The sequence below is a fragment of the Nicotiana attenuata genome, chromosome 2 (genome assembly GCF_001879085.1).
Source record: "Nicotiana attenuata strain UT chromosome 2, NIATTr2, whole genome shotgun sequence".
Lineage (NCBI taxonomy): Eukaryota > Viridiplantae > Streptophyta > Magnoliopsida > Solanales > Solanaceae > Nicotiana > Nicotiana attenuata.
In genome coordinates, this window is record NC_031990.1 from 4,095,139 (window position 1) to 4,164,160 (window position 69,022).

Here is a 69,022-nt window from a genome sequence, read left to right on the forward strand (position 1 = left end):
TTCCAGATCTCATGTTGATTGATTTGAACAGAATACACTAATAAAGATAGTAGTGGAATCAGAGGCGGATCTAGGATTTCTAAAACATGGGTGCACCACTAAAGAAAGGAGAAAAAAAATACTAAATGGGAATCGATTCCTATTCCTTTGGGTAAATAACGTAACCTTCAACCAAGTGCACCATTAACCTTTTAGGAGCATGGTGCCAGTAGATAATATTAGATCAATTTGAGGAAATATATACATAAAATACCTAGTTTGCCGGTAAAAGCACGGGTTCACGTCATTTTCCGCACGTTACGTTGTGGTTCTATAACTGCTCAGTGAGTTATATCAAATCCCTTACTCGGGATTGACTGATTCCTCTCTTACTCGTGAATCTTCCTGGAAAGTCTTCTCGTTTTGACTAATGAATAATTCCAATACAAATGGTCCTGGTATCAAATAATTTCCAGCTTGTCCTGTTCCGGACTCATTCTTTCCACGCCCTCCTAATTATTCTTGACACGTGTTAGGATTTGATTCGTCCACGTGGTGAGTCCATTTTCACCGATACAGATATAGTAAAAAAACGACAAATCAACGATAATAATGTTCAACAGGAACAGGTAACACCAGAATTAAAAATATGGTGAGATTAAAATTGAAGATAAATTATAAACATGTTACACATCTGTCACATCACTTCAATACAAGTTATACAAGGTATGTGTAAGGATAGTAAGACATATGAATGGAAGAAGAAATTGCTTTAGTAATTAGTAAGACCAAATAATTAAGAAGACAAACAAGCACATGGAGAATTAATCATTTAGTATTTTCTTATAACCATCCAGTAGAAATTCACTGGTCCGACCAATTCGAACTCGCGTGGAGTTCACTGGAAAGGAAGCTCTCCATAGCAGAAGACACATTGAAGTAAATGATACAACAACAACAACATACACAGTGTATTTTCAATGGAGGATACTGTGTGCGCATATCTTGATAGAAAAACTTGCCTCCGATAGACCCTCGGCTCAAGAAATAAATGAAATGAACAAAAAGAAAATGGGATGCCCTCGAAGATCTTATGAGAACCAATAACCCAAAGTAGTGTTGTTGGATTCATCTTGCATAATGTTACTGCTGCAATATTGCAGTGGCTGTAAACAATCATCAAACCCGAAACCGTTATAGCTCCCAGTTGTTGTACTACTTGTTGTAGTGATAGTACTTCCTCCTCCTAGTTCTCCACATGTCATGCCATATTGATATTCATTGTTTGTACCAAAACTCATTGGCATTATCATTTCGTTCAAAAGGCTAGTACTATTACTGCTATATCCCATATCTGAAACTGATGATATTGCTGTTGTTGCTGGAAATTGAGTCGTTTGATCACTTTCCTCACTGAAGTAGTAGCAATTGCCGCTGCTTGTTATATCCTCAGGCAATGGTGGTAAGTCTGTTGATGTTGCTTTATTACTATCGTACCTGTTGCAAAAAACATAATCAAATAGTTAAAATTGTACTATTCTTTTTAACAATGTAATTTTATAGCACGCAGAGGTCTTGAGTTCCGGTTTTACTGTTATGTATTATCATAAAGAATTTTCACGTGCTTGAGCCCACAAAAGCAGGCTCGAACATGTTAAGACATAATTAAAAGTGTAGTTTTTTAACAAGTTTAATTTTTAGATGTAATTGTCACACAATTCAATACCTGTAATCGTCTTCCATATGCATGTTGTAGTTGGAGTTATAGTACTGTTGTAATGCAAAATCTTCACCACCACCACCGCCGCCATTGCTAATATTCATGTTGCTGATGGAGAAGTGACTGAAGTCCGCATAGTTGACAGTAGGGACGGGAACATTCTCGGTCTGGCCAAAAACCAATAATTGTTGTTGCTGTTGATGTTGTTGCAAATGGTGATGATATTCCTCGTCAGGGGAAATCATACAAGTGACAGAAGAACCATGTGGCATGTCGGAATAGACAAAGTTGGTCCGAATTGGTTTGTTAGATTTGTTGTTGTTGCTGCGCATAGAACGTGCAGCTCTATCATAGGCCAAAGCAGCTTCCTCTGCAGTGTCAAATGTTCCCAGCCAATGCCTTTCTTTCGTATTCGGATCTCTTATCTCCGCAGCATATCGACCCCACGGCCTACGCCTCACTCCCAAATATCTACAGTTATTCTGCTGTTCCTCTGCATTTTGTTTGCCACTTTGAGTACTACTTACATTGCTGCCAGTATTCTTTCTTGGTTTTGTGCTTTTGTTAGTTGTTGAAGAAGTGGATGATTTGATGATATTCATCGTTAATGATTAAATTCTGGATCCGCCTCGTGTTGACAGATTGAGAAAGCAGAGATTTTCTGACCAGAAATTGAGGCAGAGATACAGATTCTCTTGATTTAGTACTGAGTACTGATGATTAGGATTTAGGATGTTTTTTCTTGATTGAACAGTGGTTGTTTCATGTGAGTATTTATAATATAATGGTCAAAAAAGGATGTCATTATTTTAAACTATTAAGTACTTAGTAGAAATATGTCAATCATGAATAATGATTATCTCAAGTGAGGTTGCAGATATTAGGACTTACTGATGTTAATCATGTTGTGGGCTCAAATCAAAGTAATTTTGTGCTCTAGGTATTTGTTAGATTCATTAATGATGCAAAATTTATTTAATAATCAATTGAACTTAAAGTTAAAGCAACTTCACATTATGGATCACCATCTAGCAACATAGAAATAGAGCGGGTAACCTGTCTTAATCGGTCAAATTATAGGCTCTTTGGTACGAGGGATAAGGGATAATTAATCTCGGGATTAAATTTAAGATGAGTCTATCCCACGTTTGGTAGAGATAAAATCGCGGTATAACTAATACCAAGATTAGTTATCCCGGGATTGTAGGGCTCGTTTGGTATGAGGGATTAATCCTGGGATTAAATTTGAGATGAGTTTATTCCATGTTTGGTTGGGATAAAATTGTGGTATAATTAATCCCGGGATTAGTTATCCAGGGATTGAAGTATTTTTTAATCCCTATGGGAGGGTGAGATAACTAATCCCGGGATAATTAATCATGGAATAACATGTTTCCCAACCAAACGACCCCGGATATCTAATCCCGGCATTAGTTATACCACGATTTTATCCCAACCAAACATGAGATAAACTCATCTCAAATTTAACCTCGGGATTAGTTATTCCCTATCCCCGTTGTGGCATTTTTATCCCTATGATCCTATGGAATGGTGGGATAACAATCCTGGGATAACTTATCTCTGGATAATTAATCCTGAGATAACTTATTTCCCAAAAACAAAATCAGCTCAAGCTAAAAGAATAAGGAGGGTAAAATATTTGTGTCGATTCAATAAATAAATGACACATATTTTTACGTACATTATTATCACTAAACTATATAAACTCTAGTTCCACTTCAAAAGTTGAAATAGCTTTACTCCATTTGTCTCAATTTTGTCCATAGAGCTGAAGTTCAAGTTTTGGACTAAAACAGATCTTGGAAATCTAGATATTATAAATCGAATATATATGAGTTCTAATCTTTTTACATTTCAAATTGTTAAAAGTACCAACAAAGGATGCAATTAAATGGTAAAAAAAATTCTCTTAATCAAATATCTCAAGTTAAAGTCTTGGAAATAAAGTTCTCTCGAGTAGGAAGCGCTAATATCCCTTATATACTTTTAACAACGTGAATCTGAGCCCGTTTGGATTGGCTTAAAAAAGTGATTTTTCATCAAAAGTATAGCTTTTAAGCCAAAAAACAATAAGTTGGAGTTTCTCAGCTTATTGCTTTTGGCTTGTTTTAAACAACTTTTAACTTATTTTAAGTATTTTTGAACTTTGTCAAACACTTAAAAGGCTAAAAAGAGCTTAAAAACTGATTTGACCAGCTTGAAAGCCAATCCATACACCCTTAACTACCAATAACCAAAACGCTTTAAGTAAATTGGGGTGTAGAGAATAATAATTAATAATAATAATAATACAAACTTTTTTGGCCAAATAAAATGGGATCTTTACATAAATAGCAAGCAATATTCATTGTTTACTTTTTCTAGTCATATACATAGATTATACAATATATATACATAATTTAACGTAAAAATAGCACGGTCTAGCCAGTTTTCGGACCGGTCATTCAAAAATAGCCAGCGTTTACCAAGTCAACGAAAAATAGCCACTATTTTGCTGCAACAGAGACTGATCCAGCATAATATACTGGAGTTCGATGAACCTATGTATGAACTTCCAGCATATTATGCTGGAACTCCAACACACGGAAAGTTCCAGCATAATATACTGGAGATTCGAGCACTTGTGTATGAACTTCCAGCATATTATACTGTACCGGTATACTTTGCTGGAACTCCAGTATATTATGCTGGAGTTCTAGTGTACTTATGCTGGAACTCCATCATATTATGCTGGAGTTCCAGCATACTTATCCTGAAACTCCAGTATAATATGCTGCAGTTCAAGTATACTTATGCTGGAACTCCAGCATAATATACTGGCGTATTTTCTGGGTTTTGAACAGTGTTTTCGCTCAGATTTATCTTTACATGAAAAGTGGCTAAATTTCGAGTACTTTTGAAACTGCGCTATTTTTGAACGACCACTTGTAAATTTGGCTATTTTTGAATTTCTCCCTAATTTAACACATATAATGCATAAATTATGCATACATTATACTTCCACGTTAGTTTAAACGATTGTGTGGACTACTACTTGAGTTAATTATTCAAGATAAAATACAATAGTACTCATCATTGCCATAATTTAAGTTGGGCCCTCCATATATTTCGTCCTAAATCCAAATGGGTTCCACAAACTTTGCTCAAGTACTCATTTGATCATCATGTTTATTACTCATTTATATCATACCCCTATACTAAGAACCATGATTGTATAATACATCCACATCATTATAATCATGTGCATTCTCGTGTTCTATGCATGCTAATATGCCATGCCAACAAATTATTGCCATTCAACTAGCACCGCCCCTCCCAAGAAAAAAAATATTAATTTGAAGGAAAGTTAGAAAATAAAATAACATTACGTAATCAATGAGAAGTTTCTTTAATAATCCAAACTTTTCTTAATTCACTGCATAGATACAAAACAAAATTAAGAATTAATCTTGTCAAATAATTTTCATTCTGTCACAACATAACACAACTGCGCAGCAATTAGGGTGCTAGTTTGAGTCCAAACCCATTTGACTCCTTCAACCCGTCCAAAATTAGGCTGGTAATTAACCCGTCCATTTATTGAACTCAACTCATGATCCAACTTATTTCAACACATCTACAGTTGGGCTGGCTTTTACCCCTAATTGATCCATAAGTAACTTTACTAAAATATCTTAAAACTTTTTTTTTTTGTTTGATATGTTATATATGACCATAACAAAATTAAAAAAATCTTATTTGAAAATTAAACAATTCATAAGAAAATAATACATTAATTAAAGCTTGGTAAGAGTTGGACAGGTTGCGCCATGACCCAAATTTTAGCCTAACTTGACCCAACCCACTTCAGTCCAAATTACTTTTGGGCGGGTCATTTATTGACTCATCCCATTTTAACCCGCCCAAAATCAACCCAACCCGCCCACTGGACACCTCTACGTGCAACCAATGTTTTAAAAGGCGGGGGCGTGAGGCGAGGCGTTTTACCTCTGACGAGGCGAAGCGTAAGCCTTGAGGCATGGGGCGTAAGTCCCATGGATCTTTAATTTTTACTAATTTTATGAATTTTTAAGATAGTATAAAATAAAAAATAATTATAAAAAGTACATTAAAATCACATAATTATAACAAATAATATATTTAAAATATTAATAAATTATAATTCAACTATGTATAATACGAAAAGTATGACATATATCATAACAAATAGTTGCAATGTCGTTACAACTCAAACATCAAAAGTAATGTATTCGATACGAAATCTTATATGTATCTCTTAAGGAGTAATGAATCTTGAAAGAATTTCGATATTATAATTTGATATTTTTCTTAAAATACTCCTTTCATTTTATATGCTTTCTATTTGGAAGAGAATTTTTATAAAAACATAATTCACAATTTAAATATGATTCTCAAGCATCATTCATTTTTAAGTTTCAACAAGTTAATAAAGTGGCACATAATTCACCATACAATACCATGATAACTAATTATTTGTACATAGTTACTAGCTAATATTGAGCTATTAAATTAATAAGTATTGTATCTCGTAAACGTGAAAAAAAAAATTAGAAAAATAATTATGGACTATTATATAGGAGTAGTAAAGACATAACAATAGTTAATAAATAAATACTTTTTAAACGAAAGATTTATTTAAAATTAACTATCATAGCAGTCTTAGTGGATAACATGCAATAATTTTTATTTTAATTATGACAATACTCCCAACTTAATAATTTATACTTAGGAAAAAAGTAATTTTGAGTAGTCAACGATTTATTAAGAAAATTTGAAGATTTACAAGGTTAGTTACATACAATTGCATAAAGTTCTATTAGGCGAGCCCAGTACGCTGGGCGTTGGGCGTGTCCGGGGCGTAAGCCCGATGGCCGAGGCGTAAGTCTCACGGAACTTAGTCCCACACATAAGCCCAGGGGCATTTTACGAGTGCTCCGCCCCGGGGCGAGTCCCAATTTTACCTTTTAAAACAGAGCTTGACACTGGGTGGGAAAACCAAAAAAAATTAGTACTCTCAACAATCCACTTTAATTGATTTTTTTGCTTGTTTTCACACATTGTTTACCCTCAAATCCGGATAACAATTGAATTTATATGGGGTTTTAAGGATCCGTGAACTAAAAGATACAAAAGGTTTTTAGGTTGAGGAAAATAAAGATAAAGACTCAACAATTGCTGTTAAAGTAAATAATCGCAGAATATAGTATTGCTTAGAACAATTGTGCTTTTTTTCTCTACAAGAATTTAGAGAGATCCCCTTTTATACATTCTGATTAAGGGTAAAAATAAGGTAGGTAAATTGATTACATCGTGGATCCCTGTAATTACGCCTTAATGGCCTGAAGTGGTTGAGAAAATCACGTTTGGGCGAGATATCCGGCGACGCTTGGTTATCCGTTACGAGTCCGGCTTCCGACCTTGTGTGTTTCTCCATCCGGTGGTGACTCCGTTTCGAGCTCTGTNTTTTGAGTACTCAACGATTTATTAAGAAAATTTGAAGATTTACAAGGTTAGTTACATACAATTGTATAAAGTTCTATTAGGCGAGCCTAGTACGCTGGGCGTTGGGCGTGTCCGGGGAGTAAGCCCCGATGGCCGAGGCGTAAGTCTCACGGAACTAAGCCCCACGCATAAGCCCAGGGGCATTTTACAAGTGCTCCGCCCCGGGGCGAGTCCCAATTCTGCCTTTTAAAACAGAGCGTGCAACCAATGAAGTTATGGTACAATATTTGCAAAGTAATTGGAAAAATAACAAGTAGTATTCCTCAGGTTTATGCGACACTATTTTTAATAAGTCGTTCGAAAAAGAATAACACATTTTTGTAGAGAAATTTTGATGGCCATACAAACGTTATAACGCATTTATGCCGAGTCAAATTATATGCTGAGTTAAAACTCTGTCTTGTTTCCTTAAAAATCAAATTATATCAAATAAATTGAAACATGTGGAATAATTATTTGTAAGAGTATAACAAGCCTTTAAGTAAATCGAAATAATTTTATAGATTGCTTTAAAATTTTTTATGTACCTTTAGGTGTACATTTAAACCAAATAGAGATTTTACAAAAAAAAAATTCTAATCCTTTGTTTTTCTTTTCTGATTCTGATTTTCAAAGATAGGGTCAACTAACTTAACTAACAATTGAGCCATGTTGGAATAACATGCACAAGAGATTAATCTATACTTTTGTCCACATGAAGCACAAATCAAGCAACCTATCAAGAACATGATTAACTTATAATATAGCCATAAAAATAAAGTTTGAACATAAACTTTCTATACATAAAATTAAGAATCTTATGTCTACATTAAAAATAAACGACTCCACTTATCATTCATATTATTGAGTATATCAATTACTTCGATTTTGTGTGACATGTGAGTGTAATATAGCTCTTATTAGTAAACTTGACCAAATACTATTAATCATACAAAGTTCTTGAAAACCAAGGCCCACTCATTCCATAGAATAAACAAGGAGTCCATCTTTAAAATAATCAATTAAAAACCTTTTTATAAAAAAACTAATTAGATGTGATAAATTCCAAGATAGCCAAATGCACCTAATGATTGCTAAATAAAAGTAAATACACTTCAGCATCATTTGGAATATAGAGCTTGATGAGCATACAATAATTGAACTCAATAACTTAAATCTAATATACCTCTATTTTCTATAGCTTTTAAGAGAGAACAATCCGGAATATTTTTGTTAACCATCTTGATATTTGGTATTTACTGGTTGGACTAATTTGAACTAAACTACGACAATCGAAGTGTTATGGGAGAAGATTAGTTGGGTGACGAGCGTACTTCTTTACCATACCAGTAATTCTAGTATTATTCTCCTATTTTTTTATTTTCAAATTTTTATTACTACATATTGTTTTTCTTGCTTCGATTACCTTATTATCTTGTTATTATCCCTTATATTTTCTATTGTAGTGATCCCCTTTTAAGCATACGTCTTAAGTTGGAGTACAGAGAATGAAGAAACTCCGAATAGAAAGTATATTCTCGGGAGAAATTTAAAAATAGCCAGATTTACAACTGGTCGTTCAAAAATAGCCCAGTTTCAAAAGTAATCGAAATTTAGCCACTTTTCATGTAAAGATAAATCCGAGCGAAAACACTGTTCAAAACCCCGAAAAATACGCCAGTATATTATGCTGGAGTTCCAGCATAACTATACTTGAACCCCAACATATTATACTGGAGTTCCAAGATAAGTGGAGTTCCAGCATAAGTACATTACAACTCCAGCATAATATACTAGAGTTCCAGCAAGTATACCGGTCCAGCATAATATACTGGAGTTTGGACCGCCGGTGCTCCAGTCTCGAGTATATTATACTGGAGCCAGCAAAGTATATCGGTGCAGCATAATATGCTGTAGTTCATACACAGGTGCACCGAACTCCAGTATATTATGCTAGACCGGTCTCTGTTGCAGCAAAATAGTGGCTATTTTTTCATTGACTTAGTAAACACTACCTATTTTTGAATGACCAATCCAAAAACTGGCTACCTTGCTATTTTGACTATATTCTCTGTTAATGAACGCTACGCTACGTTACGCAAATCTAAATTAATTAGCGCATTAAATTCTGAATAAAGAAAATGGAGCACAAGATAAGATTTAAGCCCACAACATGATTAACATCAGTAAGTCCTAACACTTCCAACCTCACTTGAGGTAATCATTATTCATGATTGACAAGATTTCTACTATGTACCTTATAGTTTAAAATAATGACATCCTTTTTTACCTTCATACTATATATATTTGCATGAAATAGCCACTGTTCAGTCAAGGAAAAACATCCTAATCATCAATAATCAGTACTAAATTACTTAAGAGAATTTGTATCTTTGTCTCTGTCTCTGTTTCTAGTCAGAAAGCCTCTGTTTTCTCAATCTGTCAACACGAGGCGAATCCAGAATTTAATCATTAAAGATGAATATCATCAAATCATCCACTTCTTCTTCAACTAACAAAAGCACAAAACCAAGAAAGAATGTTGGCAGCAATGTATGTAATATTCAAAGTGGTAAACAAAATGCAGAGGAGCAACAGAACAATTGCAGATATTTAGGTGTGAGGCGAAGGCCGTGGGGTCGATATGCTGCAGAGATAAGAGATCCGAATACGAAAGAAAGGCATTGGTTGGGAACATTTGACACTGCGGAGGAAGCAGCGTTGGCCTATGATAGAGCTGCACGTTCTATGCGCAGCAACAACAACAAATCTAACAAACCCATTCGGACTAACTTTGTCTATTCCGACATGCCACATGGTTCTTCTGTCACTTGTATGATTTCCCCTGATGAGGAATATCATCACCAATTTCAACTTCATCAACAACAACAACAATTACTGGTCTTTGGGGAGGCCGAGAATGTTTCTGTTCCCGCTGTTGACTACGCTGACTTCAGTCAGTTCTCCATTAGCAGCACGAATAATGGCGGTGGTGGCGGTGGAGAATTTCCATTGCAACAGTACTATAACCCCAACTACAATGTACATGTGGAAGAAAGTTACAGGTATTGAATTTTATCTAAAAGTACGTTGTTTGAGAAAACACACGCTCTACATACACACTACCCTCCCCAGAATAAGACTGGGTATGCTGTTGTTGTTGTTGTAGCACGCTCTGGCCTGAATTTTTTTTTGGGGGTCAAGTACATGGAATAACAATACGTAACAGTAAAACTTGAACTCAGTACCTCTGCAAGAAAACAACTTTAATTATTTATTTATGTTTTTGACAACAGGTACGATAGTAATAAAGCAACATCAACAGAATTACCACCATTGCCGGAGGATATAACAAGCAGCGGCAACTTCTACTACTATAGTGAGGAAAGTAATCATCAAACTACTCAATTTCCGGCAACAACAGCAATATCACCAGTTTCAGATATGGCATATAGCAGTAGTAGTACTACTAGCCTTTTCAACGAAATGATAATGCCAATGAGTTTTGGTACAAACAATGAATATCAATATGGCGTGACATGTGGAGGAGTAGGAGGAAGTACTATCACTACAGCAAGTTGTACAACATCTGAGAGCTATAACGGTTTCGGGTTTGATGATTGTTTACAGCCACTACAATATTGCAGCAGTAACGTTATGCAAGATGAATCCAACAACACTACTTTGAGTTATTGGTTTTCATAATTTTTTTTGGTGGGCTTCCCAATTTCTTTTTTCTTAACACTAGATGATAAAAAAATATTCGAACGTTCCTCGAACATGAAGGCACTTTAATACTAAACCATTATATGTTGGAGGTAGAATTGGAGTTTGAATGCAAACTTCGGTTAATTTCTCCTTGTAAGTGTTTGTCTTCTTAATTTGGTCTTACTAATTAGTACTACACCAATTACTGTTCCTGTTGAACATTATTATTGTTGACTTGCCGTGTCGCTTTTTTTTTTTCCTTACTATATATATCCACATTTAATATACAGAGTATTAGCAAGAGTAATTGAACCTCAATCGTTCTAAAAATAAATTTTTTAATAGAAATGGAATAAAGTCGAAAAAGAAAAGAAATACTCATTCGTCCGCATATAATCTTTTTTAATTTCATCTACCAAGATTTAGTTTGGGCAATTCAAATAGATAATTATCCTATTTGCAGATCTTGCTTGTTATTAAAAGGAACGTCTTCCATCTTGATTGAAATGGTGGAGATATGGTTTTATGTCTCATCCTTCTTTGAATCTAAATATTGTATTTCAATACATTATTAGGAGTTTGACAAACTTCTCACACTGGCATATTCAAATCGCATATAAAGAAACTTAATACTATCCTGGAATTAAAAATGGAAAATGTCTTCCCCTTCCGTCCCACCAATTATTGTTGCAGCCTTTTGGCTGTTCACTTTCTTCTACAGATAGGTTTTCCTACAACTAGTTGGTGTCATGATCAAACTTTCATGACGCATAAGATAAGAAGGCACAGTTTAAAAATCGACAGGAAACTGAATATCTAGCAGCCTACCATAACCACCATGCTCAAGGAAATCTACTGTTGAATATGATGCACAAACCCAACCACGAGTTTAAACTCTGCTAGAAATTTATGAGCATAAAATGGTAGAGGATGCTCACTAAAAATACAGGTGAATCACCAAATAAAGGTACTAGAGAACAGATAATGCCAACAGCTACATCTCAATCCCAAGCAAGTTAAGTTCTACTATATAAGTTCCAAGTTCTAACTGCATTCATCCTCACTCACCGTGTCTTTTTTTTTTTGCAATACTGCTAGTTCCATTTGTTGTCTACCACATGTTATTACAATTCAGTTTCAGAACTTGAAAACCACTAAGAAAAAGTCTGTCATGTTCGCAAATGAATCAAAACAGCAGTTCAGTAACAGAGGAAATCAAACTATAACAAAGCCAGTAGAATTCACACATTATACAGACATACAATGACCACATAGGCTAACAGATATATTCAAGTTTAAAAAACATGCAAGTTGCAAGGAAATATCGATCACTACATAATTTAATAGAAGGAATAGAAAGGTACTTTAAGGGAACCACCACATAGAATAAACAATCCAATTCCAAAAAGAATAACTCAAATTAGAACCATAACATAATCAAGTCATAGTAGACTCAAAAACACTTGTTCTTAATTAAGACTAGATAGTGAAAATGAAAATAGAGTACTACATCAAAATTCCAATATGAAGATTCATTTCAATATAAATCGAATGCTATCTCTCTAATCTCCCTTTCTCCTGAAAGAACATCCCTCGGTAAGTCTAGCACGACCACCAGTAGGCTGGCACAGAACTGTCTGGCAGTTTCCGCAAACAACCACCGTCTGAGAATGGCTGAACACAGTTGTTCTGCATGATTTAAACATACGATCAAAACCAGTGAACTTTTAGAACTCCCTATGTTCCATTTTATGTGGGGGTTCAAGTGTACGAGATTCAAACTATTAAATTTTTAGTGTGAATTCAAATATAAACTCTTACAAGTTTTGTGAAAATAAAATTTACATGTATGAAACAAAAATTAAAGTACTCCATTTATCTTATTTTATGTGGCACGATTATTTTTTAGTAGGTCCCAACAAGAATGCAACCTTTACTTGAGACTTTCTTTTTTACCTTAACACAATGATATAGAACCAAAAAGATGTCTATGATTTGCTTTAGACACAAAAATTTCGAAAGTCCTTGTTTATTTCTTAAAAGTTTGGCAAATATCATGACATAAATTGGGTAAAATATCATCTCACAAAATGGGATATAGATTGTACTAATCTACTTATTAGTCCCAATGAGTAATTAATTCAAAACAATTAAAATTACTTTAGAAAAAATGTGATCAACTGAATTATTTTCACTCCCAAATAGTAAATAGAAAAACATAAAGACTGGAACACGAGGAAATACTAAGCTAAATATAAAAAACCAAAGGACAAAGATCTTACATGTTAAAGCAGCCTTGGCACTTAACATCCTACAGAAAAAACAAAACCACACATAAATATGTAATCCAAAAGGCATACATAAACAGGAAATCATTTTGACATTGGAAAAAAATGTACCATGAAGAAAGAGTTAGGAGACTGAACAAGACGTTTGAGCTTATGCTTCCTCTTTTCAACATCTGCTGGCGGGTTCAACAAATCGTAATCATTTGAAAGACCCTATAAATTTCAAAATTAGCAGATATAATTAAGCAAATTATAATCGTAATCATCTGAAAGCACATATAAATTTCAAAATAAGCAGATAATTATATAATCGTTAAGAAAATTGAAATCTAGATCGAGATCGAGACGGTAACTCACCATTTTCGCAAGATGAAATGAGAGTGAGGGGAGGCTGTGTGTTGCGCCACAAGCAGCGAAGATGGAGATGGTGTGAGAGGGGTTAGGATTAGGGTTTTGTGGAATATATAGTGCGTGGCGAATGTTGTGGGCCGTGGATTTGTAGTAGGTGTTAATCTGGTCCGTCACTTAAGGTTTCTTGCTTTTTAAGGGCTTTGGTTTTAGGTTTTTTTTTCCATTCGCCGACTTCAAATATTAATGCTTTTTATTGGCTTTTAGTTTAATACGATTGCATTTACACCTATCAATTTCTTATTCTTAAGTAATAATTTGACTCATCACAAAATTAAAATAAACTTTTGAACTTGTTATCTTAAACATGACATAATTTTCGCTTGGCTATTAGAAATTTAATATGTTATTATAAACATAATATTAAGGGTGGCGTTTGGACATGATTCCAAAAAAAAGTTCAAATTTGAAATTTCACTAAAATTTAAATTGAAGATGAAGTTAGTGTTTGGTTATAATTTTTGCAACATATTTGAATGTTTTTTTTTTCAAAACCATAAAACATGATTACTATCCCACAACTTGTAAAAAATATTAAAATCACCCCAATTTGATTATCCTACTTGAAATAAACATTCAAAATGCTATTTTTTTGTTTTTGTTTTTGATGAAGTAAGTGAATATTATTAGCCAAAGGCATCAAGAAGTGTTACAGAGAAAAAGAAGTAGTAGCCCAAAAAATCAACAAAAGATATATCATAAACAATCAAAATGTTACTCCCTCCGGTTCACAATAAGTGACCAATTTGCTTTTAGCACGCCCATTAAGAAAATACTAAATTCTTTATAAAAATACCTATTATGACTAAACTACCCCTAATTAAACATTTAATGTGGGAGTAAGAAAACTTTTTAGGGATATGTACATAGGGCTATTTTGTAAAAACAAATTGAATTCTTTCTTGATTACATAACTAGACACTTATTTTGGACCAAAATGAAAAGGCAAATTGGTCACTTATCGTGAACCGGAGGGAGTATTGTTTAAAAATATGGGATAAATTTGTAAATCTAAGAACTTGAAAATTCCCATTTTCAATTGAAAAAGTGGTGAGAACCACTTTTTCAAATTTGAAAATAGATTTTCAAGTGAAAAAGGAAAAAATATAAGAATTGTATGTCCAAACATTGTTTCAAAAAAAAATTGAAAAAAGGCAAAAAAAAAAAAAAGATGTATGTCCAAACGAGCTCTTAGATTGGATACGAAAATTTCAATTTGGATTTTCAATTTTGAGATTGAAGAAGTGATAATCCAAAGCCAATTCAAATAAGTTCGGAATGCATCAAATTTTTGAAGTTCGATTTCAAATTAATCAATTTGGATATTTTTTTCTGTTTTGAGTTTATAAGTTGTGCTTCTTCTTATTCATCTTACAAATATGAAATCCAAATGAAGTATTTATTTTAGATTGCCTTAATAGTTCCCCATTCTCATCGGAACCATACAAATAAAGTATTTATGCAAGTCATAAAATCATTATCGAAGAAATACAACAAAGACGTAAATAAGGCCGGTAAGAATTAACAATAGTCAAATCAGGTCCAAATAAAAAGAATTATACCAGTGACTTGGTAAGTAATATTGAAAATATGAGATAATGTCTAATGAGTAGGGTATTAGATATTGGGCATATAGATAGTAGACTAGTATCTAATGGATAGCACCAAATAGAAGGCATAACATTTTTGAAATTTTTGATACTACCAAATTCAACATCCAATTCGAAAATTCCAAAAGTTTGAATTTCAACTTGAATTTCGGATGTGCCCAAACTAGGCCAGGCCCTACACAATATAATATTTTGTGTGGCTTGAAACTTGTATTGTTAAATATGTCATCATATTTGTGCGGCTATAAAATTTCTCGCTAAGATTGAGCGGAAAGTTTAAAATTAAGTTGTTATAAAATACAAAAATGTATCATTCTTCGTTTTGAATGAACTAATAAGAAAATAATATAAAAGGACTTGTGTGGTGGAGAGTGTATTGGTGAAAAACCAAATATGACACGTGGATTAATGATATGTTAATAGGTATTTGAATTAGAGCAATAAATAAGGATGATAAGGCATGGGTGAAACACCTATGGGATTATTTACAGAGATATCGTATTTGATAGAGGGGAAAGAAGAGATAGGCACTATATGCATGATTGAAGACTACAAAAGAGAAAGATTCATTAATAGTTGCGAATATTAAAAAGGAATCGGCATAATCCTTGATTTATTATCATAAGATTCATAATTGTTACAAATAACTCAAGTAACGGGCAATCAATGTTGTTAATGTCAGTAACGGGTAAGAATTAAGTCGGGCAAAAGCAGTTACATATTGTACCCTTTAATAAATCCCTCTTACCATATTTTGTATCAAGGAATTCACAATTACATATTATCAGTCTCTTATTCTTATTTTTCTGCTTGATCGAAGATTCTTACTCTCTAACTCTTGAAGGAAGCTACAATTATCAATAGTATTTTTTTCTTTACTCATTGAATATCCAATTTCTATTATTTCTTATTCGTCTATATTCAAAAAAATTGAAATAAAATTGGTTATTAGAAACCCGGCTTATTTCAATATTTGATTTGATTACAAAGACTATTTTTTGGTTAAACAGAGAGTACACGGCATTGTTTTATTTCTGGGATCTTTATACGAATAGCCAGCGATATTGATTATTTAATTTGTCTAACCATATATAAAGATTATGCAATAATTATACATGTATTATACTTTCATAAGTTGTTTTTAGTTTAAGTGGTTGGATGTGCCGCTATTTAGGTTAATTCTTTTTTATTTCTCCCTCTACAATCAGAGTAAATATATCCAATGGAGCATAAGCAGGTCAAATTAGTATATATATGGGATGTTTCCTTTTTTTCGCTCCGATTATCCTACTATCTCGTTGTTGTTGTTACTGTTTTTCCCCGTCTTTCATCTGAGGGTCTATTGGAAACAACTTTTCTACCTTCACAAGATAAGAATAAGATTTGCGTACTTATTATCATCTTTCGACTCCACTTGGGGGCTTCATTACGAAGACACCATTAGAACGAGAATCCTCACTAAGGGTTGATGAGAGAGAAGCTCCAACTTCTCTCTAGCCACCAAAAGAAACTATATATATCCTCAAATTAACTTCATCCACTATCACCCCCATGGAAACCGATGACACTGCCATAGAGATGGATATATCCATAATACCACCTAAACCACCAGAGATTCACGGCAAAAAAAAAAAAGAAACCCAACTACCTGAGAATTCACCTATCTCTTACAAGGACAAATTAATTAGGGGGGAGTTAGATATGGATATTATCATCGACACCACTGACTCATTTTCTAGTACATTACCATTTCCACCTTAGACAAGCCATCAAAAGACCCTCTAACTTCCAAAGAAAAAAGAATCTCCTTATCCCAAGAAGACATAATCTGAGCTTCAACTGAAACGAATACTACACCAGATTCTTAGGAAGAAGGTCCACGAATTGTGGAAGGTGAAAGAGAATTTCCGTTTAATTGAGCTAGGAGCTGATTAATACATTGCAAAATTACAAACAAACAAAAAAGATAGTATGTAGTTTGTCCTTCAAAATGGTCCATGGTTCATATTTGGACATTTTTTAGCATGTCAAAGATGGGAACAAAAGTTTGTTGCGTCGAAGGTAAAATAATAGCTTAATGCAATATGGCTTCGCCTTTCAAATCTTCCTACTGAATTTTATGATGGATCTATCCTTCAAAAAATTGGAAACTCAATAGGTCGATTGTTAAAAATTGATGCATGTACATCAGCAACTTTAAGGGGCGTTATGCCAGACTATGTGTGAAATTACCAATGGACCAATCGGTTGCAAAATTCATCTATATAGAAGACTATAAACAACAAATAGAATACGAGGGTGAAAAAATTCTTTGCAAATTATGTGGAATGTTAGGTCATACTAGTATTAATTGCCCATGCATATGAAATTCTCTGCCAGACAAAACTAGCACTGAAAAGCAGCCACAAACCACAAAGATGATCAAAAGTCACACATGCACTAAAAGGACAGTGGCTGGCACATAGTGTCGTTCCAAAGATCAAGGAGACTACAGAAGAAAGAATCAGTGGAAGACAAAGAAGCTCCGTTGGAGGCAGGTATAGACGTTAAGTTATTCAATGCAACTACAAGTGAGTATACCAATACTGAGAGATTAAAATTTGTTAACAAGGACACTACTTCTCTGATGTCTAGCCAAGGCAGCAAAAGATTTGCCCAGTTATCCAATACTATTATTACCACTAAACAAGAAAAAATCAATGATTTTCAATTAGAAAAATATTTTCTCTAAGTTGTATTATGAGTCCACGGTTTTGCCAAACCACACAAACAAAAATAACTCTTTATTAAATGAAAAAACAGCTTGCATGACATTAATGGGAATTTGGACACGTTAAGTGAGGAAGCCCCTAATGATATTACTAAGCCCATTATCACGTCTGATAATACTACTACTAATATAGCTCTTAAGACTAAACAAGTTTTCAACCTACCTAATACCCCCCGCTACTAATGATATAATTAGTACTACAAAGCCCATAATTAGAATTAAAACTCCATCCAATAGCAAAACACACATGTCTACAAGACCTCCTCTCAACAACCAAATATTGGATGTCATGCACCACGTGCCAAATCCAATGCATGCAAAAGTTTGCAATATATCCCCTGTGTTAAGCCACAAATTGCATGCAATTAGATGCAATAATTCCCTACGCCCCAATATCTCCTATTTTAATCAACGATAACCTCACTGAAAATGACCAGAATTTCTTTAAACAGTCGGAGAATATACCGTCCCATCCAAATCCTCTGTCACCAATGCCCCTCCAACATGGAAAACCTTCCTCCATGCCCAACAACTCCAAAATCCTCCAATAATATATGTTCAACATCCACTGTCACAAGACCATCACCCAATGTCTTGGATTGAAATAGGGCTAATGGGGAGGGGTCTAATGTTCAATATAACGATCAATGGCCAAGAGAGTGTGATCCTAATCCAAAACCCACGATACCTAGCACAACTTGTGGCCGAGGGAATTCACCTGACAATGAGCAATTACATGAATCATGTATGGGTGAACTTATTCTACAGCCATTAGATTCACAACTAAATCCAAACCTAGTGCAAGAGATGAGAGCGTAATGGAATCTACCCCCCCCCCCCCCACACACACACACACTTCAATCCAGTCCACATACTTCCACATAACCTAGGCTTGGACCTTCCCTTCTTCCCTCCAGAAGCCTTAAATGCTCTCAACCCGATCCTGATGCAATAGGATGCACCATACCCAGCACCACCCCCAACCTCAACCACAGAACCCAAGCATGCAAATGCATATGGTGGTAATGAACCTCAATCCTCTAGTAGTTTTAAATGTAAGCAACCCAATGGAAGAAGAAATGATCGAACAAATAGACTTAGTAGGAGAATCAGTGGTGGAATTATCAAACCTAAACGAGGTAAAATTGTTCATATCCAAGGAAACTCAAGAGAAGAGGCACATACTTGCATGCCCTCAAAATCTACACAAATGCTCAATGGACATTCGTCCCCCACAAGATCCAACGGTGGGCAACTGGGCAATGATCCTAGTTCCTTCACTAAGGAGAAACTCAACTACTCATAGGGATTTGATGGAAAATGGCCACGCACATGCACATAATTTTAATATGATTAGTCCCATCAATTTCATAATGTGGAATATGGGGGGGAGGGGGAGGGAATAACAACGATTTTAGGAGAACTTTTAGAGAGCTAATGTTGCAACACAAGCCATGTGTGGTCACACTTCTTGAGACTAGAATGTTATCTCATGTTACTCTTCTAAATGAATTTGGATTTACTGATATGATTGAAGTCCCAGCAGATGGTCAAGCTAGTGGTATGGTAGTTCTATGGTACCATGCTAAAGTCAATGTTCACAACTTTGTTCGTAGAAATCATAAAATTCATGCAACCATTGAGGTACGTCCTACTAGATCTATATGGTTATTTTCATCAATATATGCTAGCACCAATCCGTTATCTAGAGATCATATGTGGAAAAATATTGATAACGTAGCTGATAATTATAAAGGGCCATGGCTAGTAGGGGGGAATTTAATGATGTTTTTAGAACAAATGAAAAGTTAGGAGGCAGACCATTGAATCGTAGGCGTGTACTTAAGCTATGGTCTAGTCTTAACTACCGTAATTTACTTGATCTTGGATATAAAGGTAGCAAATATACTTGGCCTAATCATAGATTTAGTAATAATAGTCTCGTTATGGAACGCCTTGACAAAGTCTTTGAAAATGATCAGTGGATCCAAACCTTCCCAAACAGTTCTATAACTCACCTCCCCAAAACACACTCGATCATAATCCGTTACTCATAAACCTTATACCTAAGCAATACCACAAATTTCCTAAACCATTCCGTTTAGAACTATTTTGGTGTAAGCATCCACAATTTAAGAATGTGGTAAATACTGCTTGGACTAACAATCACTACATCATGGCTTCATCAACCTTTAGAGACAATGTCACAACTTGGAAAACAACACCTTTGAAGATATTTTTAAGAATAAAAAATATATTTTAGCCAGGCTCAATGGTATTCAAAACTCTTCTGCTTATCATTCGAGCCATTTTCACCATAGATTGGAAGCTGCCTTAAAACTATAGTTCAAGAACATCCTAAAAATAGAGGAAAAATAGTGGAAGCTCCGCTCTAGAATTCATTGGCTTAATGAGGGGGATGCAAATACTAAATTTTATCATATTATGGCTACTAATAGAAAAAGAAGGAATAATATTATTTTCTTTAAGGATGATAATAATAATTGGATCGATGATCCTGGAGCCGTATTCAATCACACTAGAGAATATTTTAGTAACATTTTCACAACTGCGCATGTCTCTGGTGATTGGAATGCTATAAGAAATGATCCTAAAATCTATAACAACGTTGACCTATCCTCACTTGATAATCCTCTAACAAACAATGAGATTATTAAGGCTTGCTTCTCCTTTAAACCATACAAAGCTCCAGGCCCGGATGGACTTCATCCTTTTTTCTTCCAAAAATATTGGAACATAGTTGGCAACTCAGTAACTAGCCTCTGTCAAGAAGCTTTCAATAGTGGAAAAATTCCTAATGGCATAAATGACACCCTTCTATGTCTTATCCCCTAAATTCCTAATGCAAATAGCTTAATTTTTTTTAGGCCTATCGGACTATGTAACACTATTTACAAAATCATTACCAATGTCATTTTAAATCTATTAAAGCCTTTTCCCAAATAGGCACATTATCCCCTATCAATCTAGTTTATAAGAAATACAAAGGCTAGTGACAATGCTATTATTATTCAGGAACTCATACTCAAAATGAATAAATACCGTTGTAAAAAGCACAATATGTTCTTAAAAATTGATCTTGAAAAGGATTTTGATTGTCTTGAATGGTGCTTCATCTATAGAGCCCTCACCTTCTTTAAATTCCCCCAACACATTACCAAGCTTATTATGAACTGTATTTTCTCAACCAAAATTGCTATACTAGTTAATGGCTCTGGAGCTGACTACTTTGCCCCTATAAGGGGTATTAGGCAAGGTGATCCGATGTCTCCGTATTCATTTATCCTTTGTATGAAAATACTTTCCACTCTCATCAATCACAAGGTAGATATGGAGTGTTGGGATCCAATAACTATAGGAAAGAACAATTATCAATTGTCACATTTGTACTTCACGGATGACCTTACCCTAATGTCTAGGATCAATAATAAATTCATAAATACGATTAAGCATTGCTTTGATCTATTTTGCTCCTTGTCAGGGCAGACCATTAATAGGGCCAAATCTAAAATTACCATCTCCAAACACTGCCCAAAAAATATCTATAACAACCTATCTAGTGTGCTCAATATTAATATGAGTCACACATTGGAAAAATACTTAGGCTTTCCCATTACAAATTCAAAATTACTAGAGCGAATTACTTCTAATTTGTTGTTGATAATATGCTAGCAAGATTAGCCACCTGGAAAATAAATGATCTTACCATGGCAGGAAGGTGCACCCTAGCTACCTCGTGCCTTGGTTCCCTCCCCGATCACATTATGCAATACGCCCTATTACCCTCAAATGTTCTAAAAATATTGACAAAATCCAACGAAAATTCTTATGGGGTACAAATGCCACCTCCAGAAAACTCCATCTTCTAAAATGAGACGCCATCACCAAGGACAAAAAGGAGGGTGGATTAGGGATTCATACGGCTAAGAGCAAAAACTTAGTGAACCTGCCAACCTATCTTGGAGACTCCTCTCAAACACTCATTCCCCCTGGGTAAAAATAATTTATGAGCTCCATAGTACTAGAAATATATTAAGAATTCATCTTTTATTTGGTATAACATTATTCAGGGATGAGATATTTGTAGCAAAGGTATTACATCGTTGCACCATAAATTATTAAATCTCAGTGTTTGGAATAATTGTTGGATCCATCAATCCCCACCATTATGCCAATGCATCTACGGTCTCCTAACCCAACTTGATAATAGGCTAGCCATTAAGGTTATTTGGATTAATAATCAGTGGGACTTATCAAAAATTTTCATGAAACTTCAACCCTTCTTGATTAACAAAATAAAAGCCACCACTCCCAACTCAGATAATTGTGACACTCCTATTTGGTCACTAACCACTAATCGATACTTTACTAGGAAGTCGTGCTACAACCTATTAGACACTCAATCAGACGATGGTAAGGATTTTGCTTGGATTTAGGAGCTGACTTGCCCAAACAAATAAAATTCTTGATATGGAAATGCTACCATGATAGACTTCCTACTAGAAGCTACCTAAATCACATTGGTATAAACATTGACAATACGTGCACCTCTTATAAGAATCATAAGAAAACCATTACCCACATATTCATGCACTGCACAACCGTAAAAGATTTTTGGCTACACTTAGGCATAGACATGGAAAGCTAGAATATAACTAGTAGTTGGTTGATAAACATTTACGATTATAATTGTTTACTAAAAAAGGGCATCATTAACTGGAAAGATATGTTTACCTTTGCTATATGGGCTATTTGGGTGAACAGAAACAATAACTTATTCAATAACACCACAAACAAAGTACTCATGCAACATGCTTACAAGCAATCAATGGAATATAAACTCCTCACTGACAAGGAAGCTACGCCACAACAAAAAATCCCCATCTCAATAAAATGGCTTAAACCAACTTGTAACCATATTAAGCTTAACATCTGACTCATTTAAAGAAGAAACATCTCTATGTGGCTTTGGGGGCCTATTCAGGAACAATAAGGGAAAATGGGTGCTTGGGTTCCAAGGGTCTCTACCAGGCCTATCACCCTTGCATGCTGAGCTGATGGCACCAAAGACGGACCTACATCTTGCAATGGAACAAGGTTTCACTAACTTAGAAGTGGAATCAGACTCTACGGATGTCATTAACTGATTAGAGAATGGTAACACATCCCTTAACAATATTATTCATGAATGCAGGTTATTGATGAACCAGGTGAGAGTCAAACAATCCAGCACAACTTCAGAGAGGCCAACAAACCAGCACACAAGCTGGCTAAGCATGCTGTTCATGGAAACAATGGCAGGGATCTTGAAATTATGTACTATCCACCATCTTTTGTAACCGCCGTGTTATCCTCCGACTATGAAGGTTCTATCTACCTAGTTAAAAAAATTAGCAAAGATGCATGCACTAAGCTTGCATTGTTTGAAAATAAAAATGTCCTGTGCGACATTAGTAATTTATGTAATAGCCAAGTAGATAATGTCCCTTTGGACAATGCTAACTATGTAAACTCTATTTTATGATTTATATATAATAGATCCCTACTTATCAAAAAACAATAAAGAAAAAAACTCAACTTGGGAGATTACATTGTGTTTCTTGCTGTTATTGTCTAAAATGGAGCATAAGAAGGTCACATTATGATCTTTAAGATGAATGTTACCTTTAGAAATGAAAGCATCACGCCACCACTCTACGAATTAGGTACATCTTAAGAGGACGACTTTAAGAAATTATCATTATTTCCATGTGATATTTTTTGTAGGTTTATGATACATGCAGTGGCGGGTCCATATTTCTTTTTTATCAAGGAATGTTAAAATATAAACGATCATAAATTTTACAATTAGCTTTAATCTTTCTCTAGTAAAATCTTGCAGCCTTCAATGTCATGACCTCATTTACTTTAAGGTTTATTGAGTTATTATAAAATATATATTCTCTCCCTTTTGTAATGATGAAGTTTAATTTGCCGTGAGATTTAAAAAGTAAATAAAGATGATTATTGCTTTTTTATGTGCCGCTGTGCTTTAACAATATGTATGGAACCAACAACTACAAAGTGTCATTGCTCATCGACCTGTTTCTACTTGTGTAAATGCAATCAAAGCAAGTATGAAGATCATATTTACTGAAAGAAGTATATGATCAATTCATCTTCCCTTCGCTGTCATAAACGTACATGATACTCGTGTGATTATATAATTTTTTTAAATTTATTATACTAGATAAACCATAATATTTACATAATTATAAAATCTTATTATATTTGAAATATAAAATATTTTATTTTTATTGAAATTAAATAAAGAAAATGTCACATAAAATAAGAGGGAGAGAAAAGTGACTACGATACAAAAAGACCAATAGCTCAAGTGAAATGGTTTAAAAGCCGTTTTGATTAAAAACCTTGTCAAAGCCAGCCTTATATAGTTGATCTTATCGGTGTCACAAACGGTTCGATCATTGAATCAGCCAATCAAATTCGAGAATAAAAGATCCAACGGTCCTAAGAGTCTCAAACACGTCAACTCAATTTTACACACTGTCACTCGTGACTCAGTAATCGGAAACTCGTAACGCAGATCATTCAATCAGCTAAACCCTTAGCAGATCACACAACACGAAAACTCAGTGCAAAATCGTCGTTACAATAGCCGGCCGGCAGATCAGAGAACGAAAATGTTGCCGCCGGAGCTCCATCCGCGGACGTTCCGTCCGTACATCTCCGCTTCAACTAGTGCTCCGTCTCTCTCCACCTCCTTCGACGGTGTTTACAGTCCTGAACGAAACCCTAACGGTGGTAGCAGCAGCAGCTCCCTGAACAGTAGATCTCTACGAAACTCTCGATTCTCGCCGTCGGCGTTCGTTCACAACGCTCGAATCGCTGTCGCGTTAGTTCCTTGCGCAGCTTTCCTTCTTGACCTTGGCGGCACTCCCGTCGTCGCTACGCTCACATTAGGTCTCATGATAGCTTACATCCTCGATTCACTCAATTTCAAGTCTGGTTCGTTTTTCGCCGTCTGGTTTTCACTCATCGCCTCTCAATTTGCTTTCTTCTTCAGCTCATCACTGTTCGGAACTTTCAATTCGATCATTCTTGGTCCATTCGCTGTATCCGTCTGTAGTTTAGCGAATTTCTTAATCGGTGTGTGGGTATCGCTTCAGTTCAAGTGGATTCAAATTGAATATCCGACGATTGTGCTTGCTCTCGAGCGGCTATTGTTCGCTTGTTGTCCTATTATTGCTTCTACAGTTTTTACCTGGGCAACAGTTTCTGCAGTTGGTATGGTTAATGCTGCTTATTATCTTATGGTGTTTAACTGCATTTTCTATTGGCTTTTTTCGGTGCCTCGTTTATCGTCATTTAAACTGAAGCAAGAAGTGAGTTACCACGGTGGTAGAGTTCCAGATGAAAATTTTATCCTTGGGCAGCTTGAGAGTTGTGTGCATACGTTGAATCTCTTGTTTTTCCCTCTTTTGTTTCATATTGCATCGCATTACTCGGTTATATTAGTCTCTGCGGCTTCTATTTGTGATCTGTTTCTGCTTTTCTTCATTCCTTTCTTGTTTCAACTGTATGCCTCGACGAGAGGGGGATTATGGTGGGTGACGAAGAATGAGCATCAGTTGCAGAGCATTCGCGTGGTGAATGGAGCTATTGCTTTGTTTGTTGTTGTCATTTGCTTGGAGGTTAGGGTTGTGTTCCATTCGTTTGGACGATACATTCAAGTGCCACCGCCGTTGAATTACCTGCTTGTCACTATAACTATGCTGGGAGGGGCAGCTGCAGCTGGTGCTTATGCTCTTGGTATGGTTTCTGATGCTTTTAGCTCACTAGGATTCACTGCTTCAGCTGTCATTGTAAGTTCTGCTGGAGCAATCGTGGTGGGGTTTCCTGTTCTGGTATGTATTGGCATGTTTTTGGTCTTCTTAAATTTACTTTTCTGTTATTCTTTCCATTTCCATGATGTGCTTTTGTTATTTGACCTTTTCTATTATTGACAAGTGAAGTTAGCTTACATTTGCCCCTTTCAACATGGTGAACCCATTGTAGTTTCAGAAAATTGTTTGTTGAAGGACCCGGTACCTGTGATGGTGGGAAAACAGGTGCCTGTGGAATAGTCGAGGTGCACACAAGCTAGGCTGGATACCACCTGTCACCAAAAAAAAAAAAAGAATCACTTTACCTTAATCCCAAAGCTGATTTGGTTGTTGACAATAAATTCTTAAACTTTGCTAACTTTGACTTTTATTTTAGATCTTCATTTATGTGGGAAAATCATACGTAATGTGAGATAAACATGAAATATCCAAAGAAATTCAAGGGAAGATGTCTTTTTTAATAGAGGTAAGCGAAGATGCTTAAAGAAGATAATTCAATATTCTCCTAGTTTGATGGGCACCCTTGGAACACTTGGTTGCGCTTTGATTGAGGAATCTTAAAGTTCGACGAAGTAATGTGGAGGTTGATGTTACATGCCTTTAGATGAGCAGTAGCCGTTGGCCATAAATTCCTTCACCCACAGTGTATCTCAATCTTGAGCTATCAATATTAGTTAATCAACTATGCGTCAATCTAAAATTAGTTAGGATCAGATATGCTAACCGTCTATATCTAGTCTCTCTATTTTGCCCCATTTCATTCTACAAAATAATTTTTTAAAGACGAAACAGGGATTCTTTAAAACTTAAGGTTCTTTAAATCTCACTCGTATCTCTACGCTGCCATATAAACCTCTACGTTGACACTGATCGCTAACCAAACCAAATAGACATCCAACAAAAACTAGGCCTAATGCAAGTGTAATTAATTTCAGTGAGTTGGTATTATCCATAAGGATTGTTTGCTTCCACTACGTAATGTTCTTCGTTTGGTTATTGATTCGAGGAGATTGTAGGTGGTTGAAGCAACATACCATCATGCATTTCTAGGGCGAACTTAAGAGGTTATATTTCTTTTAATATATGTAGAACATGGCCAAATCATCTCATGCGCCTCTCTTTTATTCTACCTCCATGTATGATGTATCCTCTATAAGAATTTTTTTTTTCTAGCACATTCATCTTGACATCATTATTTTTGCGACGCTCATCTTGCGGATATATTGGACCTTTAAGGTTTACATGTACTCTCATATAATGTTGTTGATCTTACAACCGTTTGGGAACTTGTCTATCACTTTGTTACAATTTTTCCTGTTGTATTAGGACACCCCGTTGTATTGCAATACTTATATTTTGTTTTCTGTTTACATCTTTATCTATGATCTATCATGCCTTTCTTCTGGAACTAAGGTTGGATGTTTGAATTGTTTGTATTAGTCACCACAATCTTATCTAATTTCTTGTCTCTCTACTTATGGGGGCTAAACATGTGGTGCATATATTATGTCAAATGTCAAATGGTAAATCATGTGGCGAAGATTGCCCAAGACTATATAAGAAGACAACAACTGTTTCCCTTGCTAATTTGAGATACTTAGCCCCATCTTCTGTCTGGACATTTGTAGCATGAACAACATAATATGGAAGCCTAACGTTAGGTAAAATAATGATAAAGACGGGGCTGCCTTTGATGCCATGTAAAGAAAATTGACCTAGAGCCTAATTCAATTCCACAAACTAGCTCAGAAGGTGAGGATTACCCGAGTCAATATAAGATTACAACAACTCATTCCCTCAACCACTATTTATTCCCTCTGTTTAAGTTTATCTGAACCTATTTGATTGGACACGGAGTTTAAGAAATGAAGACTTTTATAATTTATGGTCTTAAACATGCCATAACATTAGTGTGGTTATAAAACTTTTGAAATTTGTGGTCTAAAACATGCCATAATATTTGTGTGACTATAACAACTTGTTATAAAGGGTAAAATAGGAAGTTTAAGTTAAATTGTTTTTAAATTTAGGAAGAGTCATTCTTTTTGGAACAAACCAATAAGGAAATAAAGTCACATTAACGGGAAGGGATGGAGTAATTTTGACATTCTTAACAATGTCTGCTACGAACTTGTCATTTCATGGTCTATTTTGAAACTTAGATCCAGCATTCTGTGGGTGATATAGAATTCTTTAAGAGAGTATAATATACTGAATGTCTGCTAGATTTTGACTTTATTATGGACATGTAATGAGGAAATGAATGTTTGAATTAGGTGCTTCGTCCCAATCAGCAAGTTTCAGTAAATGTGGATATTTTGTGTTGGTTTGGTAGAACTTGGGTGATCCAAGGACCATAGAGCTAAATTTAGTTGGAATTGTGATAGGTGGAAAGGAAGACGGGCATGGAATGTTGCTCCTCTGGCACTTATGCAGGTTGTTTGGAGAGAGAAATATGAGAGCTTTTGAGGGGTGTAGAGATGAACTTTGTAGAACCGCGGAATACCCTCTTATTCCTTATTTCCTTATGGTGCACCTGTGAAGGTTGCTTTATGTATAGAAGATTGGGTGTTGTTTGTAGAAAACCTTTTCTGTTTGTAAGTTTTTTATGTTTTGTTATACTTCCTGTATACGTTTTTTTTTGTGCCCAAATATTTCATAAAAAAAAAAGGTTTCATGTGGCCTACGTCTTGGTCAATCCATAATGACCAGGATATTAAGGCTTGTGACTGCATTTGGTGTCTAGTTGCACTAGTGTTGTGAAACAGAATTGCATTTATTGGAGAGTCACTTGAGGGAAGTCATTCCTTTTCTTTTCTCCCCTTCAATTGCGGCGATGTGGCATATCCGCTGTGCATTTAAAACCAAATTGATGAATGTTAAGTGAACCAAAAAAGTTTATTTAAAAAAAAAAAAGAAAAACCTCCAGTTCACTGATTAGTGGCAGATACAACTCTATGGCAGTACTGGATATAATTGAACCCAATGTTAATTCTGTGAGCTTGAAACGAAAAGGTAAGCAAAAATTTTGGCGAATTCTTGGTGCATATCCTTGTGGTGCCGTGAAAGAAAATTAAATCTACTTTCCTTGTGGAATCTTTGCCATTAAATATTAAAAATGGATATTTGAAAAATCTAACACATTGGAACAGCATAAAGATTGTCGCTTGAATGTGTCGGAGAAGCTCTCAGGCATTAGACCACATTTCAGTGATCCATACATTTGACTTTTTTTAACCAATGAAAAACCAAAAATAAAATATTTGACATTTGTCAATGATCTTTACTTCACTATGCAGTTTGTTCCACTCCCAGCAGTAGCAGGATTTTATTTGGCTCGTTTCTTCACGAGGAAGAGTGTCTCGTCATACTTTGCTTTTGTTGTGCTTGGAAGCTTGATGGTTATATGGTTCGTAATGCACAATTACTGGGATCTAAACATTTGGATGTCGGGCATGCCTTTAAAATCCTTCTGCAAGCTCATTGTTGGTAGTGTTATCCTAGCAATGGCCATTCCTGGTTTAGCTATTCTCCCAGCGCAATTTCGCTTTCTGACCGAGATTGGTTTGATTGGCCATGCTTTGCTGCTATGCTATATTGAGAATCGTTTCTTTAGTTACTCTAGCGTTTACTATTATGGGTTGGAGGATGATGTGATGTACCCAAGTTATATGGTTGTCATAACTACTTTTGTTGGTTTGGCGGTTGTGAGGAGACTTTCCGTGGACAACCGCATTGGATCAAAGGCTGTTTGGATTCTAACTTGCCTATACTCCTCAAAGCTGGCTGTGCTTTTTATCACATCAAAGGGAGTTTTGTGGGTGTCAGCTATCCTCCTGCTGGCTGTTTCTCCTCCCCTGCTTCTTTACAGGTATCTACCTGGTCCAGCTTGATGTTAACTGCAACCCCCCCAACTCACCAGCACTAAAAAGATTGTGTTCCTTCTTCCAGATTCCTAATTTGTTTATCTTGCAGGGATAAGTCAAGAACTGCCTCAAAAATGAAACCTTGGCAAGGTTATGCTCATGCTGCTGTTGTTGCTTTATCAGTTTGGTTCTGTCGTGAAACAGTATTTGAAGCTCTTCAATGGTGGCATGGTAGACCTCCTTCTGATGGTTTGCTTTTAGGCTCCTGCTTCCTCTTAACGGGATTGGCTTGCGTCCCGATTGTTGCACTTCACTTTTCACATGTTATGGTATTCCCCCCAACTTATTGGTTTATTTGATGCTTCTTATTAATAGAATAATTGATGATTAGAACAGTGATTGTTAATAGATAAAATTTATTACTCTAAAAGGAAATGGGCTTAACATGTTGATTTTCTGTTCTGAACCCTCCTCTTAATGAGAAAGATAAATTTATTTACTATAATTACAGATATCCAGAATAATTAAGTGCTTATACATCTGGGATTGGGATGGAATAATGTGAATCTTCAAATCAAGACTGTTTGCTTACACATATCCACTCTCTGTTAGTTTGCTACACCTCATTTGGGAAGCGTAGTTCATGTTATCTTTTGCTCTTAACTATTCTTTAAACATTTCATGGTCTTAGAATAGGGATACTTATATGACAAACACGTGGAAGTGCAACATCCTGATAAATATCTTCTTGTTTTGCGTAAATAACCACTTTTCTGGTTGCTTTAGTTGGAGGTCTTGACTGGATGCAACTAATTAGGAGCTTTTTCTTTTTATCTTGCAGTCTGCAAAGAGATGCTTGGTGCTGGTGGTTGCAACAGGTTTGTTGTTTATCCTAATGCAGCCGCCAATCCCCTTGTCCTGGACTTACCACTCGGACGTAATCAAAGCTGCTCGTCAATCTGCTGATGACATTTCTATTTATGGCTTCTTTGCATCAAAGCCTACGTGGCCCTCATGGTTGCTTATCGTTGCAATTCTGCTCACCCTGGCATCTGTTACTTCCACCATCCCCATCAAATACGTAGTTGAATTGAGGACATTTTATGCCATTGCTATAGGCATTTCTCTTGGAATTTACATATCAGCAGAATATTTTCTCCAGGCTGCAATTCTCCACGTTCTCATTGTTGTCACTATGGTCTGTACTTCGGTGTTTGTTGTTTTCACTCACTTCCCATCTGCTTCCAGCACAAAGCTTCTGCCATGGGTATTTGCACTTCTTGTGGCTCTCTTTCCTGTGACATATTTGTTGGAGGGCCAGGTCAGAATAAACAGAACCATCATTGGAGATAGTGCGGTGCAAGATATGGGAGAAGAAGACAGCAAACTGGCAACCCTTCTGGCCGTTGAAGGTGCAAGGACTTCCCTTCTTGGCTTATATGCTGCAATCTTTATGCTTATTGCACTTGAAGTGAAGTTTGAGCTGGCTTCGCTGATGCGAGAAAAGGTAGTAGATAGGGGTGGAGTTAGACACAGCCATTCAGGTCAAAGTAGCTCTAGTACTGTTCCCCAGAGATTAAGGTTCATGCAGCAACGCAAAGCCTCTGCTGTTCCAACCTTTACAATCAAGAGAATGGCTGCTGAGGGTGCCTGGATGCCTGCCGTTGGTAATGTTGCTACGATCATGTGTTTTGCTATATGCCTGATCTTGAATGTCAATCTCACTGGTGGCTCAAACCGTGCTATTTTCTTCTTGGCACCTATCCTGCTGCTGCTTAATCAGGATTCTGATTTTGTTGCGGGTTTTGGGGACAAGCAAAGGTACTTCCCTGTTGTTGTTGTTATCTCTGCCTACTTGGTGTTAACCACCCTGTATAGCATATGGGAAAATGTATGGCACGGGAATGCAGGGTGGGGATTAGATGTAGGAGGTCCGGATTGGTTTTTCGCAGTCAAGAATTTGGCACTTCTCATTCTAACATTCCCAAGCCACATCCTTTTTAATCGCTTCGTGTGGAGCTACACAAAACAGGCTGAATCTATGCCGTTGCTGACAATACCTCTTAATTTGCCATCAGTTTTGATGACGGATATCATCAAGGTTAAGATATTGGGACTCCTTGGAGTTATATATTCTTTAGCCCAGTATCTGATCTCTAGACAACAATATATTTCAGGATTGAAGTACATTTAGTCAAACACAAAAATTTTGTACTATATGTTTTTGCAATTTTCAAGTGAGGAATGGAAATTAAAGATTTTCTTGCCATTGAAAATTGTTCTGCTATTTATGGATTTTATGTGCCCTTGGTTTCTCTATGTTGCTATGGTTACGAGTTTGACCTGTATGTGATTAATCAGTTGAGAAAATCTTATTCTTGTGTAGCTCTTGATGTCTGGTGAAAATCTTGGTATTCTGCGAGTTTTAGTGACATACCTGAAGTACTTGCTTATGTTATATGGGTTTTTCTTTTGGGTGTTGTAGAAATGTGTTAGATTTCTTGTTCTTGTAGTTGATACTGTCATAGCAGAGAAGTATGTTGTTATTGTTATAGCGGAATTGGGTATCTTGGAAGGCAAAACCAAGAAAATGAGTCGGATAAAGATCGTTTGGCATATTTATTCTTCGTGAAAAGTCCTTGAAACTTGTTCGTCTTGATTATGTTTGCTTTCATTTGAAGCAGAAAAGTATGTTGTTGTTTAAGGCAAGCATATGCTTGTTCCCACATGTAAAGACAACCTGGTGCATAAGGTATCCCGCATTCACGCAAGGTCCAAAAAAGGACAGTACCCAAAAGTTGTGATAGACAGCCTAACCTAATGCAAGCATTAGTGGTTGCTTTCACGGCTCAAATCCATGACTTATAGGTCATACGAAGACAATTTTACCATTGCTCTAAGGCTCCCTACGCTTGTTCCCACATATGCAAAGTCATAATCCTGGAGTATGTACTTTTAAAATCATGCCCTTTTTGAATAGGAAATCATGCTAAGTTAAAGAAAACTCAGTTAGAGGGATATGATTAGTTAACTTGTGTCTACTAATATGCACACTTTAGTTGCCTTATCCTTGTGTTGATTCTGTTAATTCAATAACGTATGTGTGAGATAATACTTAGCTAAATATTAACCATCTCAACTTGGAATCATAAATCAACCAATTCACTAGGCCATTCAAAATCTCAATTCTCAATTTCTTATATCACAATTTAAACTCTACTTATGTATGAAACTAGAAAACTATTTTGAGCTCCTCAACACGTTCTGTTTACCGTGAAAATGGTAACAACAATTAAATTTGTAAATGGGGTTCTAAAAATACGTGATCTATCCTCAAGCTAGTTTTGAGGGCAGTTTGTATTAAGATTACGCAATATAACGATGAAATGCGAGTTAAAATGAGGCAGTAAGCAAACCGAAGGGGCCTGCTGGCCGGACGCAGAGTAGATCGATAGAGGCCTCGGGGCCGAGGCATGAGCCGACATCGAGTTATCGGGGGCAGTCGGGGATGGGGAAATACGTAAAGATACAATTAACTAAGGCTCTCTGTGACCAATGTTGAGCTATATGGCGAAGAGCAAGTAAGAAGACAATACATGCGAAGTGGCCTCGGGCCTATTCTGAATGATGAAAAGGACGATTGAATATAGACGACTTCGAACTAAGGAGAATGAACAATTTAGAAAAAGAGAGAGAAGATATTATTGCTTTTCGTGGTCCAATGGAGTTCTGCCTTACAAGACGTTAATGACCCCCTTTTTATAGAAAGGGGGATGCCCAAACTTAGTACAGAATCTTTTGACATGGCAAAAAGGGATGAGATGTGACAGTCCGTTGGCTTTACGTTGTGTGAGGGCTGGTGCCGAACCGCTTGAGGAGATTTGGTCGACCCCGGGTGCATTCCTCGGGGGATTTTTACGCTCGTCGGACCTCTAGTAATCGTTTATTCTTGGTAAGGTATTGGCGGACTTCGAGGGAGGCGACCGGCTCGAGATCCCGTGCTTCCGGGGTCTTCCCCGAAGTATCACGTCGGGGGAAAATCGATTCCCCGGTTTTTACCGCATACACGTTCTAAGTATAATGTGACTCAGGGGCGAATGTAGCCTACTAGCTACGAGTTCATCTGAACTCATAATTTTGGACACGGAATATAGCTATATATATAAAAACCTACTAAAATCTCAACAAATATTAGATCTAAACCCATAATTTTAAAGTATAATCAGTTCAATACTGAAAATCTTAAAAGTTGGAACTCATTAGATTTAAATTTTGGATCCGGCTCTGGTAAGACTCTATATGAAGAAGTTTAGGCTTGACCGGTCGTTAATGGCGGAAGGTGACTTATATTCTTTGATATTGTTCCAATAGAGTCTAAGTTCAAATGGTTATGTGCTTACTTTACCAACTTGAAGAAAGAGAACAACTTTGTTTCATTTCTGGATTTATGGATTTATTGCAGCATTGAACGGGCTAAATTTGTTAGTAAATATGAAAAAAGATCAGTTGAGCTACCCTATGGTGTACCGGTTGATATGCTAATAGCAGCGTCGGATAGCTAAGTTGGTGGTGTGAAGCCAGAAGCGAACCTATGCATGGCATGTAGAAGAGGCCAGAGTGGTTATCGGACCCCGTTAACTTCGGCAATTTTTTTAATATATAAGTGTATATATTGTAAAAAAGATCATATATTTTGCTTGGAACCCACTAAGATCAAAAGTCCGAACGGACACTGATTGAGCAGTTCACTCATGTGTCCCCGCCGCCTTCAAATCCTGAGTCAGTCTCTGCGTGAAGCGATCTCGTACTAAATGAAACAACTTTTACTTACCATAACAAAAATAAAAGAAAGTCAACGTATTCCTGAAATTGTAGTCAGTCTTGCTAGTTCTTTAGTTGCCGCCATCTCTGTTTTAAAAGGCAGAATTGGGACTCGCCCTGGGGCGGAGCACTCGTAAAACGTCCACGGACTTATGTGTGAGACTTTGTTTCGTAAGACTTACGCCTCGGTCATCGGGGCTTACGCCCCGGACATGCCCAACGTCCAACGTACTGGACTCACCCAATAGAACTTTATGCAATTGTATGTAACTAACCTTGTAAATCCTCAATTTTTTTAATAGATCGTTGATTAGTCAAAATTACTTTTTTCTTAATCATAAATCATTAAGTTGAGTATTTTATGTCATAATTAAAATAAAAATTATTGCACATTATACACTAAGACTTCTATGATAGTTAATTTTAAATAAATCTTTCATTTAAAAAGTATTAATTTATTAACTTTTGTTACGTCTTTACTATATAATAGTCCATAATTTTTTTATAATTATTCTTTTTCACATTTACGAGATACAATACATATTAATTTAATAGTACGGTATTAGCTAGTAACTATTTACAAATAATTAGTTGGTATTGCATGGTGAATTATGTGTCACTTTATTAACTTGTTGAAACTTAAAAATAAATTATGCTAGAGAATCATATTTAAATTGTGAATTATGTTTTTATATAAATTCTCTTTCAAATAGAAAGTATATTAAATAAAAGGAGTATTTTAAGAAATATATCAAATTATAATATCAAAATTCTTTCAAGATTCATTACTTCTTAAGAGATACAAATAAGAGTTCGTATCGAATACATTACTTTTGATGTTTGAGTTGTAACGATGTTGCAGCTAATTTGCATATTATGATATATGTCATACTTTTCATATTAGTCATAGTTATAATTTATAAATATTTTAAATAGATTATTTGTTATAATTTTATGATTTTAATGTAATTTGTATAATTATTTTTATTTTATACCATCTTAAAATTAGTAAAATTTAAAGATCCGTGGGACTTACGTCCCATGTCTCCGGACTTACGCCTCGCCTCGTTAGAGGTAAAACGCCTCGCCTCATGCCTTCGCCTTTTAAAACATTGGCCGCCATTTATAAATCCATCTAGCTATAAAAGATGAAAATGAAAAACAAAATTATGAGATGTGTAGAAATTAACGTTAAAATATATCCTGGAGTTATACTCTTTTCTATTTTTATTCTTGTCACGGTTAATGAATCTCAGTCGTACATGTTTAGCTATTCAATCTCCTTACTCTTCCCTTTAGTTCTTGAGCACAAACATATGTATTTACAACAATAATAACAATAACAACAAGCCTAGTAATTTCCTACAAGTGGGACAAATATATGTATTTAATTCGCCTAAAATGATTTAAAAAACTCAAATCACTGAAAAAATGATTTCAAGCAATGCATATTAATAAATCATATCTCTAGGAACTGAGAGTTTATCTCTTCTTCCTTTCTCATGTCTTAGCGTTTCTTGGCTGGTTCTTCTCCTTCCTACTGCTATTGCTATGTCACTTACAAGAATAGAATTTGTCAAACACAATGCTTCAAACAATGAGATACGAATTTTTTTTCCTTTGTTAAGGAACAACTATATTATATATGGTTGTTGACCCGTAGTGTTAGGTCTTCTCTCACTTTTTAGTACTACTCTCCACCAAACACGCTCAACTTCGGAGTTCTGATGGGATCTGATGCGTTAGTGTTGGTATGATCGGATTCAAGCCCGTTTGTCTGAATCTCATCCTTTGCTCTGTACTGATAACGATTTGCCGCGTAAAGAAAAGCAGCAAAATTGATGAGACTCATGATTGTAAGGAGCCAATAGAAATAATCAAATCTCCCTGTGTTTATATTCTGGGAAAGCCATGATTCTCGTCTTTCGCCTTTTCCCCGAGTGACAGACTTGACTATGGTGTTCAAAATAGAGGCTGCAAAGCAACCAAGACCACCAGCCACAGCAGCATAAGCTGAACCAATGCTTCTCATTGCATCAGGAGCTTCTTCATATAGGAATTCAAGTAATCCCACTATACAGAAAACTTCAGCTATCCCAATCAGACAATACTGGATTAGTAACCAATACGCGCTGAGGTCAGGCATAGGAGTCAAGAAGCTAGCCTCGTACTCATGTTGTATCGCGTAAGTTCTCCGATACCTCTCAAAGACTCCTGCCCACGCCGCCGAGAGGATTGAGACAGCCAAACCAATCCCAACTCGTTGTAGCTGAGAAGCACCGTGAGGGTTGCCAGTGATCCGCCTGGATATTGGAACGAACACGGAGTAATAGAGTGAGAGCAGCAGGAAAATGCTGAGGCCTGGAAACACTGGCATGCATGTGACAGGTAGTTTTAGATGTCCCATGTGAGTGTTCAATGTATACGCTTGTTGTACCGATAGAGTCAAGAACTCTGTTAAGATGACATTTATCATTATAGTGCATGATGGAATTGGAATAAGTTTCAGTAGGATTTTAACTTCCTCTACTTGAGTCACTGTGCAAAGCCGCCACGGATTTGTACCATCGTCTTCCTTTAGCTGCAGAGCCGCTTTGTCTAAACATCTGCATTGAGCATACATATATAAAGAGCGTTAGATTGTGTTGAAGACATAGTTAAATAAATTGTTGGAAAAGAGTCCAGTCCTAGTTATCCTATATAAGTACACATACGGTGGATGGCTAAACAGATATGGGCTACATTATTTTCCCACGTTCACATCTCTATTGCTTATCATTAGGGTTCAGATTGTAGACTGTGATTTAAGGGGGTTGCTCCGACATAGTGTGAGAATCACCACTGGCCATTAACTCCAGGCACGGTCTGTTCTTGATCTTCCGCTCCCGCTACACGAAGAACAAGTAAGTTCTCCGTTTTACATTTATGCACTATCTAATTCGTTTAGATGCATGTGTTCCTTCATAAATCAACGTATTTCTAACAAAAAACTTAAGCTTTTAGATAAGACGCTCACACAACTCAAGAGTATGGAAGAAGTGAAAAAAGGGAGCAACCGTTGAAGTTACCTGAAATCATCGGTATGAGCTATTTTGTTGCTTCCTTTGATAGCAGATCTTTTACCTGGAAGCTCATACAAGCCCACAAACTCACTGCTTTGAAAGGAAACGTTCCTCTTGCGGAAGGCAGCAACGAGCACTTGGGCCACACGCGTAAGAGGACTGCCTCCGGGCAACCTATGCCTATACAGCGGAGTACCAGCAAAGAAGAACATGTTGGACAGGCCCATAGCAATGGCCAAAGAACCAAAGGCAGCTCCCCATCCGTGTTTAATCTGAATATACACGACTGCAGTGAAGGCCACGATGGCCCCAACTGTGACCGACAGGTAGAAGAAGTTGAAAAACCTGTCCAGGTGTGACCTATAGTTCCTGCTTCTCTCGTCAAATTGATCAGCCCCGAATGATGAAACACAAGGCCTTATCCCTGCTGCTCCAAACCCCGTCACATACAACACTGTGTAGAGGTATGTCATTTGCCAAGATTTAGCTGGCTCACAGTTGCCTAGAAGAAGAGCAATCTGATCACATCCTTCTTGATTTGGAACAAATACCTTCATTGTTGCTAATAACGTTATTCCTGTTAATCCCTACATAACCATAAATAAGAGGAGAAAACAAAAACAGTTAACCTTTTATCTTCACTTGATTGAAGTGATCACTAGCAGTTGCAGATGCAAAATTTGAGGAATGAGTTCAATCGACCATAAATATATATACTCCTATATATGTAAAAATCCTGAAAATTAGCATAAATGTTAATGTTTTGACCCCATATTTTCAAAGATGTACGAACTTTGGATCCATAAAGATTAAATCCTGATTACCGGAGAAATACTAGACAAGCAAATCATTGATTACCGCAAGATAAATGGTGGTAAAGATGGCAATAGTCCAATATCTACCGAGGTAAGCATCAGCGATGAAACCACCGAGCACAGAGGATGCCTGTGATATACCTAAAAAATAGTTAACTGCATTGGCAGAGGAAGAGAAAGGGCGGTGCATAACGTAGAACATGAAGGCGACCATGTTGACTGATAGGCCAAAGTAAGCCATTCTTTCAGCCATTTCATTTCCAAATATGAACAATGCAGCTATCCAGCCCCCCGTCTTGGACATATCGCGGATAGGCTTCCCATGTATGTTCACAGGAGTAGCTCCTCCTACTCCGGCACTGTAACCACGCCCCAAAGGCGTTCTCCTACTATCCGATTCAATGAAGTAGATGCCCAACTTCTTTGATCCCCGTTTTCCTGAATCAGAATTATTCTCTCCCAACTGAACTTCAGGTGATTTGATTTCCCTTTCTTTACTTCCCATCTTTTCACATCTACAAGTTCCCTCCCCTGCCTTCTTTCTTTATCACACACACTTCATATATATACACCAACACTGGAAACAAAAAGGAGAAAGTTGGTAAGGATTATTATGTCAAGATTAGGAAAAAGTCTGTTGAATAACATCCTACCAAGATTTCCTTCATTGCCTAGAGCCCAATGTATGCAAAAGCGAATTCAGGATCTAGAGTCAGTTGGCTCAAAATGAGTGTGATCTTATTATATGTGTATATTTTAAATTTTTTTGCAGCATATATATATATATATATATAGTTCGAGATAAAAGCAATGTGTTCAGTTGAACTCGTAGAAACCGCCCTAATTTGGGGCGGAGCTAGTCAATCGAGTACGGGTTCGGCCGAAACCAGTCGCTTTGGTCCAATCAATGTATTTCTCTTAAAAAATCCGAAAAAATATGTACAAATTATTAATTTAGAACCCAAAAACTTAAAAGGACTAGAACTCCAAACCCATAAGCTTCAAATCCTGGCTCCGCCTCTGGGCCCATAATTGACATCTGAACGTATACATACACTTAGCGGCGAAGCTAGAAAATTCAATAAGGGTGGTCAAAATCTATTTTTTAATCAATAACAAGTATGTATTATTTTACCCTATACATAATATAATTTTTCGGCGAAGGGCGTTCAATTGACCACCCTTGACCCTACGTAGCTTCGCCCCCGCATACACTTATACTTGAGAGAAACACTCAAATAATGAAGATTTTGATTAGTTGTACATTTGCTTGAACCAAATATGCAGTAAGTAACATACCTTGATATTAGCAGATGGAAAACAAACTCTGCTGAATACTTTGACCAAATTAGATGGGAGAAAACAAAGGTCCAAGTAATGATAGCTTAGGAAAGTTGGAGAGTAATAATAAAACCAAAGAGTGTAAAGGTCATATTTCAAGACAGATAGGAAATTAAAGCAGAGGAGAATTAAAATTTATTGCCAGTTTGTTAGGTAGCTAGGAAGTAAATGTACTTCTCTATCAATCCATTCATTGACACTATATATGGAAAGATATACTTTTGAGTTTTGACTGAGAGCTTAATACTTTCTACTCCACTATATATTACTCCCTCCGGTCCAAAATAAGTGATTTTTTGGCCTTTTTCTTGTGGTCCAAAATAAGTGATTTTTCCAAATTTCAAGAATGAATTAATTATTTTTTTCCTATATTGTCCTTGGAGTAAATAGTGTTGGTATATGTGTTAGGAGTGTTTATGTGAGATAGTAAAGGTTAATATGGTCAATTCCATTGCTAATTAATGCTAAAAAGTGAATTTCTTAATTTGTGTGAAAACATCCAAAAAATCACTTATTTTGGACCGGAGGGAGTATAAACAATATAAAAACATTAATACAACAACAATAAGAAGAAACCCGGTGAGTTTCAACGAGTGGAGTCTGGTGAGGGTAGTGTGTACGCAGACCTTACTCCTACCTCCAGGTTAGAGAGCTTGTTTCCGAGACAAAACATTAATACAAGTCCTATAAAATATCAAATATTCAAATATAAGTACGTAACACTATGTATAGATAATACGTCACAGATGTCAGAGAGCTTGTTTTCGGTGCACTAAGCTCCCGCTATGCCTGGGATTGGGGAAGAGCCAGACCATAAGGGTCTATTTTACACAACCTTACCCTGTATCTTTGCAAGAAGCTGTTTCTAAGGCTCAAACTCGTGACCTCCTGGTCACATGGCAATAACTTTACCAGTTACGTCAAGACTTTCCTTCTTAGCATTGAATTTACTGTACTATGAAAATTACGAGTTCAAAATTTAAAACTAGTGATTCAGAATGAATGTGATATTATTATATGTGATATATTTTTTCTTTTTTCTTTTTAATATGTATACATAACTCGAGATGAAAGCAATGAATTTAGTTGGATTGTCCATGTACATATACATCACCATGGTATGTATATAAGAATAAGAAGGCGAAAAAAGTAGGAAAGAAAATTAAATGAGGGTATCTTCCAACTGCAGCCAACACATGGACCATTTATTTGTATCATTAATGAAGCCAAAAAATGTTAGTAATCAGTAAGCAATAGTCCCACTCTTTTATTGCGTTTTCTTCCAAATAAAGACGGTAGTTCCCTGCTGGGAGAAATTCAAAAATAGCCAGATTTACAAGTGGTCGTTCAAAAATAGCCCAGTTTCAAAAGTAATTGAAATTTAGCCACTTTTCATGTAAAGATAAATTTGAACGAAAACACTGTTCAAAATTCGGAAAATACGCCAGTATATTATGTTGGTGTTCCAGTATAAGTATACTTGAACTCCAACATATTATACTGGAGTTTAGTATAAGTACACTAGAACTCCAGCATAATATACTGGAGTTCCAGCAAAGTATACCGGTCCAGTATAATATGCTAGAAGTTAATACACAAGTGCTCGAATCTCCAGTATATTATGCTGGAACTTTCCGTGTGTTGGAGTTCCAGCATAATACGCTGGAAATTCATACACAGGTGCACCGAACTCCAGTATATTATGCTGGACCGGTCTCTGTTGTAGCAAAATAGTGACTATTTTTCATTGACTTGGTAAACGCTGGCTATTTTTGAATGACCAGTCCGAAAACTGGCTACACCGTGCTATTTTTACTTCCCTGCTACATCCTTCTACTGGGTTGTCGGGCTTTCAGCCCGGTGCTAAAGGCCCATTCAAGTGTACAGCGTACCCAGGGGAAGTGCACAGTTAGCCACTGATTAGAGATGTCTTTACTCTTTAATCACTGTTTAAAATATATTTGTTCTTTAGCCAGTGCTTAATAAGTCTTTACCCGCCCGGACAAAAATACCCCTGTTCTAGACATGAGTGTTGTGTAAATATTAAGGACATGGTATCCTTAACTTCATAAATATTGTGTAGATATTAAGGACAAAACGTCCTATTTTGCACCTTCGGTTGTTAAACCTTAGGACATCATGTCCTTAACTTCATATGTGCAGTGAAATGTTAAGGACATGGAATCCTTAACTTCATGTGTGCAGTGTAAATGTTAAGGACGTAATGCCCTTAACTTGTATTTGCACCTTCTGTTGTTAAACTTTAGGACCCCATGTCCTCAACTTCATATGTGCAGTGTAAATATTAAGGACAAGGTGTCCTTAACTTCATGAATGCTCTAAAAATATTAAGGACAAAGTGTCCTGTATTTGCACTTTCCGTTATTAAACTTTAGGACATCATGTCCTTAACTTCATATGTGCAGTGTAAATGTTAAGGACATGGCGTCCTTAACTTCATGTGTACAGTGTAAATGTTAAGCACACCATATCCTTAATATTTACACAATACTCATGAAGAAAGGGTAAAAACATCTTTTTGTATTAATTTTAATAGAGTAGTGGCTATTTTGCTCAGCATTAAAAATACTGGATAAAACTAAATACCATGTTAAAAAATGGCTATCCCACGCCATTTCTATGCGTACCTATTGTGCACCTTAGCATTTTGGAGAAAGAGTAAATGCTATATTGGGCCCTAACTCATACCTAAAGGACCCTTATTTTCCAAAGGTGGCCCGGAAGATTTGCACCAAATAGGATCCTTTAATGTCACAGCCTAAATGTTGGCCATGTTAAAAATATTGTAACAAAAATGGACTCATGGACATAAATTATCCACAATGACAAAATTGCCTGAAACTGGCAATAAAAATTGCGTAGTTAGGTTTTCTTGTAATCGAAAGTATAAGAGGGGTTGAATTGTAGCCTTTTTAAATTTCTAGTTGACTACTCTTCAGACCTAGTCGACTAATACAAATACAATATGTACAAAACTGTTAGTACTTCGGTTTAACCAAGTACTAATCACAACAAACAATAATGATATAATATGGAAGCAGTAAAGTAAATGACACCAGAAATTTTATATTGGTTCGGAACCAATGTGGTATCCTAATCCGGTCCCCTTGGGTTGCAAGGAGATTATCTCTTTAGCTCTTTGTGATTTGAGTTGAGTACAACTTCTGTGATTTTTAATGTTCACCACCAATGTTTACAAGGTTGCTTTTCACTCGCTCACCAACAACGAACAAGGTTTGATTTTAACACGCTCACCAACAATGCAAAAGGTTGATTTTTACTCGCTCACCAATAACGACCTTTGGTTTTCACTTGCTCACCCAAGAAATAAACAATGACACAACTCTCAGAACACACTGCCTCTCCAATATCTTTCTATCTCTCTTCACTCTTTTGTGTATACGGTAAATCTATCAAAAGTGAATTACACCACTTGTTAAGAGTATAATAAAGAATTTATAGTTGGGTAAACAATTGTATAAAAGATTGCCTAAGTCTTCTTCTTAGTCGCTCTTCAACTTATATTGTTGCCTCCAATATGACTGTTGATGATGTGTCTCATTAATGCAGAATATATATTCCTTATACCATGGTCAATGTAATGATGGCTTTCCTTCTTAAGGGAATTTTCTTTATGCTCCTTCAACCAAATTCTTCCCAATCTTGATTCTTTTTCACAAATAAATATTCTTTTCTTGTATATAAATCCTAAACAATTTTTTTTATACCATCCGCACTGCTTTTTCTTTTCTTCATAAATGTAAATTTTCTTTCCAAGCTTTGCTCCTCTTCCTTTATAATCAATCTTGTACAATTTCATTATTTTCCTTCTTCTATCCTTGTCCATAAACACTTTTGAATTTCAGCTTGATGCTTGCCTCCTGGCTTGTGGATATAAAATCTCGCTTTGTCTCCTTCTTTCCTTTCAAGATTGATTAACAGCTTCCTTTTGTATATAGATCTTGAAAATATAATTTATTTTCATATCAAAAGTTTGTAGTGACTTGACAGATCTTTTTAATAGTCTTGCCTTATATTGCAGTAAAACCCAACACTTTTCTTCCAAACTCGTAGTAAATATATTCAAAATTGAACAGGATATCTTCCTTCTAGAATAGATAATGTTCTTCCCTTTAATATTTGTGAACTCTTCTTCTAGCAATACAAGTGAGCTCTTATTTAGACAACCCAAGAGAATTTCAAGATCTTCTTCCTTTGACATTGGATCTTGAGTTTTCTCTTCAATATAAAAATCTCAATAACAATTTATTATTTCCACAACTAAGAAAAATAATTTTCTTTTGAATAGATCTCAAAATATCTTTGAACTCCTACTATATGAAAAATATTTCTTTCTTGGTCTTGGAAAATAATCTCTTTCCATAATATAGATTTTACTACACCCATAATATATTTTCTTCCCACAAAAAATATATTCTTCCTTGGCTTTGTAATATCTCTTTCATATAGTATCTTCCTTTCACAAAATAACAAATTTTCTCCAAAATTTTAGCAACCTTCCTTTCAAGATATTGAAGAACTTTCCTTCCATAACTTTCATAGAGTCTTCTTCTGATATTAAGACATTCATATTTGAAATTTGACTTTCAAATATTATTCAATTCCTTCTATGGCACTTGAAGATTCAATCTTTGAAAATAATCTTCCTTGATTATATTTTCGCTCATAAATTCATGACATGATATTCTCTTTCCCATATTTGATTGGATCTTTTATCAACTTCTTTTCCTTTGAATAAACCTATGCAAGAATAATATTACCACAAATTAGGATGATCGTCAAAAAGTCGTGGAAAAAATCACCAGAAATTGGCCATAAACTTTTGGTGGATCATGACAGATTTCAATAAAAATTATCATAATCCAACATGTGAACAATTGTGGCCATTTGTGACAATTTCTGAGGGAGAATTCATTTTTACCCAATTTTTTTAATATGACTAAAATTTAAACCGTGCCCTTAGCAAAGTCACCCCATGAAATTTTTGAAGGTGCTTCGTTGAATATTTGTTGGTCAAAGTCTTCGAAAATAGCCAAAAGACCATAGACCTCATCACATGGTCCCCAAATGCAAGCTTCACGAGCTCGGAACCTAAATAACAACTATTTGGACTCAAGAGCCCAAATAGGTAAAAAAAAAAAAGAAAAAAAGAATTGAGTATCATTTTATATATAGCGCATGTTTTACGTTAATAGCGAGTTACCCCGTTAACATATAACGGATATAATACATGCGCTATACATGCACATTTAAAACCGTTCAAGTATAGCGCATGTAATACATGTGTTATACCTTAGTTGGAAATGGTCATGTATAGCGGCGCATACAATGCATGCTCTATAACCCAATAAGTTTGTATACGGTCAAAATCGGAGAGCTCGATTTCGAGGACTCAACGGAACCCCGGGACTCGAGTTCGGGCAGCACGAAGTAAAGACCAAAGCTGACTGGAAAATGCATACCTCGAGAAAATCGAAGGCCCGACATCATCTTCCTCGAGGGCAGTACAATTTCGATGACACTCACGAAAGAGCGGGAATTTCTCAAGGACACGAGGGTCAGAGTATGAATAAAGGGATAAGACTTGTACGAAATAGTACAAGTCCGTACAAGATTGTTGTACAGCTGTACCAATAGAATTCTTTGCCATAATTGGAAATGTACCATATTAGGATTTTTCCCTTCTATATAAAGGGGACCCAGTCTTTGTAAAAGACATTATTATTCATTGCAATAGAATATTCTACTCTGCTTTTCTCGTTTACTATGCTACACAATTGTTCTTCAGCATTACTGTCTTTACTTTATTGTTCATACTTTATTTGCTTTTAACTCACCTCGTGGCCCTGAGATAATCGAGCTCGAGGTCCCCCTTGCTCTAACAATACTGGTTTGGTTGATCAATTCTTCCTACTTTAACTTAATATAACTTGTATATTCACTAGTATTAGAATAAATCACATATCTTTAAAACCACAAATCATCCTTAATTGTTACTCACGATTTTTGAGGTAAACAATTTGGCGCCCACCGTGGGGCTAAAGATAATAGTGATTATTTTAGTGCTAGTTTTCTGATAACACACGATATTCACACTTTTTCTTGTCAAAGATTCTTTGATTTCAGGCTAAGATATGTCTAGCTCAGCAAATGCACCCGTTCATGGAAACGACGATCTCAGATCTCATGGAGAAAACAATGCCACGGCTGCAGGGACCGGTGTACCACCGCTAAACCCTGGGGTAGCACCAGCGCCAAACCCCATCGATGTTGGTTCTACATTGCCGTGAACGTCGATTTGGACACTGATGTCGAAGGAAGTGTACGTGGAGGGGATCAACCTGACGCTCAAAGGACACATGCTCAAGGAGAAAGAGAAGTTAGTCTACAAGTGATTTTTGAGATGTTGCAAGCGCAACAAGTTGCTATCGCTCAGTTGCAAAGTCAGCAAAAGACTCCGAGCGTGGCTGGGCCAGAAACCACTCAATGTGTTGAGCCAACCCCGGAAAGAACAAGCAACGACGGCTCAGGAACTGACCACCTTCATGAAAATGCTCGAGGAACTCGCGAAAAGGATCGAGTCTGGAGATAAAAAGATTGAGGACAACGACAAAAAGGTGGAAATATACAACTTGAGGGTCGACCAAATACCGGGAGCACCTCCAATTTTGAAAGGACTGGACTCAAAGAAGTTCGTGCAAAAACCATTCCCCTAAAGTGCGGCTCCGAAGCCCATCCCGAAGAAGTTCCAGATGCCAGACATCCCAAAATACAACAGGACCACTGATCCCAACGAGCACATCACCACGTATACTTGTGGCATCAAAGGAAATGATTTGGAAGACGATGAGATTGAGTCCGTTTTGCTAAAAAAGTTTGGGGAAACTCTGTCTAAGGGTACCATGATTTGGTACCATAACTTACCCCCGAACTCTATTGATTCGTTTGCCATGTTGGCAGACTCATTTGTGAAGGCACATGCTGGTGCCATAAAAGTCGCAACGAGGAAGGCCGATGTATTCAAAATAAAGCAAAGGGAGAACGAAATGCTGAGGGAATTTGTTTCTCGCTTCCAGTCAGAGCGGACGGAGTTACCGCCGGTCTCCGATGACTGGGCCGTACAAGCTTTCACTCAGGAACTAAATGAACAAAGTTCGATGGCTTCAAATCATCTGAAGCAGAACTTGACGAATATCCCGCCGTGACTTGGGCGGATGTGCATTACATGTACCAATTAAAAATTAGGGTTGAGGATGATCAGTTGGGAGCCCCCTCGGGCTCAGTTTATCCAAGCAGGCTACTAGCAAAGGAGTCAGGAAATACAGACAGGATGTCAAGGCTGAATAAGGAAAGATATCAGCCTTACGTCGAGGATCGAAGGAACATCTCAAGGCGTAATATACCTCGGAACGATCAAAGAGAAGATAGAGTTCAAAGTTCTCGGGGACTCATGAGCAAAACCGGGTTTGATAGGCACTTGGGACTGGCAGAAGCACCCCGACTATCGGAGAACAACTTCAACGTCGATGCCTCGGGTATCGTCTCAGCCATTGGCAAAATTAGCGATACTAGATGGCCCAAGCCTATTCAGACGGATTCTTCTCAGAGGAACCCCAACTTGATGTGCAAGTATCATGGTACCCATGGGCATAAGAACGAGGATTGCAGGCAGCTTAGAGAAGAGGTAGGCCGGTTGTTCAACGAGGGGCATCTTCGAGAATTTCTCAACGACCGGGCCAAGAACCATTTCAGAGAAAGAGATGCGAACGTGAAGAAGGAACATGAAGAACCTCAACACGTCATTCACATGATCATCGGTGGAGTCGATGTCCCACAGGGACCCATATTCAAACGTACCAGAGTATCCATCACCAGGGAGAAGCAGACTCGGGATTACATGCCCGATGACACCCTCATATTCAGCGAGGAAGACATCGAGGCCTTATCTCAGCCTCACAACGATGCATTGATAATTTTTATCCTTTTAAATAAAGTTCAAGTTAAACATGTTCTCGTGGATCCAGGTAGTTTGGAAAACATAATCAGGTCGAGGGTCGTGGAGCGGGTTGCTCGATCAAATCGTACCGGCACCTCGAGTCTTGAATGGCTTCAACATGGCAAGTGAAGCAACGAAGGGAGAAATCATCCTCCCAGTCAGCCTGGCCAGAACCATTTAAGATACCAAATTTCATGTCATCGAAGGTGACATGAGGTATAATGCTTTGCTTGGAAGGCCGTGGATCCATAGCATGAGGGCAGTGCCACCGACCCTTCATCAAATGATGAAGTTCCCAACAAAGGATGGTGTGAAAATAGTATATGGAGAGCAGCATGTAGCTAAGGAGATGTTTGCAGTACATGACCTAGCGCCTGTATCGACACCATCCACATCGGAAAAATCAAAGAACGAAACGGTGACCAAATAGAAATCACAGCCCATACCCTCAGTTGAGCCCGAGGGACAGGAGATCGATGAACAAGTGGTCGAGGACTACCAAACAATTGGAATGTGTCGTTGCTCAAATGCTATTACTGCTGAGGTATGATATTTTTCCCTTTTCCATTTGTATTTAAAACTGACTCCTTGCAGACGTTCGTTTGGAAACTTCGAGGCACCTTTCAGCTCGAAGACCTTGGGTTTTAAAGCATGTGTTGCACTCTTTTTCCCTTAGATCGGGTTTTATCCCAAATGGGTTTTATCGGCAAGGTTTTTAACGAGGCAACATCTGTATGCTACCCAAGGAATATCCAATAAGTATTCAAGGCTTCTTTTTTATCAGCCTCGAACACTGGGGGCATCACCCTTAGAGGACGCATTCTCGAAGAAATCAATTCATGCCAAGGAAGGTCTCGGTAAGGGAATGTTGTAATGGCCCAAACGGTCAAATGAACCGTGTCCATGTAGAATAGTCGAGCCCCAGCGGCAAAACATGTTCACATGTATTGATTATTTAAAGAAGCGTCCTTATTATATCAAAACATTTTGTGCTTCAAAGAAGTCTACTATTTTCGCATTTAATGGCTCAAGGGCCAAAACCCCGAATGCACTCGAATACTCGGAGACTGTCATCAATCGACACATCGAGTCATCGAACACTTGAACTTAAAAGACCTCAAAGAGGCATTCCCTCGATATTAAGGCCAAGGCCATCACACTCGGGGACTAAAGGCTACGACCATATAAAATGTTACGACCATATAAAAGGCTACGGCCACATAAAAGACTACGGTCATATAAAAGGCTACGACCGGAATAATACAGCTCGGAGACGTCCGACTTCCGCTATAAAAATAAAAGGCCTTCATATACTTCAAAAAAACCGATTAAATCAGGCTACCCTCGGCAAAAGAAAATTATAAGGAGCTTCGATATAATCATACCTTGAATAATGCGAAGGCTTCGATAACATCAGCCTTCGAAAAAACCTCAAGAGGTATTCGATTAACGCTGCATATCAAATTATAAACGAGGGTCCAATCAATCGAACCTTTGAAAAACCCGAACTGGGTACAAAAAATGTGTGCTAAGGCATACAAAATTTTCACTAAGACCTTTAGCCGAAAAGAGGGAAAAATCATAGCCATTTTGGAGGCCGAATCACCCCAACTTAAAGAGCCTAAGGGCCGATGTATAAGAGCCTAAGGGCCAATATAAAAGAGCCTAAGCGCTAACTTTATTTCGGGTTCGAGCAAGTACTCACTCGACCACCAAGACCAAGGGCTACCCGAGCTCGAGAAAATTCTCACCCGAGGACTATCCACGAAGCCTAAGGGCTAACTTTAGTTCAAGTTCGAGCAAGTACTCACTCGACCACTAAGCCCAAAGGGCTACCCGAGCTCGAGAAAATTCTCACTCGGGGACTATTCACGAAGTCTAAGGCATAACTTTATGTCAGATCGAGACCTTGCTCTCGACCCAAGAATTCCTACTCACATCAATTTAAGCTTAACTCAAGGGCTAACGAAGGCCTCAAGGAGTATTACATTGATCGGTTAAGAAACCTAGGGCCGTCATGACCCAAAACCAGAACTTGAATCGGTCATTTAAACTATAAGACCAAATTTTCAACAAATATAAACAAGATTCAACACAATCCAAAGATGAGACAAAAATAAAATCCTTTTGTATTTCCAAGAGATAGTTGCAAAATATATTTACAACGCCTACGAAGGGTCCTTACACAGGAACAAGGAAGCAAAAACAAAGCCAAGAACCTAATCTACTTAAAGGGCCACATCCTCGAGAGCGGCGCCTTCGGGAACCTCCTCCGAGACATCAATAGATGAAGAAAAGGCTATTGCCTATCAAAGAGCAAAAGCTTTTAACAAGGGGAAGAAATTGTGGCCTGGTGGAAAACTTAGCGAGTACGAGTCTTGTCAGCACAACTATCCTAAAGCCACCGGTGTGGGATGCAAAAGTTAGTAGATTATAGTACCACCTCACCTCCATGGAAAGCAGAAGGAATGAAGTGCCGCACCGGGTTGAAGTTAAGAGAGATGAGCGATAGGGAAAAGGTTGCATATCTCCTGATATGGGAAAGGTTTTGCGCCCCTTTTTCGTTACTTCGAATTGAAGCTTCGAAAAGAAAAGCCTTGGCGAAACTACTAAAGTTGCCGCCATGTGACCAGGAGTTCACAGGTTTTGAATCATGGAAGCAGATGGTGAGATGAAAAAAGAGGGAAAAGAACCAGAGTAAAAATGGTGAATGAACACAATCTTTGTTCAAATCGAATAGCCCTGTATTTATAGACAGGCGGTGAAATGCGGTGATGATTTCGGCGGCGCAAGTGGCCGACCAACACTGATACGCGTTTGATATTCTAGGGAAGAGCACTGACATGACATTTCCAGTCATTTCAAGTGCTCACATCACGGGTATGACGTCATCCTAAAAGACTCAGGAAAATCGAGGTCCCAATTGTTTCTTATGCTAATAAACGCGGGGCCGAAACGGATGGAGATCAGGAAAATACGGGCCAAGACTCGTTCTCATTCAACCCAGGCCCGAGGGTTGCATCATTACAAGCTCGATCTAAGCTCGAGAATTACCTAAGACCTCAAGAGGCATCGTGTTAATCAGTAAAGGACCTAAGGGTTCATTGCATTCTAAATTCGAACCAACGCTCAGGCTGATAATTTGGGTTGTACAAGAAAATTTTCTATAAATAAAGAAAATGAGATTCATCGCAAACCAAGGTCAAAACAAAAGTTCCTTTATATTCCCAAAACACACTTACAAAACTCCCCCATGGAGCCCTTACATAAAATAAAGAAATTAAAGAGGACCTAGTCTGTTGTCGGGGTTACTCGCTCAGAGGCAGCATTCGCCGGAATTACATCTTCGGTGGTCTGACATTCGGCAGCCTGATCTTCAGGGGACCCTTCCTCTTCGGGGACTTCGTCTTCGTCCTCCCCACTCCCGGAGCCGCCGACAGAATCCTCATCAGTAGAGAGCAGGGCAGCTGCCTCTTCTTCCAAATCCTTCACCTTCTCAATTTCTGCAGAAAGGTCAAAGCCTTTGGCATGCACTGTTGATACCCAATTTTTCCCTATAATATTTTTGAAACGCATATATACCTTTAAAACTATGCATTAGCATCAATGGGTATTTTTCCATAATTTTTACGTCTTTAAATTAATTTATTTCAATAGTTTCTTCATATAAATAATTGTCAAATTGCATCACAAATGAATTTAGAACTTGTCTTGATTTACTATTACTATTATGGTCCTATTGAGTCCAAAATTATTTCATAAATAGTCAAATTGGCACCTACTGGCTATAATCGCAATAACTTTACAATTATAGCCCATGCGTATATTTTTGTATTATTTTACCAGAAATTAGTCATTTGCATTTTTAAATACTAAATAACTATTATTTCTATGCATGAAATTCATTTTTTTATAATTAGTAATTATTTTACAAATTATTTTTAATCAATTTTTTGGGGGTATTAACAAATAACCTCTTTTATTTCAATTTTAGCCTAAAATCTACCAGCCCAATACCTTATAAAAGCAAACCCAAAACTCCCTTAGGCCCGATCTGCATGCCTCGACCCAATAACCCCCTTTAATCGTGGCCGTTGATCATTTTGATCAATGGTCCACGATTAAACTTACCATATTACCCAAATGACCCCCCAAACCCTTTCATTGTCTCTCATTTCCGCCGCCCTTTCGTTCCCTCGACTCTCAAACGCTCTCTAACTCTAACCCTAATTCACCCTTGCCGTCACTCATCCACCGCCGTCCATGGTAGTTTCTCACCACCCCAGGCCTCTAATGGCCTCTCCTATGCTGGGTATTTCCATCTCTAAGGTCCTCAAGGGACCAGGGTTAGTCCGCTTACGCCTTTGGTTCTTTCTCGCCTGTTTCAGGCCATTCTGGTTCGATTTTGAGTAGGGATTTCTTATTTTCATCTTGAACCTATGGATTTCTAAGGCTATGTTCTCACCTTTGAATTACTTCTGAAAACCCTAATCTTTTTCTTTGATCTTCTTAGATCTATACAGATCTGAGATGAATCGAACCTATGTCATATATTTCCTTGAAAGATTTCTGGTTTTTCAACTGATTTTCCGTTTTCTAAAGTTAGGGTTTTACTGAAAGTCATATTCTCAAAGGTTTCCTGATTTTTGAATGTTTAATCGTCTGTTCTTATGTGCTTTTGACCGATTCATGTTAAGTTTGTCTAAACCCTTGTCGATTTATGCTAAAACCCTAATTTTCTCATATTTTGCTTCGATTCTGGGTTTTTCCGTGTTACTTGTTGCATTGTTTCGTTCTGTGCTTTGACTTTCATGATTTCCCTTTAGTCTAATTCAGTGCCTTGTGATTTTTACCTTAGTTCATCTATATTAGAGATTCTGAGCCAATTTTTTTGGTTAATTTCTGTGTGTTTATGAAATTTTATTTAGCCTATTTGTCTATTTGTAGAAACGGATATTTCCCTCCCCGTAAATCAGTACTACTTTGAATTGTGATTTACTGACTTGTTCTGTTAAACTTATGTGCATAATCCTTGATTTATTCCCTTATTTGTGACTTTAATTGGCCTTCTTACCTTATTCTATCACATGTGATATTTACTGATTCTTCACGATTGTTTCCTTAATTAGACTCCTGCTTATTTGCCTCTTTACTTACATCTGATTTGATTTTCTTTCCTTAAATATCTCATGTCCTTTACCGTTGGGTAATTACCCTTAATTAAGGGAAGACTATGCTGATTTTTCGTGTAAGTTGATTTTGTGATTTCCTTAGTTGTTGAGTGTTGATTTCTTTTACCTTTTTCTGCTCTGCTCCTAAACTGCTATATAAACTCTCCTCTATTTCACTTATAAGGGACGGACATTAGTTCATCAACTACTCTTACACTCTAACAAGTTCTCTGTTCTTCCTGTTACTTGTGATCTTTATTAGTCTAGCCGGCTGTAAGCCAAGGCTAGAAATTGCACAACACTTGTCTTACATCTTGTGTTCTCCATCCCTAACTAGTATGCCTCTGATTAAATTTGAGAATGTAAACCTATGTGTTTATTTACTGCCTTAGTTCATTAGTCTTGGGTTCATTCTTACTTCTGTTTACTACTTATCTAGCATGCTTAATACACCTTGATCAATATGTGATTAACATGTCTCCATTTCACTTGCCTATTTACTATCTTGTTTAACATGTCTAACACTGCCTTATCCCATATGTGATTAGCCTATTTGCCTGACTACTGTTTATCTAGCATTCCTAAAATTTGTTTGTAAGTATGTGATTAGCATGTGTACACTTGTTAATACTTGCCTAGCATGTCCATTTAAGTTCTTGCCTATTCTGCCTTACTCCTGCTAAGTTATTTAGTCTCTCCAGTGCAACTCTAGTTGTTTTGTTTCTGTGCTCCACTATACACTGAGGTGTGTTCTGTGTGTCCGCAACTCCTTTTTCCTGGTGTGGAATCTGTTTGCCAAAGTATTTTCTGAAGCTGTTTGTTCTGTAACTTGTGTTCTGATTGCAAATTGTTTTCCATGTTCGTCTAACTACTGTTTTATCATCAAAATTAGTACTGATTTTCAGAAAATCTTTTCACTCTTAAGACCCTCCTTATACGGTTTACCAAAACTCTTTCAAATCATGTCAAGCACTCTCACTTATTCTTAGGTTATTAAGTCCTGCCCCTCTGGTATGTGTACTGCTTAGAGGCCCCTGAGATCTCTCTGAACTCTGGCATATCAGGGTTGGCTCTTCCACACTGCACATAAATCAGTCCTTATTTGAGAAAGGTCTAGGTGTGAGCACTGCCCGGGATCCTCGAGGTCCTTAAGGAACTTTGACACACCTAGACATGAAATTGGCTATGAAACTTTGGGCATTTGAGACTACTGAAGGCCTGGTATACCAGGATTTTCTTTGGGCCCATTTCAGGCTCCCTATAGCTTAATTTCTATTCTATTTATGTAATTTTTATTCAATCATTGGTCTGTAATAGTCAATTGTAAACAGATAATGGGGTGACTGGTGAAAAGGGAGGGTAGTTGTATACTGTGGGTAAAAACTGGGTAGATAACATGGCTATAGGACTACTTTGGTTCAAATGTGCTTTGTTAGATAACATGCCTATAAGGTTTTGCGTTGGTCCAAATAAGTTCTGCCTATTTTTCTTCACATGATTAGACACCATGCCTATAGGAAATAAAATAACTAAGGTTCAGTTCTTATTACGGTATATATTCAAATCGGTCTCTTTAGAGATCATGCCTATAGGATCTAAAATCCGTTTTAATAGAAATCATGCCTATATGATCTAAAATCAGTTTAATAGAAATCATGCCTATAGGTTCTGAATCCTTTTAATTAATTATCCTACTCGTTTCTTTAATGGCCTTCAACCCTGTGTTAATTAATGTCACTAGAAAGCATGCCTATAGGATAAAGGACTTCAAAAAATGATTTTCCAGAATAGTGGCGGTATATAGACACTTAGGCAAACCTTAGGGCGTTAAATTGAAACCAGTTCTGTGAAATTATCCAGGCTTAACAGGCTATAAAACTAGTAGGCAAACTGGTCAGGGTTCTGCCACTTTCTTTATGCATGTCCTGAATCTGTAGCATTCATCTAGATACCATGTTCTTAGGATTTCTGAACTTTATTCAAAACCTGTGTTTTAGACGTGCTGTTTTTTTGCCTATATACATGCGGAGGTAAATGGGAGCCTTTTAACTGCTTGTCTTTATTTGCTTGTCCTATATGTTATTTGCCTGTCACCTAGATTTTTACCTTTTATAAACCTTAGGCTGTCTAGAACTATCCGGATTTAGAGGTCCCAAAGTCCTCCAGGACTATAAGGGAGGGAAGGGTAGCAACACGCTTAGAGGTCGGTAATTAGACTCGCTTATAACCACTAAGGAGAGGGCAATGGGCAGTAAAAGGATATGATGACTGCGCGCTAATGTCACGTGTAGCCCCTCATTGAGGAGTGATTACCGGGCATTGCATGGGTATGATCCTGTAGGCTAATCAACTTAGGACTTCCCTTTCCTAACCCTCCTATGTGTTTAAATTCTATAAACTCCCTTTTCTTTACATGTACATGTATAAGCTATTCAAACCTCTTACTTTCATCACTTGAATCATACACGTACTTAGAATGTGAAAATATGCCTTTATTTGCAAATATGTGTTGAAACTGTTTACTTGTTCAAAATGACTGATCCATATAAGTTCGGCCGGGACCCACCGTTGTGGACCGCGAGGGGTGCCTAACACCTTCCCCTCAAGGTTATTTCGATCCCTTACCCTGATCTCTGGTAACACAAACTAGTTACATGAGTTGACTACTCTAGGTGCCCTAACGCACCATAATCCGTTAGGTGGCGACTCTTCAAAAACCCAATTCCCAAAAGGAAACGAGTTGTTCTCCCATGAATGTCGAAACCCGAACTTCGCGAGGAAAAAGGAGGCGCGACAACATGGCGACTCTGCTGGGGATATTCTAGGCTCTTACCATAACGAACTTATTTTTTTGAATTAGTCTTAAGCATGCTTTATCCCGTGTACCCTCTCCCCTTTATTTGGATTTAACTGATTATTTATGATTTCTTTTATTTCCTGAAACTGACTTATCTCTTTGTTTTCTTTTTCCGTAACTGTCTTTCAATTATTTAAATACTGCATTTATCATTTTTTTTACGTGCAAATACTTGACAACATGCTATTTATTGTTGCATAAATCATACTCCACATCATATTCCACTCGTGCGTATCAAATCCTATAGCAACGCTTGATGAGTGGTTGCGCTCTTCCAATTTATTACCCTTAAATTCGGAAAAGGCTTATTTGCGGTAAAACTAGTCGATCAGTGGTGCAGTCGATGGTTTCGTGCCTTTTTCCCTCGAGTTGTCCGCTCGAGGCTACCGGTCCCAAACCCCATAGAAACCTCACTCTTGTTATATTGGGCATGCATCATGGTCAAACCTAGCTGGGATAATGTGTCGTCCGCACAATAACCCTTTAAGACAAGCCTTATCCAAAAGTCCACCGGCATTTTCATAATCCCAATGGGCGCAATCACGTTCTGTGCATTAATTTGGAGAACTAAATGCCGATATGCTAATCATAAGTGTACAAATATTCGAGTCTGGTGGGGGAGAAGGGCCTAACCTTTTTGTTTGCAGAAAATGAGGCATGAGGTCCCCAGATTCGGCATGTTCAGCAACATTCCACCATTGCTACTAGATTGGTGGGAGGACCTGTCCTCAAGTGACAAGAAACACGTACGGAAGCACTTGGGCAATTTACCTTCTCTACTAGACATTCAGCCAAACAATAGGTTGATCGAGGCTGCCACTCTGTTCTGGGACAGTGAGAGGGCCGTGTTCCGTTTCGGCGATGTGGAAATGACACCACTCCTAGAAGAAATTGGGGGACTTGCAGGATTGACTTGGGATAGCCTTGGGTTGTTGGTACGGAAGAACCGTACTTGTAAAGGGTTCTTAAAAATGATGGGGCTGAAGAAAAATGCTGACTTAGAATGCTTGAAGAAATCCTACATACCCTTCGAATACCTGTATGAGAGATATGGCCATAGCAAGTCCTACCGTACCTTTCATGACGAGCTTCATATCACTTGTCTGGGACACATCCACCGTAGAGTCTTCGTGTTCATTATGTGCTTCTTGGGCCTGATAATGTTCCCGATGAAAAGGGAAAGAATCCATACTAGATTGGCCATGGTCGCCAAGACTTTGATGGAAGGGATCAATAGACAGACATACACCATAGTCCCCATGATCATAGCCGACATCTACAGGGCTCTGGAACGCTGTCAAAGAGGGATCAAGCATTTTGAGGGTTGTAACATGTTGCTGCAGTTGTGGTTATTAGAACATCTTCAAAGGGGCCAGTACCGCCAAGAACTTCCGCGAAGGGCTTGGAACGACCATATTTCCTTCCATCACCCCAATCGGATGACTTACATTCCGAACAGGTTTGCTCAGCCAGAAAGTGCCAAAGAGTGGGTAGAGTTCTTCGACAATCTAACCGAGGAACAAGTGCAATGGATGTTTGAATGGTTCCCAACAGACAAATTCATCATCAGATCCAGGGACGCTCCACACTTGGTGCTGATTGGGTAAGGAGGAATATACCCTTATGTCCCTATCCGAGTTATGAGGCAAGCAGGCACGAAGAAGGTTGTACCAAGGGTTGCCAAGATGAGTCATTTCAGAGCGGACTTTCAGGACGACGACGTCCCTTAGAAGTTCCAGGCTCAACACATGTGGCAATGCAAGATCATTGTGGAAAAGAACACCATTGAGCCAGACAGGTATCATGCTGGGTGTGAACCTCTCTACCCAGCATGGTTAGAAGACAATCTAAAAGGAATGGTGAGGCCAGGAGCCGGTCGAGGGAATAGGATCATAGACGAAGAAGCTGAAGCTCAAGTCAAATACAACAGACTACGCAAGAGGGTCCACGACTTTGAGAATGAGCACCGGGAAATACACGAGACAAATATGAGGTTGACCGACGAATGAAAAGAAATGGCCGTCACTTCCAACAGAAGGTTGGAGTATCTGGAGCGAGGATTAGTGGAGCAGGAGGGTAAAATCATAAAGAGGATTGAGGATCGCCAGAATGTTGATGGAAGTGAAGGAGGACATTTGGCTAGAGCCTACCTACTGCCGGGTCTGCGCGAATTGGGAAACCTATATGATGGAGTAAGGAAGATCGAATCTGGAGAAGGTCCTTCTGGGACCAAATAGGCTAGATTTATTTTCTTTCCTAAAATGTAATAAGGCCAAGTGCCAATAGTGACTTACTTTTCTGTTATCTTAGTGTCATTTTGGGATTCATCTATTTTTCATATTATGAAATGAGGCATTCACTGGCATCTAAAATTCTCCAAATTTATTTGTCACCAGGCCTACCTCGGGCACAACGAGGCTCCCAAATTAGGACACGAATTTACATTATCGCAATATGTGTTTAAATACTGCAAATATTTCAGAACCCTCACTGACTTGTTTACCTTTTGTTTTCCTTTTATTCTTTATTCCCATCCCCTAAGGTTGGTTCGCTCATACTGGCATCATCAGCGTATCATACCAGATCTAGAGGCCCTCCACCTCCTCCTCCTCCAAGCAATACAAAGAGCTAAGGGAAGGCTAAAATGGACGACCTAAGTGGTATTCGAAAGGAAAATGCGGAAAATGCAGAAACTTCAGATGGTCGGAGTACTCCGGCACCGAATGATTTAGTTTTAAGGTGGGAGAACTTGAGCAGGTCCGCAACTTAGCAAACTTATCCATCACTTTGAATGTTCCCGACATTAATCAACAAAACCCAAAGAACGCAGTACCTCCTCAGAACACACCCAACCAACATCCACAAAACCCTCCTGTACCACATCAATATGCAACCCCACCTCAAAATCTCAATCCCTTACCGATACCAACTCCGCCACAACACCACCATCAACCAATCCAGTACCCACCAGCCACCACTTACCACACTCCCCAGAACACACCACAACCCATTCCCGATCCTCAAAACTCAACCAATGACCATCACTACACCCAAGTCCCTGGCACTCATCAAAATAACCCTATATATGTGGAGATCGTACCTCACTCTACTCAACCAACTTCCTATACACCAAAATCAGCTGAGAAGGACCTTCTCATCAAGAACATGGCCGAAGAACTCAGAAATTGACAAGTTGGGTTCAGGGTGTCGAAGGCGGCAAAGGGATAGAAGGTTTAAACTATGAAGACCTATGCATACATCCAGATGTAGAATTGCCAGAGGGGTACAAACCTCCTAAGTTCGAGATGTTTGACGGTACAGGTGGTCCCAGGGTTCATCTGAGGACCTATTGTGACAAGCTTGTTGGGGTCGGAAAAGATGAAAAGATCTGGATGAAACTCTTCATGACGAGTCTTACTGGAGATGCTTTGTCCTGGTACATCAGCCAGGATCCTAAGAAATGGTCCAATTGGATGAGTATGGCATCAGATTTCATGGACCGATTCAGGTTCAACAAAGAAAACGCACCAGATGTTTTCTACATCCAGAATCTTAAGAAGAAACCCACCGAGACTTTCCGCGAGTATGCCACTCGTTGGAGGTCGGAAGCGGCCAAGGTCAGACCATCTTTGGACGAGGAACAGATGAACTAGTTCTTCGTCAGAGCACAAGATCCGCAGTATTATCAAAGATTGATGGTTATTGAAAACCATAAATTCTCCGATATCATCAAACTTGGGAAAGAATCGAGGAAGGCATCAAAAGCGGGATGATAACGAATTTTGAGGCATTGCAGGCCACAAATAAGGCATTGCAATCAGGCGGCATATCGAAGAAGAAAGACGTTGGGCCAGTAATGGTGGCTCAGGGCCCGAAATCTCCACTTACCTATCAAACACCTCCACCTACATATCGAACACCTCCACCCACATACCAAGCACCACCACCTACATATCAACCATCATCTCCTAGATATCCCCAACCAGCCACTGTCTATCATACCTATAATTCCCAACCATCTTATTTCCAATCACCCCCAACTCGCCAAAACTATCCAAGACCATGACCTAGTTTTGACCGCAAGCCACCCAGACAATACACCGCTATTGCTGAACCCATCGACCAGCTGTATGAAAGGTTGAAAGCCGTAGGTTATCTCACTCCTGTTCTCGCTGTGGCATTAGAGAATCCATCCCAATGGGTCAATCCTAACAAAACTTGTGCGTACCATTCCGGTATGAAGGGGCACACCACTGACGAGTGCCGAGCATTGAAAGATAAGATCCAAACGCTGATTGACAACAAGGTCATACAGGCGAAGCAAGCCGCGCCCAATGTTCGCAACAACCCTCTCCCCGATCATAGGGGTGGTGGGATACATGTGATAGAGATGAACGAAAAGTGGGACCCTTAGGGGTCGATTGGGCTTATTCGGGAAGGTGATGACTTTAAACCCTCAGTCACAGTTACTCTTATTGTAGTACAGACTCAGTCACCAATCGAGGTTGAGGTAGCCACATCAGTTCCATTTGAGGTAGAGGTAGCTCCACCCGCAGCCACCCCTATTCCGTTTGAAGTAGAAGTGGTCATACCTTTTATAGTGACAGTATCAACCACACCTTCTTTCAATTCAAAGGCACTACCTTGGGATTACGTTGCCGAAGCTCGGCGAAAAGGAAAGGCAAAGGTAGAGAAATCCGATGCTGCGCAAGGAATGACTAGGATCGGAAGAGTCTATACACCTGAACACTTGGAAGGACCAAGTAAGGATGTCACTACCAAGCAGCCTGTTGTCGAAACAGGGCCAGACGACCTTTGGAGGAAAGTACAAGCAAAGGAATATTCCGTCATTGATCATTTGAACAAAACCCCAGATCAGATATCCATCCTATCATTATAGCAAAATTTAGAGGTGCACAAGAACACTTTAATGAAGGTGTTGAGTGAAGTGTATGTACCCAACAATATCATTGGCGGAGAGATGGCCAACATGGTAGGACAAGTACTGGAAATTCATAAAATAACCTTCCATGAGGATGAGCTACCGCTTGAAGGATTGAATCACAACCGAGCGTTGCATATCACAGTGCAATTTGAGGACAAATTCATCGCTAAGGTCTTGATTGATGGGGGTTCGAGCCTCAATATTTGTCCGTTGGATGCTCTGAAAAAGTTGGACAAGGGTTTTCATGAAATACGGGCAGGAAGCATGAACGTGAAAGCTTTCGATGGGTCTCAAAGGGCCACGATTGGGGAAATTAACCTTTGCTTGAAAATGGGACCAATTTGGTTCGACGTCGAGTTTCAGGTGCTCGACATACCAGCCTCGTACAATCTTCTGTTGGGCCGACCATGGATACATGTCGCTGGGGCGGTGGCTTCCACACTATATCAAGCCGTGAAATTCGAATGGAACTGCCATGAGGTGATCATTCACGGAGATGGGAGTAACCCCATTTACACCAGCCAAACCATCCCGGTTATTGGAAACAAAAGAAGGCTAGAAGGGGAGACCTATCATCACATTGAACGTGTCAATGCCGTTGAGAAAGACAAATGGTGGAGTAGCAAAATAGAAAGCATACTTGCATGGTCGGGGTATGAACCCCGCAAAGGGCTTGGGAAAAATCTCCAGGGAATTACTAAACCGATACGGCTGAAGGGTCACAATACTACCTTTAGGCTCGGATATCAGTACACATGGCAAGAGTATAATGATTGAGGAATATGGGGAACTGCAGAAGAAGAAGAGTTAGCTGGGCTGAGGAATCTGTTCTTGGAGGATGAAGACATAGACTGCAGTGTGATAATTGAGGAGGAGGAGGAAGAAGGCCTCACTATTCAGACTGTGGAGAAGGGAGCTGTTCTCAGGAACTGGACCGCCACACCATCCCGAGCCCGCCAAGTCCCTGGGTAGATTGGCAGATTTTATTTCTATAGCCATTCTAGGCATTTAAGATTTTCAGTAATTTTGTTTTAAAGACTTACTTGTTTCAAAATAAATACTCGATTCATAGAGCCGTACTTGTTTGGATGTTTTCAAGTTTTAATCAAATGCATTGCTTTAATATTTATTATTATCTTCCGCATTTTTCTTTCGACGGCGTTATTATTACTTTTCCTGATGAACCGGTGACTGTGACATGTAATGAGGCAACACAATATAGGGATAGTGATTCAGATGAAGAGGATGAAATACCCGAGGAGGTCGTTAGGGAGGTTGAAAACTTTGAGAATAAGCCCAAGTCCAACCTGGACGAAACCAAAGCAGTAAATTTGGGGGACGCCGAGACCATCAAAGAGACTCGCATCGGCATTCACTTATCGCCAACAGAAAAAGAAGAGTACATTCGTTTCTTAAGGGAGTATGAGGACATTTTCGCATGGTCATATGATGACATGACCGGTTTGAGCACATCCATAGTGGCTCACAAGTTACCTACCAATCCAATGTGTCCGCCAGTGAAGCAGAAACTCAGAAAATTCAAACCAGATATGAGCCTGAAAATCAAGGAGGAGGTTACTAAGCAGATCAAAGCCAAAGTTCTCAGGATAGTTGACTACCCAACCTGGTTAGCCAACATTGTGCCAGTACCGAAGAAAGATGGGAAAGTCAGAGTATGTGTTGACTATCGAGATTTAAACATAGCAAGTCCCAAGGACGACTTCCCACTGACGAATATACACATCCTGATCGACAATTGCGCCAAGCATGAACTCCAATCCTTTGTAGATTGCTTCGCAGGTTATCACCAGATTTGGATGATATGATACACAAAGAGATAGAGGTGTATGTGGACGACGTCATTATCAAATCCAAGAGGGCCGCAAATCACACAGCAGACTTGAGAAAGTTCTTTGACAGGTTAAGGAGGTACAACTTAAAGTTGAACCCCGCAAAGTGTGCATTCGGGGTTCCCGCAGGAAAATTATTGGATTCATTTTCACTCGTCGAGGGATCGAGCTAGATCCGTCTAAAGTCAAGGCTATTCAAGAGTTACCGTCGCCTAGGAGCAAAAAGGACGTGATGAGCTTCCTAGGACGTCTCAACTATATCAGTCGCTTCATAGCACAATCCACAGTCATATGTGAGCCCATCTTCAAGATGCTGAAGAAAGATGCCGAGACAAGCTGGACCGAGGATTGTCAGAAAGCTTTTTACAAAATCAAGGAGTACCTGTCTACACCACCGGTCTTGGTCCCGCCAGATCCGGTACGGCCTTTGCTACTCTATCTATCTGTATTGGATGGAGCCTTCGGATGTGTTCTGGGACAACATGACGAGACAGGGAGAAAGGAGCAAGCCATATACTACTTGAGTAATAAGTTCACACCTTACAAAGCATGGTACTCTCTATTGGAACGCACTTGTTGTGCTTTGACCTGGACGGCCCAGAAGTTGAGGCATTACTTCTGCGCCTATACCACATACCTCATATCCAGGATGGACCCTCTGAAGTACATATTCCAGAAACCCATGCCGACTGAAAAGTTGGCCAAGTGGCAGATACTGTTGAGTGAGTTCGATATAGTATACGTAACTCAAAAGTTGGTCAAAGGACAAACATTGGCAGATCATCTTGCTGACAATCCGGTGGGAGGAGAATACGAACCCTTGAAGATGTATTTTCCTGATGAAGAGGTGTCATTCATAGGAGAGTACATTACCGAAGCATATGACGGTTGGAGGATGTTCTTTAATGGAGCTGCAAATTTTAAAGGAGTAGGCATTGGAGCGGTTTTGGTATCAGAAACAGGTCAGCATTATCCGGTATCTGCTAAACTCAGATTTCCCTACACCAACAACATGGCAGAGTATGAAGCCTGCATACTGGGACACATCATGGCAATTGACATGAATATTCAGGAGCTGCTAGCAATCGGTTGTGCACCAGGTACAAGGAGAGTGGGCCACCAAGAATTCCAAGATATTGCCATATTTGCACCACGTACAGGAATTGAGAAAGAGGTTCACGAAGATAGAGTTTCGGCATGTACCCAGAATTCAAAATGAGTTTGCCGATGCATTGGCCACCTTGTCATCTATGATACAACATCCGGACAAGAATTTCATCGATCCCATCCCGGTGAGAATTCATAATCAACCAGCGTATTGTGCCCACGTTGAAGAAGAAATAGACGGGAAGCCTTGGTTCTGTGACATCAAGGAATATTTGGCGAAAGGAGAATATTCGGAGCATGCAAACCACATTCAAAAACGCACGCTCTGAAGGTTGTCCAATCACTTCCTCCACAGCGGAGGAAACTTGTATAGAAGAACTCCTGATTTGGGATTACTAAGATGTGTCGACGCAAAAGAAGCTTCTAAACTACTTGAGGATATACATGCTGGGACCTGCGGCCCGCATATGAATGGCTTTGTCTTGGCCAAGAAGATACTTAGGGCCGCTTACTTTTGGATGACTATGGAGACAGATTGTGTCCAATATGTTCGCAAATGTTATCAATGCCAAGTGCATGCCGATATGATAAAAGTGTCGGCAGATGAGCTCAATGCAACAAGCTCACCTTGGCCATTCACCGCCTGGGGAATGGATGTCATCGGTCCTATCGAGCCCACTGCTTCAAACGGGCACAGGTTTATTCTGGTAGCCATTGATTACTTCACAAAATGGGTAGAGGCTGCATCTTACAAAGCTATGACCAAGAAAGTCGTCACAGATTTTGTCAAAGATCGTATTGTTTGCCGATTCGGAGTTCTCGAGTCCATTATTACTGATAATGCCGCCAATCTCAACGGTGATCTTATGAAAGCCATGTGTGAAACATTCAAAATCAAGCATAAAAACTCCACAGCCTATATACCTCAGATGAATGGAGCCGTAGAAGCTGCCAACAAAAACATCAAGAAGATACTAAGGAAGATGGTAGAAAACCACAAACAATGGCACGAGAAGCTACCCTTCGCTTTGTTAGGATACCGCACCACAGTTCGCACATGAACCAGGGCAAGTCCCTACATGCTGGTTTATGGTACCAAAGCTGACATCCCAGCCGAGGTGGAAATTCCTTCTTTAAGAATCATACATGAAGCTGAAGCCGCTATGAACAATTGGCCCTTATCGATGGAAAAAGGATGAATGCAGTATGTCACGGTCAGCTTTATCAGAACAGGATGTCCAGAGCTTTCAACAAAAGGGTCAAACCAAGACAATTTGCACCAGGACGACTGGTGCTGAAGAAGATCTTCCCACATCAAGATAAAGCCAAAGGGAAATTCTCTCCCAACTGGCAAGGTCCTTACATGATTCACAGGTGTTGACGGGAGGAGCACTCATACTTGCAAAAATGGACGTAGAAATTTAGCCAAAACCAATCAATTCAGACGCAGTCAAAAGATACTGTGTTTAGACTATTTACATTTCCTCATCTAATGTAATTGAACTACGCTTGAACTGATTCCCATTTAAGAGGGGATACGTAGGCAGCCTTATGGGTTCGGTCATATCACAATAAAATTTCCATTTCCCCCAAGATCAGAAACTCGGGCAGAATTTTGAGGAAGGCCCTCAAAATTTCGGAGCAAGTCCAGCCGACACCAACATATGACGGTTAGGAATCGGTTAATAAACTGGGGCAAAATTTTGAGAAGGATTCTCAAAATTCCGAAGAAGGATCATCTACCGAACTGGGGCAAAATTTCGAGGAGGACCCTCAAAATTCTAACATAAGAAGCTGCAACGTCTCTGAAATGGGTTATAGTCACTAGTTCATCTAAAATTACTTGATATTTCAATATGTTTCTAAATGACTCTATTTTTATCAATAATTGCATATTTTCGAAAACTCTATTTCCGTAACAGTCAGGTGTTACCCAGGGAAACTCAAACGAGGCCTCCAGAATGGAGCATAGCAAGGCCAGCAGACAAAGGCACGAACCAACCTACCCTTACGAAACTTACAATTTTTCTTTGAGCGCAGGCACATCTGACGTAGCGATAATCACTATCAAACGGGCCACCAGACACTGAACGTATCCCCAGCTAAGAAACATTCTACTCTTATTTGCTATCTGCTCTTTGCATGAGGCTAATCTCTGCCTCCATATTTGCATGAGGCTAATCCCTGCCTCCATATCTGCATGAGGCTAATCCCTGCCTCCATATCTACATAAGGCTAATCCCTGCCTCCATATACGCATGAGGCTAATCCCTGCCTCCATATTTGCATGAGGCTAATCCCTGCCTCCATATTTGCATGAGGCTAATCCTTGCCTCTATATTTGCATGTGGCTAATCCCTGCCTCCATATTTGCATGAGGCTAATCCCTGCCTCCACATTTGCATGGGACTAAGCACTGTCCCTCCTTGCATGAATATCGCTTTATTCCGGTACTATCTATTTGCTTTTCGATCGGGCTAAGCTCTGCCTTTCATTTCACAAGACTAAGCCTTGTCTTGCTAACATCATATTATTGCACCCCATGGGCTGAAATATCGCCAATCTATCCAAAGGCGTCATAGTCTAAAGGCACCATCCTCATAGCCGGAAGACACCATGCCATGGCCTGGGGATCTCTCAAATTTGCATATCATTATTCAAAGGCATCATGGTTCGGAGGCATCATCTTCATGGCCCGAGAACATCATTTCATGGCCTGCGAATCCCTCACGGAACAATTCATGGCCCAAGACATCATGGTCCGAGGACGTCATCCTTAACCGTCCGAAGACAACTTTCATGGTCCAAAAGGTAATCTGCATCATGTTTAAATTTTCGCACAAATACATGTTCGTAGCATCTCTTTATCTGCAGGTGACCAACAAGTAACCGCTATCCTAGCAAGAGCAACCTCGCTCCAGTTCCTTCAACTATCTCGAGACTTAACCATTCACCATAACCATCCTTTCACCTATTACGAAATCTCGTGTCCGCTCTTGTGATGACTTCATCGGTATATTCCGCCAATGAATCCGGAACTACACATGGCCTGATTCTTGTAAAACTAGGGATATGTAGGCAACTCAAAGACCAGAGTTCGGCCTCTATCTTTCAAAGCATCTCATCCGATCAAAATTGGCCATCATTTCTTTACCCGAAAACTCTTTCATCCTTCCGGGTAAAGAGGGGCAGCTTTAATACCCAATTTTCCCCATAATATTTTTGAAATGCATATATACCTTTAGATATGCATTAGCATCAATGGGTATTTTCCCATAGTTTTTACATCTTTAAATTAATTTATTCCAATAGTTTCTTCATATGAATAATTGTCAAATTGCATCACAAATGAATTTAGAACTTGTTTTGATTTAATACTATTATGGTCCTATTGAGTCCAAAATTATTTCATAAATAGTCAGATTGGCACCTTTTGGCTATAATCGCAATAACTTTGCAATTATAGCCCATGCGTTTATTTTTGTATTATTTTACCAGAAATTAGTCATTTGCATTTTTAAATACTAAATAACTATTTTTAAAATATTTCTATACATGAAATTCATTTTTTTATAATTAGTAATTATTTTACAAATTATTTTTAATCAATTGTTTGGGGGTATTTAACAAATAGCCTCTTTTATTTCAATTTTAGACTAAAATCTACCAGCCCAATACCTTATAAAAGCAAACCCAAAACTCCCTTAGGCCCGATCTGCATGCCCCGACCCAATAACCCCCTTTAATCGTTGCCGTTGATCATTTTGATCAACGCTCCACGATTTAACTTACCATATTACCCCAAACGACCCCCCAAACCCTTTCATTGTCTCTCATTTCTGCCGCCCTTTCGTTCCCTCGACTCTCAAACGCTTTCTAACTCTAATCCTAATTCACCCTCGCTGTCACTCATCCACCGCCGTCCATGGTAGTTTCTCACCACCCCAGGCCTCTAATGGCCTCTCTTATGTTGGGTATTGATCACGCCCAACTATGCCTTATAAAAAGGACAATGCGGTCGTTGCAAAATATAATCCGGTTTACAAGTCCGGAGTCGAATCCCACAGAGAACTAAGGTTTAGCTACAGCTGTTCACTATCACCAAGAAGACAAGCTTGAACAATTCCTAACTTATAGATATTAAGATTCTTGTGTTTAACTACTTAACTAACAAATTAAAATAGTAAATTAACAACTAAAGATATTGAGGGCTAGAGAAAAGATTAAGGAGGTCTAGAGTTATGATTTCCCCAATTGTCGGAATCCTTCCTGCTATGTCTTCTATAATTTCGCCTAAGTATTCTCTACCGATCATGAGCACTCTTATTACCGTAAATCTCTCCCGAGTAATTACGACAATTTACTAGACGCACTCTCCCGAGATACGCTAGCTGGCTTTTAATACAGCTCACTTTAGATCGCACCCAAGGCTTCGTTATCCCTAATCCCGCCTTTAAACCCTCGGTTATTGATCCCTCATATACTTTGGGAGTGGTGTTGTTCAACAATTACCTAAATATGCACTCTCTTCCGAGTTATGCATACTATATAGGCACAGCTAATTGAGAGCTCTTCAACCAACCACAATATAAACGTAGTTGAACAAATAGAGAAAAGCTATGGCTCAATTATATAAAAACATAACAAGAATTTATCCTACAAAAGGTTCTATCAAAACTCTAGATAACAAATTAGCTATTCATAATAGTATGTAAAACTACAATACTAAAAGTCATAACCAACAATTAAAAATAGGAAGAGGAAGGAAAAACTTGTAGAAGAATTCTCCGCCTTGCTCCCAATGTGTTCTTGCCTCCAAGGGTGTTGTCTAACCCTAAAGTAGTGTCTCTCCGCCTCCTTAGGTCTAATTTGTGTCCAAAATATGTCCTCTTTTTGTTCTAGGCCGGCCTCCTTTGTTTTATATAGGGTTTAGGACTTAAAATCCCATGTTTTACACTTTAGCCCCTGAAATTTACGCTTCCCACCGCGGTTTCACCGCGGTCGCGGTGGAACCGCGGCCAAACGCCCTCGCGGATTCTTCATTCTTCAGAAACTGCCTTCCACCGCGGTTCTGCCGCGGTCGCGGCAAAACCGCGGTTTTTCACCCTGTTCCGTTTGGAATTTGGGAAAACGTAAAATATGAAAGTTGTAGCCCTTTGAGTTAGCTTTCCAACCATATATTGTGGAGCCCAAATGGAGTTCTGAGCAAAAAGTTATGTCTATTTTACTAGACAGT

At 38.2% G+C, this 69,022-nt stretch overlaps 5 protein-coding genes across 5 annotated transcripts; 2 read left to right on the forward strand and 3 right to left on the reverse strand.

Annotated features, from left to right (window-relative positions):
- Positions 686-2,464, reverse strand: LOC109222556 (ethylene-responsive transcription factor ERF087-like). Its single transcript, XM_019386905.1, has 2 exons — positions 1,706-2,464; positions 686-1,476 (listed from the first exon to the last, which is right to left on the reverse strand). Exons 1-2 carry the CDS (start codon positions 2,299-2,301, stop codon positions 1,071-1,073), a joined length of 1,002 nt encoding a protein of 333 aa, XP_019242450.1. The 5' UTR covers positions 2,302-2,464; the 3' UTR covers positions 686-1,070.
- LOC109222565 (ethylene-responsive transcription factor LEP-like) lies at positions 9,562-11,133 on the forward strand. Its single transcript, XM_019386914.1, has 2 exons — positions 9,562-10,287; positions 10,519-11,133. Exons 1-2 carry the CDS (start codon positions 9,701-9,703, stop codon positions 10,925-10,927), a joined length of 996 nt encoding a protein of 331 aa, XP_019242459.1. The 5' UTR covers positions 9,562-9,700; the 3' UTR covers positions 10,928-11,133.
- On the reverse strand, positions 12,295-13,686 carry LOC109243212 (40S ribosomal protein S27-2-like). Its single transcript, XM_019410128.1, has 4 exons — positions 13,576-13,686; positions 13,330-13,431; positions 13,213-13,241; positions 12,295-12,619 (listed from the first exon to the last, which is right to left on the reverse strand). Exons 1-4 carry the CDS (start codon positions 13,576-13,578, stop codon positions 12,493-12,495), a joined length of 261 nt encoding a protein of 86 aa, XP_019265673.1. The 5' UTR covers positions 13,579-13,686; the 3' UTR covers positions 12,295-12,492.
- On the forward strand, positions 24,458-32,091 carry LOC109243218. Its single transcript, XM_019410137.1, has 4 exons — positions 24,458-25,934; positions 29,213-29,784; positions 29,889-30,108; positions 30,621-32,091. Exons 1-4 carry the CDS (start codon positions 24,711-24,713, stop codon positions 31,971-31,973), a joined length of 3,369 nt encoding a protein of 1,122 aa, XP_019265682.1. The 5' UTR covers positions 24,458-24,710; the 3' UTR covers positions 31,974-32,091.
- On the reverse strand, positions 35,959-39,939 carry LOC109243230 (protein NRT1/ PTR FAMILY 6.1). The gene is made up of 4 exons (XM_019410145.1): positions 39,777-39,939; positions 38,521-39,054; positions 37,669-38,249; positions 35,959-37,206 (listed from the first exon to the last, which is right to left on the reverse strand). The coding sequence occupies exons 2-4, from the start codon at positions 38,980-38,982 to the stop codon at positions 36,291-36,293; spliced, it is 1,959 nt and encodes a 652-aa protein (XP_019265690.1). The 5' UTR covers positions 38,983-39,054; positions 39,777-39,939; the 3' UTR covers positions 35,959-36,290.

Bases quoted from the DNA above. Each gene is read 5' to 3' on its own strand.
- LOC109222556 (XM_019386905.1), bottom strand. From the start codon at position 2,301: ATGAATATCATCAAATCATCCACTTCTTCAACAACTAACAAAAGCACA. The intron at 1,477-1,705 runs GTATTGAATTGT...TTTTTGCAACAG, and splicing joins CATATGGAAGACGATTACAG to GTACGATAGTAATAAAGCAA.
- LOC109222565 (XM_019386914.1), top strand. From the start codon at position 9,701: ATGAATATCATCAAATCATCCACTTCTTCTTCAACTAACAAAAGCACA. The intron at 10,288-10,518 runs GTATTGAATTTT...TTTTGACAACAG, and splicing joins CATGTGGAAGAAAGTTACAG to GTACGATAGTAATAAAGCAA.
- LOC109243212 (XM_019410128.1), bottom strand. The intron at 13,242-13,329 runs GTACATTTTTTT...TTTTTTCTGTAG, and splicing joins CTCCTAACTCTTTCTTCATG to GATGTTAAGTGCCAAGGCTG. The intron at 12,620-13,212 runs GTAAGATCTTTG...TAAATCATGCAG, and splicing joins TGCCAAGGCTGCTTTAACAT to AACAACTGTGTTCAGCCATT.
- LOC109243218 (XM_019410137.1), top strand. From the start codon at position 24,711: ATGTTGCCGCCGGAGCTCCATCCGCGGACGTTCCGTCCGTACATCTCC. The intron at 25,935-29,212 runs GTATGTATTGGC...TTCACTATGCAG, and splicing joins TGGTGGGGTTTCCTGTTCTG to TTTGTTCCACTCCCAGCAGT. The intron at 29,785-29,888 runs GTATCTACCTGG...TTTATCTTGCAG, and splicing joins CCTCCCCTGCTTCTTTACAG to GGATAAGTCAAGAACTGCCT.
- LOC109243230 (XM_019410145.1), bottom strand. From the start codon at position 38,982: ATGGGAAGTAAAGAAAGGGAAATCAAATCACCTGAAGTTCAGTTGGGA. The intron at 38,250-38,520 runs GTAATCAATGAT...ATGGTTATGTAG, and splicing joins TTACCACCATTTATCTTGCG to GGATTAACAGGAATAACGTT. The intron at 37,207-37,668 runs GTAACTTCAACG...TGCTCAATGCAG, and splicing joins GCTCATACCGATGATTTCAG to ATGTTTAGACAAAGCGGCTC.